The 67,695-nt window shown below is 42.4% G+C and overlaps 1 protein-coding gene across 3 annotated transcripts; it reads left to right on the top strand.

Moving 5' to 3' along the window:
- The first annotated feature begins 32,302 nt into the window (after nucleotides 1-32,302).
- Nucleotides 32,303-55,941, top strand: rb1cc1 (RB1-inducible coiled-coil 1). Of its 3 annotated transcripts, none has more exons than XM_076295265.1 (24): nucleotides 32,303-32,678; nucleotides 34,198-34,283; nucleotides 34,471-34,588; nucleotides 34,910-35,036; nucleotides 36,816-36,986; nucleotides 37,181-37,383; nucleotides 37,564-37,990; nucleotides 38,828-38,998; nucleotides 41,028-41,212; nucleotides 41,805-41,991; nucleotides 42,510-42,591; nucleotides 42,717-42,781; nucleotides 42,959-43,062; nucleotides 43,251-43,401; nucleotides 43,651-45,533; nucleotides 46,160-46,361; nucleotides 46,831-46,939; nucleotides 47,033-47,324; nucleotides 48,171-48,225; nucleotides 48,554-48,601; nucleotides 53,053-53,111; nucleotides 53,216-53,343; nucleotides 54,446-54,516; nucleotides 54,825-55,941. In XM_076295265.1, the coding sequence occupies exons 3-24, from the start codon at nucleotides 34,518-34,520 to the stop codon at nucleotides 54,900-54,902; spliced, it is 4,869 nt and encodes a 1,622-aa protein (XP_076151380.1). In that variant the 5' UTR covers nucleotides 32,303-32,678; nucleotides 34,198-34,283; nucleotides 34,471-34,517; the 3' UTR covers nucleotides 54,903-55,941. The 3 variants fall into 3 exon arrangements, with proteins under 3 accessions (XP_076151380.1, XP_076151381.1, XP_076151382.1); XM_076295266.1 differs by having other exon boundaries at nucleotides 54,449-54,516; XM_076295267.1 differs by having other exon boundaries at nucleotides 43,275-43,401.
- Nucleotides 55,942-67,695: the final 11,754 nt, after the last annotated feature.

The following is a 67,695-nucleotide window of genomic DNA, read 5'->3' on the forward strand; positions in this document are numbered from 1 at the left end:
TTGATCATATACACTGAAACCCACACTATGCTCCGACAGAACAACATAAATCAGCCGGTTTTAGAAAAAAAAACGCACTACCGCACTTCTACCTCCACCTAGAGCCTGTTATTGGTGGTAGTGGGGGAGGGGCATGAGAGTTGTAAACATTCAAAATTTTAGCAATCTGTCAGACTTGTCAACTGCAGCTTTAACTTGTTCCTTTTTATTTTGCACACTGACCCAGGGACAGTGTCATCAGGGCGTGTGGCATTTCCACTGATATGCTGATAACACTCAGCTGTGTCTTCTGATGACATTGGACCAATCGACTCACTTGTTTAATGTAGTTTTAGATATAAAGACCTGGATGTCATAGATGTTTTTTAGATTTGCTGCTCATTTAAAACCAATCATTGGCTGAGAGGCTCAAGGAGAGAGACCAAGCCCCAAACTAACTGCAAATAATGATGCTGCTTCGATGTTAAGTTATGTAGGGGACACAGAGAAGCGTTAGACAGAAACTGTGTGTGTGTGCTCACTAAGGGGATAACATGGAATACTGGACAGAGGCCAGGTGAGGTTTTTTGCACCTCTCCAGGTGAACTGACAAATTTATGAGATGAAATGTATTATTTAAAAAAAGGTACTTTGTCAAGGTCACTTGAGAATCGTCTAGAAGCTACTGCAAGTATTGCAAATGTACTTGCCATTGCATGCAGTTGTCTCACAGAACACAGGCTAAGTTTTTGTTCTCACCTAGGTCAGGTTCAAGAAACCTTGGGCAGGTATTGGATAGAAAGTGGAGTAGGAGGGAAGGGTGCAGAGAAAGTAACAAAGGAGCTGATAAATCCATAGATGATGTCCATCAGTCAGGGTTAAAGGCATACTATGCAAGATTTACACTTTTATGAAGCCAATTTGATGGTAAATTAACTTGTAATAGGCGAATCGTTCACCTAGCATAGATATACAGCATAGACGTAGCGAGTCCCGAGAAAACCAACCATGCAACTTCCAAGAGTGGCGCCCCGCCAAAACTCGCCAAAATAAATACATCGCGACTTTAGAGGGAGCTCTAAACTCCTAAATACCTAAACCTGCATAGTATACCTTTAAACATTCAGTATTAGCATACAGTAATTTCCTGTGTATTAGCCGCATTCTGTATAAACCGCATGACAGTGTTTTATGCAAATTAAAAACACAAAACCATATTAATACTAACCTTAACTGACCCCGTGTATTAACCTCATAGCTGAAGACATTTGTAAAGTCAATGTATAAACATAGTTGGGAAATTACGGTACATGGGGTAGGTGATGACCTGCATTGGTTGTGCAACAACATAGTGGACATTGTGCTAATAAGGTTATTTGAATTGTGCATTATGTTGTCCTTTCCATATTGAAGAATAACTTTGGCATTTGACCTCTGTCACCTTGATTTCAATACCTTATTGAAACAGGCCATAGATTACTGCTTGAATGTTCATAGGCATCCTAGATTAAATTTGTTTCATTTCAAGGTTGGTTTTTTCCTCATTGATTTCATTGCGAGACCAAGTTAAACTGCCAAAAGATTTCTTTTATACCTCTTTTTACTCAACTTTACCAGGAGCGCCAATTAATGTGGAGGGTGTTCTAAGTGACATAAAAAACCTTGATTTTAAAAAGTAATCTTCCTGCTTGTGGCATATCTGGTCTAAACAGAAGCAGTCTCTGACACCCACGTAGTGTGCCGAGAGGCTAGCATCAGAGAAAGCAACTACCTTTGTCAGTCTGGTGAACCTGTGTGATAGTGTCGCTGCCTTCTCCTTGTTTGGGTATCTTACTGCCCATAACAGAAACGACCTGTGATTTACTGGACTGGGCAGGAAATAGACCCCAGCCTATCTCAATAGGAGTGACAACAGGAGTGTGGTCTGAAACAATGGAGGAAATCTTACTCTGCTTTGGTTTGATTGATGTGAAAATATGAAGGTGCCATCCAGCCATAACAGTGCATCTGTAAAGGCTGTGAATGCTTTCAGAGATGAGCAGCTCATCATGCAAGGTGAATGATATGTCCATTTAGGACTGCACTCTGTTAGAGTCCAAGTCATCCTCTGTGCCATCTGATGCCAACTCAATCAGAATAGTTGGCATCAGTAGTTGTAAGCTACTCTTCGTATGAGAGTGCACTCTACAATGCAATTCATCGCCAGGGAGCCAACATATGTACCACTTTATGTGCAAAACACAAACAAACACACACACACACACACACACACACACACACACACACACACAAATGTTACTTAACAGCCAAACATTTGTAATTGTGCTTCCATCCCTGAAATGGGCACCTAAATAAAAGTCCTGTCTGACAACTGATAATACCAGCACTGTCAGGCCTTTTAGGTATTGCTGCCAGTGGTGTGACAGTGCATCTGTGTCATTGTAAATGGAAGGCAGCATTGAGCTGCATCACAGACAAAGCATAATTTGTATGGGACCATATTGTTCTGTATTGCATATATTAGAGATATTTGGACAATTTAAATCTATAAAGTGCAGCCTATCTAAGCCAGTTTTGCATCACATGGTCAGTCCATACCAGACCTTTGTATTCACCTCACATGCTCTTTCATTTTTACATTTCTGTGAGTGATTTTTATGTGTGTGAGATATACAGTATGTGTGTATGTGTGTTTGTTGTGTTATGGTTGTATAAGCTACTGGATGCCTAACATTTCCCTTGAGGTCAATAAAGCATCTATCTATCAATCTATCTAGTCATATTGTCCAGTGAAGGCTTTGGCCACATTAGTACATAGATTACGCCCACCCATTAAAGATAACACTATTTGATCACTATTCATTATTTGATTATAATTTGATTTCCTATTCATTAACACTAATGAGGATGCAGTAAAGGTTTAGGAGAGTTGAGCTCAGTCTAAAGCTTTGTATACTTAGAGATTGGATAAAACATGTTTTTCCTTTTTCCCTGTCCCCACGCTGTTTAATGGGAGCAGGCAGCAATCAGCATTTGAGAATCTCATTAATCTATAAAATAAACACGCCCTCTCCCTCCCCCTGACACCCCTGAAGACAAAAATACCACAGATAGATGCACTGAGGCACAGATGGGGAAAAAATCAAGCATGACTTTCCGAGGAAGTGACCAAGAGGAAAAAGGTGTGGCATCTATTTTCTCTTCTAGTCGACACCTGGAAAAATGAAAATACAAAGCTAGAACAAAGATAGAACACTAATGGTTGCCAGGACAAGAAAAGCATCATGGATTTTTTTCACTTGAGTAACTGAGTCCGCCAAGTGCCGTGCGTTGTGGATATCACAGTAGAATATGTGCAGCTTGACTTTCCAATCCAGAATGGAGAGGAGACACATTTCCTTTGCCATAAGACGTTGGCAAAATAAATACAAAGGGTAATGTTTCCATCTGCTGGCCATTCACAGAACTATTTCCTCCAGATTACCAAGCATTACCATGCTATATCTGAATCTTATCTAGTTTGTTCTCTTTTCTAGTAACAGACAAAGTTAATGAAGCTGACAATGTCCAATGTGAATTACAGTCACAATGTCTAATGACCAGGTGAAACAGAAATACTTATCAATCTAACTAAAGGCTAACTAAAGCTACCTGAAAAATGAAAGTGCAAGAAGTGACCATGTATCATCATATAACATATCTCATATTACATTATGACATATAAACCAAAATTATAAAATGAATGTTTTTAAATTTGTGTTTATGTTGGTGCAGTAGAGAGAGCACATAGTTCACACTCAAACACACACACACACACACACACACACACACACACACACACACACACACACTTTAAAAGCATAGCACAAAAAACACACAAAAAACATAAGTTGATTTGGTGAAGCTGTATGATGTTCAGTGGTTCATAGTGTGTATGTCCGCTCTTTCATACAGGCACTACACAACGTTCAAGAGTGTGGTAATGTCTGACAGGGCATGTCCACAGCAATTAGGATTAAAGAATAAGGAGCAGGGCTGGTCAAAGGGAGTTCAATTACAGAGAAGCAATCGGAAAATAAGAATAAAAAAAATTCCTCTCCTTTAATTGGCCAAATATGTTTCTAGTTTCAGTAGTGAACTATACAAAAATGGTATAAAAAAGTGATTATTTGAATCCTGCCAACATCTAGCCTTCCAAAAAGTGTAAGTTTTATACACTCCTTGCAACACTGCATTTTGGTCGCTGATTTTACGCATATCAACGAGATACTAATGCCAGTTATGTATCCGCCTGCTGCCTGCAGCCTACCTCCAGATTATGTTCCCAGGACACAACTTGCCTATTGTGGATCAACAACACTCAATACACAAAAATGTCATCTGGTAATCACTAAATGTCTTCCTTAACAATTTGACAACAGCTAGTTCTAGGCCTACTCAACTGGATCTGCATCTTTAAACTGAAGTTTGATGGTCATGGAAATTACAGGAGAAATAACAAAACGGGAGGGCGTCGGGAGATTATCTTGAAATACGTGAGAAATCTGGTAAAACGGGAGTGTTGGCAGGTATGCTAGCAAGATACTTTGTAGTTGAATGACTAGTATAAATCTACATGTAGTTCAGTACTCCCCAACACTGTCTTAACCTAACCACAACAATGTCAGCAATCCATCATCCATTTCCATACGACTAGAAAATAAGGCTAGCCCACTGGTTGGATATTAAGACCAACCCACTGGTTGGAAATGAAGACTAGCCCACTGGTTGGAAATACATTTTGATTACTCCTTTTTCTCTTTTCTTGCTCTCTTAATCAGAGTTTATAAACGGCCAGCTACAAACAAGCACACAATCATGTTTTTAGTTCTAAGCATCTAAGGCCTGAGGCTTATCACACAAACAAACACACACACACACTCACACAAACTATTTGATCACATTGTATATGATCATACTCCTTTGATGCGCCTGTGTGTAGGTCATGGTCATCTTTGTCCCAACAGATGGTTTTATTGGCACATGGGATGGTGAACAGAGGCTCATCCAGCTAGCGGGAATATAATGTAGTCGGCAGGGTTTTCCTTCTTGGCATTCCCCGGCCACCTCACCAGCTGTCCGGAATACAACAGTGCCCTGTTCCCCTCCTCCCACCCACCCACCCACCCACTCATTGACTGAGGTCTGGACGTGTGTGTGTGTGTGTGTGTGTGTGTGTGTGTGTGTGTGTGTGAGAGAGAGAGAGGGCTCTCTGCATGGGCACCATCAGGCATGGCCATTATGTAACTGTAAGTGGTTTCTAAAATAGTTTGGTAATGCACCTTTACTGGCAGTTTCCCTGTGCATGTGCACATGGATGGAAACAACCTACCGAATAATAAAAACAGTGCAATGAGGGACTTTTTCTTTTTCCTTCAGGAGGTAGCAACTTAGCAAGATACCGATAGCAGGAGACAGGCGCCCATGGTCAGATCGTAGAACTTTCACAGGCTATCTGGATGAATGTTATCTAAAAATGGAGAGTGAATTCAAGAAAACTTGAGCAGTAGGCTTATGTGTCAATATATGTGCGGATATATGGAGTAGCCATAACAGAAGCTTTTTGGGAATCACTGTGCACTGGATCAATCCACGCAACTTTAATTGTGAGAAAGCTGCCATCGCATGCAAAAGAATAAAGGGCAGGCATGCACATGATGTTATAGGCTTTGAAATGGAACAGATTCACTCAGCTTTTGGCCTTTCACATAGGATCACCGGCACCGTTACAGACAACGGGTCGAATTTTGTTAAAGCTTTTAAGATGTATGCCCCCCTCAGCCTGGCGAAGAGGAGGATGAAGAGCAAGGTGTAGTTTTCACAGATATGGAAGAGTTGCTTGGGACCACAGAAGGACAGTTTTCTCTTCCCCCGCATTTTAGGTGTGCTTTGCATACTCTCAATTTTATCTCGTGCAATGACATCAACAAATGGCTGTCATCCAACAGTGACTCAAAATTTGTGTACAGGAGTGCAACGGCGAAGTGTGCTGCTCTTTGGACAAAGGCAAGCCGTTCTACTGTGGCCCTACAAGGTGGAATTCCTACCACAATGACAAGTCTCGTATCAGTGACATCCCGGCCCAAGATTTGAATACGATTTGTACTAGACTGGACATCAGAGCCCCGACAGAGCGTGAACATCTATTCCTAAAGGAATATAAAGGAAGATAACTGTTACTATGGTACTCTTACCAACTCTGGAGACCCTGATGTCCAGGATGCTGGCACTCCAAAATGGACTGTCGAGGATGACAGCAGACCATATATATGCCTATCCATTAACAGGCATTTCTTCATAAATATTCCAAATTTTGATAAATGCATTATGCCTCCCTTGATAGAGTGAGTCTTGTGTCTGAAAACTAGGCTTATGTCTTCATTAACTGAACTGCTAGTGCTGTTCTGGGATGCAAGCTGGACCCAGTAGAGATAGTGGGAGAGAGCAGGATGGTAGCTAAGCTGACATCTATGCTGGGTAATGAGCGTCACCCAATGCATGTCACTGACAACACTGAACAGCTGTTTCAGTGACAGGCTGCTACACCCTGTGTGTATTAAGGAGAGACATCACCGGTCCTTCCTACCTACTGCAGTTAGATTGTACAATAAGCACCACCCCATTAGAGCACAAGGCACTTTTATAACTACTAGAGATGTTTTACTGACTACTTTTTTAATATATTTTTTATACATTACACAAGGACAATATAACTATTCTTAAGAAATGAGTTCCCATTAGAACTAGGATGATGAGACTGTCTGTTATTGTAATAAATGGCTGTACACAGTGGTTGTTCTTTCCCCACATGTGCTCAAACAGGTATGGCGCCAATGAGGCCTCATTTGTTCACTTTCAGTGCTCTACGATACTTAGTTGAAAATATATGCATATTTAAGGGTAATGCAAAGATTTCGTATTTCATTAGGTGTCCCCAACCAATTTGAGGGCCACTTGGGCCAAATATGCCAGGGCCGATTTTTTTGTCCCAGTCCGTCTCTGGCAGTCCCTGTGCATGTTCAACCATGTCTTTGCTCTTTGACCGAGCCCCTTCATAGCCTCTGCCGGTTCACACTGACGAAGAACAAGAACTCAGGGTCTGAGGTTTGAGGATGGATCTGCTACGAATATTAAATAACTCACTGGGATCCTCTCAATTCACAGAACGGAAAAGGGCTTGAGGGGTATTATTTATGAAATCAATAAATAATTGAACATATTCTTCTTCGAGTGTGGTGAGATTATTGCCAAGCTCTTCAGGCAGACCTTGTCCCCTGACTAAGAATTCTAAGCCTGTTAATCTTTTCTGCTTTATTTTTCATTAGCTAGCTGCTCTGACTAATGAGTAGTCTTTTTAATATTGTCTTCAGGGCAGCTTACTCTTGAGGATACAAGGATTGCGTACAATGACTCTCTAAAACATTTATTGCAAGTTATATAACAACATATCTCATGGCCATAGGGAATAAACACTTTGACATAAAAACGCAAGCCTGTGAAAAGTGGGGAGGCTCTTGTGGAACTACTTGACAAGTATTTAACTGTGAGCAGCAAACAGAATACACTGTGTTAAAACACTAATCAGCTTTTTACATTCTAGACATTAAAGGGGCTTTGTTTATTCTGTAGGATTCAAGTTGATTTGAACGCACCATTACATTCACCTTAAAACTTTACCATTGACTTGCACTGTATTTGATACAGCCCTAAAGGCGCAAAGTGGTATTACAAGAGAGATGCTCTGGTGGCACACTAAATTTAGTGAATATCTGGGCAATGTCCTCTAGGTTCTTCGATTACTGAATTCTCCTCCTTTCTGTGTCAGTAATTGGTGCCACATCTGGTAAAAGTGTTTCAAAACATGCAACTTTGTTTTTGATTTTGTAATTTGTTTTCTGAAATGTTAATTATGTATGACCCATCTGAGCCACCATAAAAAAACAATGATTGATATTCTGGTGTAGCCTGTGTAGGATATGAAAATTACATTTTTTTTATTGTGACTATTGTTGAATATTGTTGCATGAATGGAAAAATCTAGCTTTTTTTATGTCACCCACTTCCCTTTGCAGATTTTGTCTGTAAAGCCTTTGATTTGTTGTTTGTTATAGCAGCACAAACAGCTTCAGTATTTTGTAAGTGCAGTAAAATTACTGCATTTTCTCTGTTTGATGATATCTTATCAGCATTATGTACTGCATTATTGGCTGATTTCCTGAACCTTTTGATTCCTTTTAATGCTGTTGGTTGATTCTATTCAACTTAATTTAAGACTGAATGATACCATTCAGCTGGGGGGGCTGCATAGGGTGGAGAAATGTGCTGGCTATGTGGTGAGATTCAGATATGATAAATAATAGAACATAAACACACAACCTGTGGTTTCTGCAGCAAAGTCACTGTTTATGCTGCGCTCGCAAATGTACTTCTGCCCCTCAGGGTCTTGATAAAAATGACTAAGTTGTTGACATTTTATCTCCTCCACCATTGATAACTGCAAAATTCCATTGATTCCATACAATGCTAGTAATTAGACAACATGTTACCCCAGGACATTTCCTAACTGCATTATTTAACAGTTCTCTCTACTTTTTCCAGAACTGTAACAGCAATATCATACACAGACAAAGGCCACCTAATACGGCAAAAGCCCAAATGCACCGCAGCTTAAGTTCACCAGGCAAGAAGGATACACTTCTATTAAATGCTAGCTCTAATTACGCATCTCGTCTTTTATAGGGATCAGCAGGCCTAGGGCCGGAGCATCTTTACCCTGGAAATTGCCCTCTCCAATGGACAGAGTCTGCTTCTATTGATGCCTTTCATTGGGAGACGCAACCTGAACAGCTCTTGAACCACACTCAAGATGTTCAGTGAACATTTCTCTGAATCAATGTGTTAGTTCAAAGTGTTAGCTATCGTCGATTTAATGTCAGGTCATTGCTCCGAAGACATAGGAAAGAAAAAACAACATTTGATTTGGCAAGGAAAAAAAAAATATCAAAACATTGTTGACTCCATTTGTTGCTGAATAAGAGGAAAATGCAATACAACGGCCAGACACACAGAACCAGCATCACATTGATCTATAATTCACATTCAGTAGCTTCAGTAGTTTGTAATATAAAACAACAGTTCAATAGTGAACATGGTTGTTATTTTTGCTACTATAACGGGGGACAATACTCTTATACAACCCCTGAACCTTCTTTGAGATCGGAAACTGATAACTTTAAACGAGCAATGGATGCAATTCCTCAGCAACCTGCGGTAGGAGTAAAAGGTCCCTCTCCATTAATAAAGCTTTCAAAGTTTCCCATGATCATGGGCGTGTGCCTGAATACCAGCACAGTGTTTAGGAGTAACAAGACAGCTAATGACACTATGACTGGATTCTAGACACCACAAAATTCATATAGTTGACAAACAGTTGTTAGCTATCCAGCCTCCTGTAGAACTACTGTAGCTAGAAATCCAAAGAATAAAAACACTGGAAAACCTCAGAATGGAGATCTTTTCTCCTGTTTTTCCTGTGCTCCAACGAATGTCCCAGTATGGCATGCTAGCTAGGACATTTTAGGTGTCAGGATGCAGCAGTGCCTGTATTATGACCGTTTTCTTATTGATGGTGTACTTAATCACTTGGAAACTAACTCAAGGCTTTATAAAAGAAACAGTTCAGTTGTCATCTGGTGGTATGATTTGCACGATCCTGAGCATTGTGACATTTAACCCGATGTAATGCATAAACAAGCTGTGTTTTAGTTAAGGAGCTTTGCAGGACTGGAAAGCAGTTTTGTAAGGAAGTTTCTTCCAGGTTTAATCATGAGTCCAACACTGTTTACAGTTCATGCTCAGTCTTTGAAAAGGAATGTTCAGAACCCCATTATGTTTCAAGCACAATAAAACATATTCTAGTAGTGAATTCATACATAGTAGAATGCACTCATAAGTCATGATAAATCTTTAGGCCGGTCAATATGAAGAAAAAAATAAACACCTAACCTCAACAAATGGATTTGATAAAAATGGATTTTCAACTGATTATGATACCTTTAGATGTACTTAACACCATATTAAAAATCTAGTAAAATCTGACCCCAGCAAAGGGGTCATTTTTAAGATGGCGTCCAAGATGGCAACTGGAAGCTGAAGCATTCTATCTGAAGCATTATTCACTAGGAAAGTGCTTTTGGTGTTTAATCTGATTCAGAGGTCACTGAATCATATATCACACTAAAGTATCAGTCATCATTTTCTAAGACTTATAGTAATTGACCTCATGCCTGGGGTTTTGACTAATAGCCTTTCTGTCTAGTCAGAGGGGCCTGTATGATGCTTCTTTACATTTTGGCTAAAACAGCAATCAGTATGTTAATGTTCTAATTTTTTCCCACGACTTTCTAACTGGGATTCAAGTACAGTATGCAACTGAACTGACAGCATAGGGAGAGACATTCTACACATTTCCATCCTAAAAAGATAGTGTGAGTGATTGACCTTATTCAGAGATCATGAAATCAAATATACTGTACTATCTACTGAATTGTTATGTTAAAATCATCTGTCAATATTGGGCTTTGAAAATAAGTTATATTTGCTCAGTAATAGTAGCCTACATTTTGTAACATTTATAGAGAAACCGAGGGGAAGTTAAATTGGAAATCGTTGGAAATTGAAAACACATACAAAAAAAGATTCGGGGCTTTTAAAAAAAGATTCGGGGCTTGAGCCCCCGAAGCCACCCCCTCGCTCCGCCAATGCAACGCAGAGGGGACGCCAGAGCGTGGATATCTCAATCGCGAAATTAAAGGAGACATATTATACCTCTTTTTAAACAAGTTAGAATAAAAATGGCGTCTCTTCCGTTTTGCGACGTTAAGACGGATCGCTACTTCCGGTCATGCAGAGCACCATTCACGGTGAATGGCAATGGCACAGACGATTTGCACAAGGCGGTATTGTGTACCTCTGTGTACCTATAGCAGACAAAAACAACCATATTTGAGCTTTCAGAATTGCAGAAGACCGTTCTTGCTGCATCTAAAGGAAAGTAACCATGTCTATTGTTGCTGTGTGTGCTTGGATTCAGCCGTGATTTGCCTGTGTTTTACCCTGAGAATTCCCTCTGCCTTCTCCAGACGGCTCGCTGTTGCAGTGTGCTACTTCCGGGTTGTGCGTCACCACCAGCTGAGCGGAGCAAGAGAGGGAACGTTCGGGAGGAGCTGCACGCTTCCATCGTTATAAAGGCATTTTGGAATGTTGACGGACAGTTAAGTGCGGGTTACCTGCTGGGAGGGCTGACTTTATTTGGTTTGTGTTTCGCTTCTTTTCTTTGGGGGATTCAGTAGTGGGTTGTGGCAGAGTCAGCTGATTCCCCCCAGATTTATGGTATCTTGTGTTTCTGTATGTCCATTTTATGGGTCGCCTGCCCACAAGAGGATGCAGATGCTAGAGGGCTGCAGCAGTGGGTCATAATGCACTGTGGGTTTGCTGTGCTGTGATGGCTAGCCGTGTGGTGGAATTTTTAAGTATATATACTCTTTTGATCCCGTGAGGGAAATTTGGTCTCTGCATTTATCACAATCCGTGAATTAGTGAAACACACTTAGCACACAGTGAACACACAGTGAGGTGAAGCACACACTAATCCCGGCACAGTGAGCTGCCTGCAACAACAGCGGCGCTCGGGGAGCAGTGAGGGGTTAGGTGCCTTGCTCTCTGGTTAGGTGCCGTGCCTACTGGTCGGGGTTCGAACCAGCAAACCTCCGGTTACAAGTCCGAAGCGCTAACAAGTCCGAAGCGCTAACCAGTAGGCCACGGCTGCCCCATATTAGCCTATAATATTCGTGTTTTTATTTTTATTTTTATTTATTTATATTTATTTTATTTTTTTATATAACCAGGCAGATCATTAAGAACAAGTTCTTATTTACAGTGATGGCCTGACAAGAAGCACAAGCTTCTTGGAGGAGAAGGGGAAGTGAGAAAGGATAGAGAAGCTACAGTACACAAACACAGCTGTGCAGACATACAACAAGACAGCAACAGGGACCCACAGGGTTCACATAAAACTACTCAGACATACAGGCACGAGCAAAGAACAGGATTACATAAACAGCACAGAATATACATTTGTTTAATTTAATTAAAACAGAAATAAAAAAAAAAACAATTATGAAAACAAAAAAACATAAAAAGAAAACAATTGATTGACAGGAGGGTTAAATGGAGGGGAAGCAGTTGCAGGAATCTGTGAGAAGGTGTGAGATGGTGTCTTTGAAGGCTGAGATGGAAATTAATTTGACCAGTTTGAGGTGTTTTAGTAGTGCATTCCAGTCAATGGCAGCAGCTGACTGGAATGATGCAAGACCGAGTGTGGATCTGGTTTTAGGGGTTATCAGCAGGATGTGGGGAGAGGGCCGGGTGTTGTCGATGCAGCAGGCGGGACCGGTAGGGTGGTGTCCGTTGAAGGAGGGTCTTGTAAATTAGAGTGAGCCAGTGAAAATGACGACAAGTGTGAAGTGAGGGCCAATTTACCAGAGAGTAAAGACTGCAGTGGTGGGTGTTGAGGGGGGCATTTGTAGCAAAATGGATAGCAGAGTGATAGAGTGTGTCCAATTTGGCGAGAGTGCCCTTACGTTCAGTTCTATAGATAGTGTCACCGAAATCAAGTGTGGGGAGGATAGTCATTTTGATAAGCTTGAGTTTAGAGGAGAAAGTGAAGGCGTGGCGATAAAGGAAACCGAGTTTGGCCCGCACCTTAGACTGTAACCGGGAGATGTGATGTGAAAAGCATAGAGTAGTGTCTAACCAGATGCCCAAGTATTTGTAAATGGAGACTTGCTCCAGGAATGCCCCCTCACAAGTGGAGATGTTTAATGGAGACGGAGAGGGAACACCCTTCCGATGAAACCACATGGCTTTTGTCTTAGATGTATTGACTGACAGTTTCAGTTGTGAGAAGGCTTGTTGTACTTGAAGAAAGCTATCCTGGAGCGTGGATTGGACAGAGGAGGGACCAGAGGCGTATAGGATTGTGTCATCGGCATAAAGGTGAATGAGTGAATTACCAGCAGCTAGGGGAATGTTATTGATGTAGATGGAGAACAGTAAAGGGCCAAGTATAGAGCCTTGAGGGACTCCCTTGGTGACAAGGAGGGGGTGAGTGAATTATCAAACCTTACGCGTTGCACCCGGTGAGAGATAGAGTGAGAGAACCAAGCCAGTGAGTGACCTGTGACCCCAATACTGCTCAGCCGGCTAATGAGGATGGAATGGTCAACGGTATCAAAGGCTTTGGCAAGGTCGATGAAAATAGCAGCACAGTGTTGTTTGGTGTCTAGAGTGGAGGTAATGTCATTTAACACCTTTAAAGTGGCTGTCGTGCATCCATACCCAGCACGGAAACCAGACTGTACGCCAGAAAGTATACCAAAAGTATTAAGATAAAATGTGAGCTGATTGTTCACAAGCTTCTCAAATACCTTGGACACACAGGGCATGATGGAGATAGGTCTGTAGCTGTTTAGGTCTGACTGCTCACCACCCTTAAACAGGGGGAGGACAATGGCTTCTTTCCAGGCTGAAAGTATTTCAGACGTATGGAGTAAAAGGTTGAAGAGTTCAGTTATGGGTGCTGCAATGATGGGAGCTGCAGTTTTAATAAAAAATGCGGGAAGGTCATCAGACCCAGCTGATTTTTTAGGGTCAAGGGCAGACAGTTCCTTTAGAACCTCCCCCTCTGTAAGAGGCCGAATGGAGAAACTGTGTATGGGAGGGTGGAGGTTGGGGGGACAGGGAGGACTATGGGCTGTGAGTGGTGGTGTGGTAGGGTCTTTGGACAGTGTATTCTCAAAGACAAAGCCAGATTTTATGAAATGACTGTTGAAAAAATCTGCCATTGCAGTCTTATCTGAAATGACAAGATAATTTACTTTGAGTGAGACAGGCGTGGCTGAGGGCTTGTTCTGAAGTTTTCTTACTGTTTTCCAGAAAACATTGGGGTTGGAGATACACTGTGTAAATTGAGCCTTGAAGTAACCAGATTTGGCCTGGTGTACGGCTTGTGTAGCCTTATTACAGAGCTGGCGGAATTTAAGGTAGTAGTGGGAGATTTCGATTGACAGGCTTTTCTCCATGCAGCATTCTTTTGTTTGAGAAGAGATGTGAGCTTTTGTGTGAACCAGGGGCTGTGACGATTTTTTAACCGTTGTTTCTTGAGGGGGGCATGCTTATTGACCACAACACTAAATTGATCTTTGAACAGAGACCACGCATCATTCACTGGGGGAACCTGCCTGACTCTGTGCCAGTTAATGTTGGCCAGGTCATGGAGGAAAGCTTGGGTGTTAAAGTGCTTTAGCGAGCGCTTATTGCTGATGGTAATAGGCTGTTTGGCGGAGATGTTTTCGCGAATGCATGCGATAAAACAGTGGTCACTGAGGTTGCTGCAGAACACACCAGATTGATACAAGTGGGGAATGTTAGTAATAATTACATCTAGCAAGGTAGCCTTATCCGGACAGTTGGAGTTGAGCCTGGTTGGGTGGGTGATGATTTGGTGGAGATTAAGGGAGTCTAACTGCTGTGTGACTTTCTCAGGAGGCTTAAGCATGTCCCAATTGAGATCACCAAGCAGGACAAGCTCAGACCTAGTGAAAGGTGCCAGTGCTCTACTAAGGGCCTCAAGATTACATGCAGGGGCTGAGGGAGGGCGATAACAGCCGGCCACAGTAATGGATAAATTGTTTGATATCCTGATTTGAATGACCAAGAGATCAAACTGTTTAGGGATAGATTTGGCAAATACACTGAGCAGTGTAGGTGTTCTTTTGAGTAGATTGCTACTCCTCCACTCTCAGATGAATCTGTCTTGGCGGAATAGATTATAGCCAGTAATGTTGGTATCAGGATACGAGCCAGATTTACGGAGCCATGTCTCAGTCAGGACAAGGACATGGGGATTGGAGGATTCCAACCCATGTTGTTTCTTTCACAAAAATCATGGAAGCAGAGATCATGTGACTGAAGACCATTGAAGAGGGGAGCAATATCAGAAGGGCCAGGGTTAACATGAACATTACCAGAGATTATGAGTAGTAACACAATCAGAGCACGACAAAAAGAAGAAGTCATTGTGTTTACGTTTGACAGATTAGATGGTAACATAATCATGTTGCTAAATAGACTCATAACATAGCATGAAGACAAAGGAGGAATGGTAAAGTTTGCAACTGATGGTAGCCCCAGAGACATTGTACACAGCAGGGAATCCAAGTCTCTATTATAGATGTTGACTGAGTCAGTTTGATGGTTAGGCAAATGAGGGGGTTTAAAGAATGTCAACACTCAACAGATAAGAGGGGCAAAACAGTAAGAAGAAACGCAAGGAGGAGGAGAACATTGAGTAGGTTGCGGCGGGCCATGCCAGGTCCGGAGAAAATAGCCGCTAACAGATTAGCACAGTTAACTGGTTAAGTTAGTTAGGTCACACTCACCCGCAAGTTGTATGTCCACAGTCATGTTAGTCCATATGTAACGGATGCCAGCTAGCTTAGCTGTGCTTGTGGAACGTTGGTAAACCTCACTCCCCGATGCCTCAAGAGTGCTGCTGGCATGCGAGCCAGTAGCCTGGGCTATTGGCTCAATTGTTAGCGCGCTCGCCTCCCGATCCGAGGTGCTGCTGTTCGCGGGTTCGAGTCCGGGCGTGTGCAGGGCTGAATCTCGCAGGTTCAACACAACGCAGGTTACACATAGTTTGCATAAGTGCTAGCATGTAACCACCAAAAAACGTTATCCACCAAACAAATATCAGACCGAGGCTGGGTAGCTTGGCTAATATTAGCACAGAATTGCTGGCAGGGGGCTGTACCAGGCTAGCCAGCTAGCTCATCAAGGGGCAAGCAGGCTATCTAACCATGAGGCTAGCAAGCTAGCTAGCCAGGGGGTGGGCAGGGTGAGAGGGGTACATAAGAGTATGGAACAGCAATGAAGCAGCAAATAGGGTATCCACAGAGTAATGTAGCAGCAGGCCTCAGGCAGCAAACAGCAGTAATACTGCAGGTAGGATTACCACAGACCAGTGCAGCAGAAGGCCTCAGGCAGCAGGTAGCAGCACTTAAACAAGCTCCTGAGCAGGCAGCAGGTATAGCAAGCAGGCAGCAGGTAGCAAAGCAGCAAAGAGTCCATGAAATTAAATGAAAGTGGATAATACAGTATGATTTTTAAATGTTAAAAGTTGCAATTGGTGAATAAACTCTTTTGAGAGGTGGATAAACTCCAATAAGAGATGAATAAGCCAAGTCAATGTGATGTCTTGTTAAGTTACAGTATGTGTTTGTGTAATGTACATCTGTTTGTCTTATGTAGTATTCTTGTGCATGTCGTAGTGTTGCATTTTCTGTAATGTCAATGGTGTTTGCAATAATAAAAAAATAAAAAAAGAGATGAATAAACTCTATTTCTGAAATTCCAGAGGTGGGTAAACTGCGTTTACTTACGTTTAACCTCCACTACATCCCTGAGTTTTACATATTAAATCTTTTTTTCTCTAATTTATCTCATTCTTAACACTGTATTCAAAAGTAAACCCATATACAGGAGTGCTATCTACATGTCCGGCAGGTCCTGAGGAGACTGTATGAGAACAGCCTGTTTGTGAAATGGGAGAAATGTGACCCTACAACCCTACAGCAGGTGCAGCTTTTTCTGGGCTTCTCCTAGCTCTAACTTTTATCGTTTTTTATCGCTTTTATTAGGAACTTCAGGTCAGTGCACTCACCAAGGGGTCTCAAGCACGGATCCAATAGACACCAGAGGCACAGACGGTGTTTGACACTAAAGAAGCACTAATTCTACACCATCCAGATCCTGCCCAGCCTTTTGTGGTCAAAGTGGACGCTTCTGATGTCGGTGTAGGAGCAATTCTCTCACAGGTCAGTAGAAGATGGGAGACTTCACTAGTGTGCCTTTTTCTCATATCGCTTGACCTCATCAGAAAGGAATTATGCTGTGGGATACAAGGAGCTGTTGGCTGTCAAGTTGGTGCTATGACGCCACTGGTTGAAGGGGGTTGAACACCCAAGAGGCCAAACGACTGAACCCACGGCAAGCAAGGTGGGTGCTATTCTGCTATTCTTTAGCCGTTTTAACTTTATGCTCTATAAAAGGCCAGGGTTGAAAAACACAAAGGTAGATGCCCTTTCCCTCCAGTTTGACCTCTCTGAGAAGGACCGAACTCCTTCCCGCCTCCTGCTTTGTGGCACCAGTGCAGTTTGCCATTGAAGACACAGTTCAACAGGCCCTCAAAACCGAAACTTGCCCTGCTTGAGGGCTGTCTCCTTGTACCAAGTACAATCAGATCACATGTCGTGCAGCGCACCTTTGAGTTCATTCGGAGGAGGTTCTGGTGGCCAAGAATGAGAAGAGATGTCAACTCCTTTGTGAAAGCCTGCCCAGTCTGTGCAAAGCATAAATCCTATAACCAACTGCCAGCAAGGCTGCTACTGCCTCTGCCTATCCCTAATGGTCACATGTCTCCATGGATTTCGTGACAAGCCTGCCACCTTCCATGGGAAATACAGTAATCCATGTGGTGGTAGACCAGTTCTCAAAGGTAGCATTTCATAGCACTTCCCAAGTTACCTTCTGCTCGAGAGACTGCCGACCTTATTCCTCAGCATGTGGTGAGGATTCATGGAGTCCCGGCCCTTGGCTGAGGCCGATACCCTCATTTGTTAAGGACACTGGGCACATGTTAATAGTTTTTCAATCCGCAAACCCGCTCCCAGAGACTGAAGTGATTCTGGTATCCCTAGACGTGAATGCTCTTTATACCTCTATATCCCATGATGGAGGTCTCGAAGCACCATATTTTCTCTCTAAGCATGATAACCCCTACACACCATCCATACATTGCAAAAGACGGGGCATTCCTTTGCCCCGTCTTTTGCAAACCTTTATATGGGTTATTTTGAAGAGAAATGTATTTATAATAACAGTGGGCTTACATCTCGTATTGCATTATGGAAACGATATATTGATGATGTATTTCTTCTATGGTGTGGTAATATTACTGAACTTCAAGAGTTTTTTTTCTATATTTGAATAACTGATCTGAATATCTGACATTCACCATGGATTTCAATTATAACTGTATATGTTTTCTTGACCTATGGATCAAACGCGAGAATAACATCTTGTTTACTGATCTATTTACTAAGCCTACTGCACGACACAGCCTCCTAAGAGCAGAGTCCCGTCATCCGTTACCTCTTAAGAATAGCCTACCTAAAAGAATCTGTAGCAGAGAGGAGGATTTTAAACATAACATGGACATGATGGAGACTAAGTTTACTGCTAGAGGCTATAAGACATCATAAAACTGCAGTCATTAGGATTAATAGCTCCATAGAAAACCGAAGAAAAAAGAACCCACCATTATATTTTCGACCTGTTACTCAAAGTGTGCTGAACAGACAAAAAGCATCATTAACCGACACTGGCACATACTAAAATCAGACACTACTTTAGGAGATTTATTTCGGGAACCACCTCGGATTGTGTTTAAACATGGAAGAAATTTAAGGGATAGATTAGTACACTCTGATCTCCCTCTTTTGGTCGTTCCTTCTCAAACTTTGTTGACCCCAATCCCGGTTGGAAATCATAGATGTGGGTCTTGTGCACAATGCAATTATACAAATGTACTACTTTCAGACACCCTCATACTGGTAAAATTATCCCAATTAAAGTTATGATTACTTGCAACACCAAATCGGTTATCTATCTATTCACTTGTCCGTGTGGCAAGGTATATGTCGGAAAAACCAGTAGGGAATTAAAAACACGGATTGCTGAACATCGTAGTACTATCCGTGTAAGAATGAAAACTATCCAGTGGCAGCACATTTTTAGAGGAACCCAATAGCTTCCCTTAGATATATAGGAATAGAGAAAGTTTCCTTGTCCAGACGGGGTGGTAATTTGGATAAATTACTATCCCAAAGAGGAAACTTTTATATTCACTACCTCAAGACCCTTACTTCTCTGGGTCTAAATGTGGATTTTGAATTAAAATGTTTCCTTTGAAGTGCTGCCACATTTAAAGATCTTCAGTTCCCATGTTAAATCGCCAACTATATGTGGACCATATTGCACTTTCCATGACGACCCCTAGAGGTCTGATATTTCAAGTAGCATTTATGGAATGCCTTTAGTTCAATTGAATATGTATATTACTGGTACTGGTCACCTTTGCACTTCAATGTTGGTGTAATGATATTCAAAGTTATTGGTGCATGTCAAGATCACTGCTAGATTGGCTTAAACATTTGTGGCAGTTTTCGGCTTCTCGTGATGTCTCAACTACTTAATGAAAATGTTAATTTATTGATGACAGAACATATATTGTGTTGTTTTATATAACTTATTACACATTGATGAACTAAAAATAATTGAAAAACTGTTTTAATGTCTAAGTCAATGTTGAAAGGTAATTGTGCGTATTGTATCTGTGTATCCCAAAAAAGAGAGTCAAATCAATCTCATCTCTGATAATGGACTACAGGTGTGCTAGACCAATTACATGCTTGGTGGTCACCATATTAGGTCTGTTCTTGCACTGTTTGTTTGTAAGACTTGAGAAAGGCTACAGGCCGAAACGTTGTTTGTATTAAACTACTGGCATATGAGCTGCTACAGTGTGCGGTCTCCCTTTGTTCATCATGATTCATGGAGTCCCACCAGACATTGTCTTGGACCGTGGACCTCAGTTTGCGTCTCGATTTTGGAAGGCCTTCTGGTCTGTTTTTGATGCCTCTGTTACCCTCTCTTCTGGGTTTCACCCGCAATCGAATGGCCTATACTGAACGCATTAACCAAGACCTTGAGAAGTATTTGAGATGTTTTGTGTCCTCAAATCCTGAGAAATGGAGCCATTTTTTAATGTGGGCAGAGACTCTTCAGTGGTCTTCGAATGGTATGTCTTCTTTTGAATGTTAATTTGGCTTTAGACCTCCTCTGTTTCCCAGTCAACAGGTTTCTGCGGCATTCCCCTCTGATGAGGCGTTCGTGTCCCGCTGGCAGAGAGTCTGGAGACGGGCTCGTATTGCCTTGAGCTGTTCTTAAGCCTGCCACCAGAGAAAGGCCAACCGATGCAGAATGCTGGTTCCACAGTTCAGACCTGGTCAACATGTCTGGTTGTCCACCAAGGATCTCCCACTGAGAGTGGATTCTAGGAAGCTGGCTCCACGTAATGTTGGACCTTTCCACATCGTTCGGCGATTGAACCCAGTCACTTACGTTTCTTGGTATTTTACGCCCCCAACGTTGTCTTCAAGGCAGCGCTGCCTGGAAGGCGCTAGGGTTGGGGTTAGGTTTAGGATTAGGTACCTTTTTTTTTTTTTTTGAGTATATTTTTTGGGCTTTTTGCCTTTATTCATATAGGACAGTGAAGAGTGAGACTGGAAGTAAGCGGGAGAGAGTGTTGCGGTGGGACCGGGATATGACCACAGGTCGGATTCGAACCTGGGTCCCCGTGGGCACTTGGACCCATATATGGTATGAGCGCTGTAGCCTGTTGTGCCACAGCGCCCCCGGGATTAGGTACCTTTAAGTCAGCGGTGGCAGCGCTGCCTGAAAGACGACGTTGGGGGCATAAAACACCATCGAGCGTCACTTACCAGCTGGAACTCCCAAGATCCATGAAAGTGAGTCTGGTGTTTCACGTATCCTTATTGAAGCCAGTTCTTACCTTTCCCCTGTCCACCCCTGTGTCCCCCCTCCCCACCCTGTCTCATGGTGGAGGTCTGGCCTACTCGGTAAAGCAGCTGCTGGACTCAAGATGCGTTGGACGGGGACTACAATACATTTAATCCATTTTGGAATAAGGCTGTATACCAAAGTGTGAATATTTTCTGTACACGCTGTATTTGGACAATGACACATTTTTCATAATCTTGTCTCTGTACACCGCCCCAATGGATTTGAAATGAAGTAATCAAGATGTGAAGTGTAGACTTTCAACTTTGATTCAAGAAGTTGACCAAAAAATATAGCTATAGACTATGTGACCCTTTAATCGATCTTCTAATCTATCTGAGGATCTGATTGGTGTGTGAACAATTTCGACTGTTCCAATTTTGACTGATATCCAGCTGGAGAATTAAGTGCTATTTGAGTGCTAGGGGAGAGCGGGGTTGGTTGTCACATTTTTTACCGCCAAAACCGTGTCCTGCACATATTCCCTTTCAGGTCACAAAGGAAGTCCAGTGTGTCAGGTACAAATGGAGGGACCTTGATCTGCTTGAATCAGTCCATTAAAAGGGCTGTGGGCTGTCAAATGCACCTTGTGCAAATGTGACAATCATCCCCATCGCGGGGTAGGTTGTCACACACTATGCGGTTGGTTATCCCTATGTTATTCCAATGGAATGAAATGAAAATGGAGACATTTTTAAAAATGATGTAAAAAGTTTAATTTTGAATAAAACACCAGGGTAATGATTTGATACGGAAGAAACAACAGGATGAAATGAATAAAAGTGTGTGTGTGTGTTCGTCTCTGTGTCCGTATGTGTATGTGTGTGTGTGCATGAACGTGCACATAGATAAAATACAGCTGAAGATAGCAGAACACTAAGGATAAGGGTGTGGGTATGTGTCTGTTTGACTGTTTGCATGAATGAACTTGAACCTGAATGTGCCCATAACACAAGTTAACATATGTCTCAAATTTTAGCATCCATACCTCATGTAAACCATAGCTCATGTAACCATATCTAGAACAGCTTAAAAGATGATGGCTCTTAACTCTTCAGTTAAATAAAATCATTCAATCACTATCCAACTCAGAATCACAGTTCTGACAAATAAGCTGCCAGACCAGATGTGTAATCTTTGTGGGCCCACCCCTTGCACGATACACTGCAGCCATGTCTCTTTGGGTCGACTATTTGAGAATGGCTCAACGCACACCAAACACACACACTCTTCTTCATCCGAGGATGAATAATTTTCTGGCACATTCCTTCTCCTTTTAGAGGATTTTTGCTTTTCAGCTTGGTAAAAACAGGGACTTTTCATTCTCTGCTTAGTAGCATTCTTTTCTTCCTCAATCTTTTCCTTGACTGGAGTGTCAGTGAGGATGCAACTTTTGCGCGACCTGCTTGTTACGTTCGGGTCTTGAACCCGGGTCTCCAGAGTGGTAGCCCTAGAACAATCCCCTGAACTACCAGGAACTGAGTGTGACTCAATTGCAAAGCAGCAGAAACTATAGTTCAAAGTTTTCCACAAAAACAGGCAAAGTCCCAAAAAGCTCAGAAGATCGTGTACAAAAATCCAAAACAAAAAATACAGTTCGAATTTCATCCAACAAAACAGAGAATACAGGCAGAGTAATCCAAGGGGTAATCTGAAGTTCAAACGTTTGGCCTGCTGGAGGTATTCCAGGTTGCGGTGGTCTGTCCAAACCAAAAAAGGATGCTGGGCCCCTTCCAGCCAGTGACGCCACTCTTCAAGAGCCAATTTTACCGCCAGAAGTTCCCGATCACCAACATCATACCTTGCCTCAGTAGGTGTAAGGTGATGAGAAAAAAAAGCGCACGGATGCACCTTCCCATCAGCTGAACGCTGAGACAAGACAGCTCCCACGGCAACACTGGACAATAAAAGGCAGTAACGGATCAGGCACAGTCAGAATAGGCGCTGAAGAGAAACGCTCTTTTAGGCTTCGGAAAGCCTGATTTGCCTCAGGAGTCCATTCAAAAGGTGATCCAATTTTCCTGGTGAGAGCAGAGATAGGCGCGGCCACTGAACTAAAATCTCTGATGAACCTCCGGTAGAAGTTTGCAAATCCAAGGAACTGCTGAACCTCCTTCACAGACCTTGGAATGGGCCAGTCTCGCACAGCTTTAGTCTTTCTTGGGTCCATCAGGACCTGCCCCTGTTTGATGACAAACCCAAGAAAGTAAACTTCTGTGACATGAAACTCTTTTCTGGCTTAACAAAAAGGTGATTCTTTTGGAGCCATTGAAGAACCTGACGTACATGTTGACAATGCTCATGAAGTGACTTGGAAAAAATTTAAATGTCGTCCAGATAAACAAAAACAAAACGATTGATCATATCGCTCAAAACATCATTTATCAGAGCTTGAAAAACTGCTGGGGCATTGGTGAGTCCAAAGGCATCACTTGATATTCATAGTGTCCCGAGGGCGTGTTAAAAGCAGTTTTCCACTCATCACCTTCTCTGATGCGGATGAGATGATAAGCATTACGAAGATCCAACGTTGAAAAAATGGTGGCACCTTGTAAGAGATCAAAGGCAGTAGAGATCAATGGAAGTGGATATCAGTTGCGTACAGTGATTTTATTCAGACCCCTGTAGTCTATACAGGGACGCAGACCTCCATCTTTTTTCCCAACAAAGAAAAAACCTGCACCAGCAGGAGAAGTGGAAGGGTGTATAAAACCAGTGGAGAGGGCATCCTTGATGTAATCATCCATGGCCCTCCGTTCAGGGACAAAGAGAGAGAAGATCCGACCACGTGGGGGACTGGCTCCTGGCAAAAGCTCTATGGAACATCTGTACAGATCTGTGTAGAGGAAGTGTGCAGGCCCTTTGCTAAATACCTCCTTCAGATCAAGATACTCAGTGGGAACATTGTTCAACTCGGTGGGATCTGGAGACTTGGGTGCAGGGGAAGGACCTGAAAAGAGGCAGGTGGCATGGCAAGTAGGGCCCCACTCTAGGATGGACCCCATCGACCAATCAATATGTGGATTATGACGGTTCAGCCAGGGAAAACCTAGGACCACATGAAATTCTGGAGAATCAGTCAAGTGTAAGAAAATATCCTCATTATGGTTCCCAACATAAAGGCGAATAGAGGAGGTGGCAGTGGTAACCTTCACATTCCCCAGAGGTTGGCCATCTAGAGTGGAAACAGACAGTGGAGTCTCTAATTCAACTTGGGGAATCTTCAGTCTTTGGGCAAGGGCAATGTCAATGAAATTCCCAGCAGCACCAGAGTCCAGTAAGGCCCGACAGGAATGGCTAAGCTCTCCCCAGGCCAGAGTAACTGAAAGGTAGACTCCTGCGCCTGAGAGCTCGGGAGACAGAGTGACCCCCGTCACAGCCCTCCCTCGGCTGGACGGGACTGCTCTTTTCCCAGAAGTTCAGGGCAAGAAAGTTTGAAATGGCTTGATTTGCCGCACTAGATGCAACACCTCTCTCTTCGTCGCCGGTCCCTCTCTGCCTGAGAGAGACGTGCTCGTCCAATCTGCATCGGTTCTGTGGTCTGGTATGGTCCCGACGACGCTCTCTGAGACGATTATCCAGACGGATGGACTGAGAGATGATGGCCTCGAGATCATTGGGGCACTCAGTTGCAACTAAACAGTCTCTCAATGAGTCGGACAAGCCATTTAAGAAAGCTGAGATGAGGGCAGTCTCATTCCAGCCACTTTCAGCGGCCAGAGTTCTGAAAGAAATAGCATGATTGGAAACACTGTCCTTCCCTTGACGGAGCAGCAAAAGTTGCTTAGCTGCCTCTTGGCCTGAGGCAGACTGGTCAAAAATCCGCAGCATTTCATTAGTAAAAAGAATGATATCCAAGCATTCTGGACCCTGTCTCTGCCAAATTGCTGTGGCCCATGCTAAAGCCTTGTCAGTCAAGAGGGTAATTATATAAGCAATTCTGGACTAAGCAGAAGGGAAAGCCGTGGGCTGCAGCTCAAAAGTCAACTGGCATGGTGTTAGGAAACCGCAACACCCACCTGGGTTGCCATCGTATCGTTGAGGAGCAGGTAGACGTGGTTTAGTGCCATGATGTGGAAGTGGCAGTGATACGGGTTGAGGCGGGTCTGGCGGAACCAAGGGTAAGGGCTGCCCACCTGTGTCTGGAGGGTTTTGACCACCAGGTGGCGTGGGTCCAGGATTCTGCATTGACTGAACAAGCTGCTGAAGAAGATGGTCATGGCGGGCTAGAGTCTGTTGCTGACGAGTGAGCGCTTGCCCATGAGTACCCATGGTAGCCCCAAAACTATTTAGAGCTGCCATTATCTTTTCAAATTCAGAAGCAGCCACATTAACAGAAGTAGGTGCACTTGCAGATGCTGCCGCTGTCATTCATGGTTGAGTCTTCTGTTACGCTCGGGTCTTGAACCCGGGTCTCCGGAGTGGTAGCCCTGGAACAATCCCCTGAACTACCAGGAACTGAGCGTGACTCATTTGCAAAGCAGCAGAAACTATAGTTCAAAGTTTTACACAAAAACAGGCAATGTCCCAAAAAGCTCAGAAGATTGTGTACAAAAATACAGTTCTAATTTCTTCCAACAAAACAGAGAATACAGGCAGAGTAATCCAAGGGGTAATCCGAAGTCAGGGTCAAACAGACAGGCCGAGTTAGCAACAAGAGCAATCCAAGAAAGGCAAACAGATCCACAGGGTAATCCAAAGGAGAAACAAGGTAGCAACAGTCCAGGGTCAAAAAACAGGCAAAGCAGTCACAATACAGGTCTCAGCAGGAAAAACCACAACGTTACTCACATACGGTTCAGTGAAGACTCAACAAAGACAAAGTGAAAAGACCAGCTTAAATACTGTGAGGAAATTGGCTAAACAAGTCACATGGCTGATAAACAGAGAACAGGTGGGTCAGTTAACAGGTAATTAAGCAGGAAAATCACAGCAAAGGAATCACAAGATTTGGTGACCTCTAGAGGTAAACAGAAAAAAGTCCATAATCGTAACACTGCTTTTCCTTTGTCTTGCGGGGAGGGGCCTTTCGGAATGGCCTCAGCTGCTCTGGAGTAAAACCAGTGTGTCCAGTGCTCGTGCATGGCTCTACAGGGAGTGACTCTGTAGTGTCGACTTGTTCCATGTTTTCTGTCTGATTTAAAGCAACACCAAAGAACTTTCCCTCTGTTGCACGCACGCTATTTGTTTATCCAGCACCGGCTTTGCAAATAATGATGTCCACAGACAAGGTAGAATATTTTGCATGACTTATAAAAGTATGATGTATTGCAATATCAGATGCAAGTCAAATTTGTCCTCCTTGCTGCACCTGGTATGGTTAACAAAATGCTTGAGAAACTGCACAAAGCGATTTTCTTGCATGTGATTGCATGTTACATGTGAGTGGAGCTAGGCGGAACGAAATTCATCTGGCGAGAGTCAGGTTATCCTGTGGGTGCACCAGTCAAAAAATGCTCATGGAAGCAGACTCTGGGGAAAATGAAGTGAGGAGGTAAAGGTGCCTGTCACAGAGACCGCACAGGAAAGGGTCACAAGGGTTCCTCTCTCAGCAGAGGTCAATGACCCCACTCTATTTGGTTTGTGAATGGTCGTTATACCAGTTTCATCCATATTCCATATGGACTGGGGCTCAAAGTGGTGTCTTCTCATTACTTCCTCCAAATTGTCAAAAAACATGCCGACATTGTGCCTGTTAAAGGCACTCACACGGCCCAAGCTGGTGGCCTTTGGTGTTCTAATAGAGAGAGACGGGTGCACCTGCCATCTCCTTTTCAGCCCAATTTGTGCGAATAGGCACGCTGTTGGCCACTGCATATGTATATATGCTAATAAATGTCAGAGGCAGTCACAAAGTAGTTCTCCAGTTGACTCTCCTGCTCCTCAGTGAAAACTATTTTGTTTTTGAGGTAAAAGGACGGGCAAACGCAATCTCCCTCAATCTCTGCGGGACTTATTTTATGGCAGTATCTCGTCAGTGTGCGGTAATTTATTTCAAACTTCTTTGCTGTGCTTCTGATGGATTTGCTCTCCAGCCAAACCTCCCTGACTGCCCTGAGCATCACATCTGGGGGTGTCTGTCCATCACTTCCTTCCCATTCTACTAAAAAGAACAAAAGGACTAGCTATATCATAGCATGCATGCATGTGCCAACAATGGGGTTGACAACCCCAGAAATGTGACAACCAACCCCAACTGACATTGCTAGCTCTTTTGATGGCTAGCATCAAGCTAAGCTTAGTTAGCTAAGAATAAAGCTAACTAAATTGTAGCTCTCCCTTCATACTTTTAAATGGTATTAATTGTTTTATTGTCAACCCAATGTGTAATGAGTTAGAAAAAAAACACTGAATGTCTCAAAATTTAGTTTTAGACATGAAAAACAGTTAAAATTGTACAGGCATGCACAAACATGTCCTTAAAACAACCCTTAACAAACACCACTAACCACTCGGTGAGTTGCACAGTTTTGAAAACTAACGTTAAAGGGACACCAGGCAACGTTTTCATGTTAATTAATCATCTTCGTAAGTCGGTATATGGTTAAATGACTCATTACGGGGCGAATGAAGGCTCTCTCGCCCGCCCCTACTGCCTGTAGGAAGAATATCCCACTTGCAAGTTCGGTGTATCCTACCCGCCGACCAAAGCAGGATCAGTTTACAGCACAGAGGCAGGCTAACGAAACACTAGAGATTGTTGCAAACGTGTGTATAATGGCAGAGCCGGCGAAGAAGCAGCGAAAACCCTTGACGGAAGACGCAAAGAAAAGGAAAAGAGCTTCAGACCGAACGAGGGGGAGTTTCGTAGAGAAAAAGCATCAGGCTTGCCTGGTGTCCCTTTAAGGGTTGTTTTAAGGACATGTTTGTGCATGCCTAGGCAGCCACTCTGAAGTAGTCAAAGGCGATTCAAAACGAGTCAGAAAAGTCGAGACAGGACCAGTCGTCAAAATGTAGGTGTCCACCACTCTAGTTTATCCAAAACAAACCAGAAAAGGGACTCAAAGTGCTAAATACCGGAATTTTCCTATAAATTTGTAGATGACCTCTGACACTAATTCCGAACATTTCTGTATTAACGGTTTTGACCAGCACCCTCTAGCGGCTGACATCTGACACATAGGGCCTGTCCCAATACCTCCCCTACCCCTAGATTTTGGCCCTAACCCTCGTTTTTGTGCGTGCACGTGTAGGGCTAGGGTGTCCCATTACTTTAAGGAGCAAGGGGAAGTGCTATTTTCCCCTTAAAATCAACCCTCAAAATATAGCCAGGACCGATGCAGGCTTAAAACGAAGTGGGAGATGAAATTACCCAGGATACCGTGCAAGCTCAGCGAGCCGGCCAAATTTTTCATATATTTTGGCATATAAGCATATTAAAATTTCGAAATATGTTGGAATATGTTAGTTTGATGCACATCAGATGGACTGTTGAGTTTTGAACACTAATGTTAGAAAATATCTCACAAAGCTATCTGACGATGTTCATGATATCTGCTGAGTGCTTTGAGAGAGTCTGCCCATCAAATAACGTTATATATCTGATCTGGGTAGTTTCGTCAATATTTAAGGTGTGTGTTCTGGCGTTCACATGAACACGAATATATTTGATGATTAACCAGACGTAGATAAACCAGCACAGCCCACACAACAATGACCGCTGAACGGGCATGTTCCTGAATGAAAATAGTAGCAGGCTACTACCGGTAGACACGTCGGCGCTGCGCATGACGTAGGTGAGCACGTTCGCTACGCTAATTTGCATATAGTGGTGTCCCAATTCATAGGGAAAGATCTTGACCTCCACTTCCCTTGTCGAGGGGGCTTTAATGTTGAGGGCAATCAAAACCAAGTGGAAGTTTTGAGGGGGGAGAAATGGGACGGGCCCATAGTGACAACCTACCTTTACTGTCTATGCAACCTACCCGTGTGACAACCAACCCCGCTTTCCCTATAGAGCATCACAGTCCCGCCCCTCCTCCGAGAGAGCTCAGTTTCCGGAAGTAAATTTCCCATTCATTTCTCCCATTGACATTTTGGAAAAATCCGTATCTAAAGAGTTTTAGACATAGACAGTAAAAGAAATGGACGAACAGACTCCGTCGTTTTCAATGGGAGGGCACTGAAGGTTTTTTCAGTTGGCTTGCCATCGGACTGCGCAGACTCGCACTTAACTTTGTGACGTTAGCCATCGAACTGAATCTTGTAACTCCTATGATAGATGGTTCACATAGAAATTCTTCTCGCAATTCCTTCACCTTCAAAGTCATCAAAGTTAAACATTTATTTATGTATTATTATTAATATCATCCTAACAAGTGATATCAAGTCGTGTTAATGTTGAAACTACCAGACATGATCATCTTCAAACACAATCATGGTAAAACAAAACAAAAAAGTTATAGCCTTCGTCTTTCCACTTTTCCGACCTACAGTCAATCCATCGAAAACCTCTGAAATTATTAACGTTAGTGCCGGTTTTTTATTAGGTTTACTTTACTTTACTCTATGTAATGCTTTACCTTAACATACAATGGTATTGTAGGCTACATAGCTTTGTTCATGAGTTTCCGTGCTGGTAGGACTTAGCTTATTATCCAAACAATACGGTTATCTCCCTACTGTGCGACAGGCATAATAGTGTCATATTGCGTCAAACGTTAGCTTCCCTACAACCGGACTCGCTAACTATACTTACGGGAACCTTAATGTTACTTACGAGGTATGAGCCTGTTTTGCCTTCTATTGTTTATGTAGATAATACAGAAGCTACAATGTCAGCACAGGATATATGTTATATGAAGTCATGGGAGTTCAAAAAAATCCCAAATGAATGGGTGTTCTATGGGGTTAGCAGATAGTTGATAACCACTTCTCCATGGATGCTTCTACTTCCGGGAATTCGCCTGCCCCCTTGGTTTTAGAGCATGTCTAGGCTAATCAGCTACGGCGTAACTCATAAACATATCATTTCGAGTGAAAAAACGAAGAGAAAGTCCAAAAAAAATGAAAAGTACAAGACTGTGTACATATTTTCATTTCCGAGCGAAGGAACTACTTCGCCATGGGGCATACTCAGCTTGGGGCAGCCATGGCCTACTGGTTAGCGTTTCGGACTTGTAACCGGAGGGTTGCTGGTTCGAACCCCGACCAGTAGGCACGGCTGAAGTGCCCTTGAGCAAGGCACCTAACCCCTCACTGCTCCCCGAGCGCCGCTGTTGTTGCAGGCAGCTCACTGCGCCGGGATTAGTGTGTGCTTCACTTCACTGTGTGCTGAGTGTGTTTCACTAATTCACAGATTGGGATAAATGCAGAGACCAAATTTCCCTCACGGGATCAAAAGAGTATACTATACTTATACTTATATACTCATCCCATAAACCACCACGCGGCACGAAATGCCATTTGAACAATTTTCAACCAGCGACAGCACGCAAACCCTTTCCTCCAAACAGTGATTTTTATACAGTGAATGTGCAGTTAATAGCAGTTATTTTAGGAGTAATCGTGTAAATAATAAAGTTTTGGTATTGAATGTTATATTTACCATTGTGTATTTTATATCGTGTGTGTGTGAAAGCGGTTAACGTTAACGTTAGCAACATTGTGCAGTGCTTCATATCTGACTGCCATCCTGATGCATGGACCGGTGCATGGTCTGCTCTTGGACCACCATATTCAGTTTATTAACTTGCTGTGAATTATTACACAAAATGTTCATTAAAAGAAGTATTTCTAGGTTAATGATTTATAATATGACTCGTACAGTATGAAGGTAGCCTAGCTAATGTTAACTAGCATTACCAACCTCCCTGCAAAACTCACCACACAACTTTGTAGGTCTTCCCTCATGCTGGCCCTTACAAAACCCACAAGCTGACCCTCGGACATACAACAGTCAATAATGTGACCCGATTTAAAGTGGTTTTCACCCCTTAGGACACTATTGATTTCATCCTTGAAACAGTGAAATATTCACGGGGGCATGGACGGTTTGCTAACTATTTTACTGCAGTGTCTGCCGGTGGTAGCATCCAGCTTGTGCTATCAGCTAGCTAGCTAGTTCAAAAGTTTAATTACTTAATGAGGATATACAGGGCTTTTTATGCCTCGACTAAGTTGATGTTTCCTATAAACAACAATTCATGTTCATAGAAACAACAAGGTCACTAAAACATAATATATTTCATACCTGTGTTGCAGCATGTAGGCTAATGTTAGCAGCATTCTAATGACATTCTAATAGACCTCTCCAGAATAAGTCCCGCCTCCGTAACTTCCATATCCATCCAACTTCCGGGCGTCGAATGTCAATGGGAAATAACATGGCGTTTTGAAATATCATACCGGTAAAACATCTGTAGGTGGCGAAGTAGAAAAGAATGGTGGGCCGATTGACACACTTCTGCCATCTAGTTTCCACTGGGTTTTTTGATTGTCGGTGCCGTTAAAGTAGAAATATATCAGTAAGAAACACTAAGCTAACGCACGCTTCAGACGCCGCGACTCCCCCAGTCAAGGTTGCATAGCAACGGCAATGTTTCATAGTTTGTCTTCACCGAAATGGAGTTCGTGACACCAGAGCCTGTCTACGGAGGTGTCACTAACCCTGCGTGAAATCATCATGTTTGATAGGTTGTTAATACATTCTGAAAACGTTACTGTTCTGATCAAGGTCATGTAAAATAAAGCTATCGACTCAATACGATTCAGCCTCTGATTCCTAGTCTGCTTATCATTATCTGTTATTCGTGAAAAAAAATCTCATCTCGTCATGTCTTCGTCGGCAATTTTTTTCTTTTTTTTAAAATATCTCAATAACAGCCAACAAACTCGCACAGTCAAACCAAAGTTAAGTCATGTTGAAAAGAGGCTAAACCTTGCAAACGATTTACATTTATAGACCACTGAAACCATGCATGAATCACTACCATGTATGGTTACGTTTTTATGGCTTATACCCCAATTGTCAATGGAGAAATTGTATTGAATTCTTACTTCCGGAATCGGCTGTGGGCGGGACTGTGATGCTCTATTGATTGCCATTGCTTTTAAGTGAGAACATAGTGCTGCTAGTGATATGTGAAGGAATTTGTGTACAGTTTTGCTCTAAAAATCTGAACATTTGAATCGTGGAAATGAAATGTGCTTTGGTAGATGGCATATGGTTTGGAAATGTTTGCTCATAAACCTGAAATGAATCGATACAAACAGTAAAATGTAGACTTTCAGGTTTCATTCAAGGTGAAGACGAAACGTTTCTCAATGTAACGTTAGGGCTTAGCATATTTCGCCGTGTTTGTGTTTGTAACTGTAAGCTATAAGTCTGTAGGCGGACATACACTTTTCAGACGAAATCTAAATTTTGATGTGTAGTAGAACAGTAACCAAACCAACCATTAAAAATATGTCATTAGGCTATAGTGAAACAACCAATAAGATACCAGTAAAAAAAAATCCTGACCCACCCATCATAATGTTGCGGTCATGCGCCTTAGCCCTGTCCCACAGTGCATCTCGCTGCGCAGTGACGAAGACGACAACAACAAAACACAGCAGTGTTAGCCTGCTGTTGGAATAACATTAGCTTGTGTTACACAACTCCAGAGGAAGGGGTCGATGTCAACAGGAATATTCATTAATTTACACAAAGAACAATATGAGCAGTTGTATTACAAATGACACATATCTGCCTTGAATCAAGGCTGTATGTTGGTGTAGGAGTGTAAATATTAAGCAAGGTTGCTATTTTCAGCTAATGCGAGGTAATGGTAACGTTAGCTAGCCTTTATGCATAACGGTAGCTAGCTATCTGAACTCTACCAGTAAGCTATATCAGAGGCTATATGAAGTTATGCTAGCTCGCTAAAGGAGAGGATGCGATTTATCAAGCGAAGGTAAGAGCGACTCAAATTTTCCGTAGTCAATTGTGCATGGTCGTGATGTAAAATATTGTAACGTTATATGTGATTGACCCGTCAGATCAACTCCATTAGTCCTCCAGAAAGCGGAGTAAAATGTATCTAGTGGTAGCGTAACTGTTACCTAGCTAGCTTGCGAATGGTTACCCTCCTTTGCTAGACCTAGTATTCTGACAGATATTGTGCAGTAAGTTAGCGGTAACGTTATTGACGTCCAGCAGCTGCTCTGTTGCTAGCTGATTGTTTTTTTATTTATTATTTTTTTAAGGTTAGCACATATGTTAGCTTAGTCGGCTTTTGCTTTAACTCGTATCTCCAACTTTTGGTGGATATGGACTGGAGTCGGATTTATATTTGATTAATAACTTACAAGTATTAAAATGTTACTTGCGTATCATGTCATTCGCTAGCTAGTTGTCCTACTAGCTAATGTTAACGTTACACCAGCTGTCTTGCGTTATGCTAGAATGGATATGATAGCTAAGTGCTAACTGGCTAATTAGTTAAACGTATGGGATGCGTCTGGGCCCCATCTAGACAGGGCACCTAAACAAAGGCGTGACATTAAGGCATCACACACACCGTTGTCGTCAGTAATACCAGATTAATCGGGCATAAACAGCTACTTATAAGCTTTGTCCTGTTGGCTATGTAGGTGTAACGTTAGACTGCCCAGGTGTTGCACATGATGCAATCCATCACACTGACCGCTAACGTTAACGCTAAAATTACTGTATCTTTGCCCGTTGTAAATTGACTAGCTAGCCCGTGAAAGCGAGGCCCTGTACTTCACAATTTTGCTTTAACAGGCGCAACCATAGGTCTGGACTACATGGTCAAACATCAGCTTAGAACCTCATTTCGATACGGTTCTTTCGTTCTTTTCTTGACAACCCTTGACTAATATTAATGTGAGGGAAAATGTAGAGCCTAAATTGCATCCACATGAAGAAAGTATCCAAGCTTCAACGTACATAAGCAAGCCTGTAGTGACTAGTCTGTTTTATTTTTTATCCCGAGGTAAAAACGGCTGGTTGGCTGCCGTCCACGGTATGTTTACAAAGCATGTAGCTAGCTGTGCCGTGGCTAACTCAGCTATCATAGCTTGCTACATTTGCTAGCTGGCTAGCTCCCAACATGACTCAGCCTGAATATTCTGTTGTTGTCTTATACATAACTGTGTGTTATTAGATGTACATGTCCTCTGCTATTGCCGAATGAAGCACGTAGTTATGAGTGTTAGGTGTGGTTGCCTGTCAGATCGAGCCAGACGACGCCTTGAACTGTTTCAGTGGTGCCAGTCACAGTTTAGCTAGACCATGGCCTATTTATGTTACTGTAACACCCAAAGTAGTAATCACCTGACAACAATGTCTTGAAATTGTGTAATATTTAATAAACTAAAGTTGCAACTCGGTGACATCTCCCGTAGAAATGTAAAAACCTTTGAAACACAAATGAAAGTGAGTTAGTAACAATGCCATTTTCTCCTCAGAAATGCAGAGTGATTTTAACAACTGACATTTGATGTTCAACTGTGGTCTGCTATTGGTGTCAAGACTACATTGGCAGCAAGTCTAGGTGGGGTTCAGTTACATCAAACAGTTAATTTATATGAACAATACTGCCATAGGCCACTGAGTTGGAGAAACTTTGTAAAAGGATATTGACAAACAGTGGTTAACAAAATGTGTAATTAGCATTGACTGTGGTTCTTATTATTTGACTTTTCCTTATGTGCCTAAGCATGTGTTTCCCTACTCCATAGGACTAAATGAACCAGGAAGGCAGAACTACAGTTTTGGAAAATTCAACATGAAGTTGTATGTGTTCCAAGTCAACAATGGAAGCACACTTACTTTTGATACTGAACTTGCCGTCCAAACGTAAGTTTTTTTATTGGGTACCAGTAGGGAGGGAGGTGAATAATTCAGCTTAAGCATTTAATTCACAGTGCTCTTTCTACATCTTTGTCATTATCTGTTGTATGTTTATAATGCACAGGTATAAGATTAGAGGATGTCATGTCTTGCCCTTTACCAGATATACCAGCACTATACATTCCAAGGAAATGGTTTTCTGCTGTTTGGGTCAAAGCAGCTAGTGCCTATTAATTGTTCTGTCAGTCCACATGTCTCTCTAGATCTCTCTTGTTACAGAATTTCAGTAATCAAAAATCTGAACTTTATGTGTTTATGTCTTTGCAGGGTGGCTGATCTCAAACATGCCATCCAGGTTAAATACAAGATTGCAACTCAGCACCAGGTCCTGGTGGTCAATGGAGGGGAGTGCATGGTTGCAGATCGACGGGTCTGCAGCTACAGTGCCGGCACTGTGAGTGCTTACAATAAGGCTGTGTTTTGTTCCATCTCAAGGATCCTGGATAATCTCATCCAGAGTTGTGCTTGTCTGTTTTGTCTGAATAAGGGAACAGGGACTGCTACTGCCTGTTTAATTTGGTTGTTGTCGATGGTGCTTTGAGACATGGAAAGTTAATTTAATTGTTAATGGAGACTGTATTTCGGGTTTGGTTTTCTGGCTTACATAAAGTGTAGTCAGAATATGTTAGCAAGTGTCTGCGGTAGGGCATTAATTGCAGTCACAATTACTCCAATCATTTTCATTCTTTAAAATAATAAAATGCAACTCCTATGTTCCCTATTATGTATTTTAGATGTGAATATGCCTGATGCAGCCAATAGCTGTCGCCTTACTATGGTCATTAATGATGAGTTTAGGCATGTATCTGCAGCTGTTTTCGACCCATAAATAACCATCACCGAAGAATGCCGTGAAGGTAGACAAACAGACCTACTGAAAGACAGTAATCTAGCACCAGGAATGTGCAGCTGGTATTTTGCAGATCATTCAGGTTATTCTAAATAATTTAGCTTCTATTCCAGAACAATGATGAAGGTTATTTCACCCCATATTGCTGTGGTGGCAGAACAAGGCATGCTGAAATAAAATAGTTTTGTCCCTCAGCATGAAATATCAGATTGATTTACTGCTAGTCAGGATGTTGAAGCCTCTACTTGAACTTTTGTTTTCAAACTGTCAAAAGATGATGCCTAGCTTTTCATGCTCTGCAAAAGTAATGCTGTTTATTAGAGACAAATAATATACCCACTGATGATAATTGGCTAGCTGTGTCTCATTAGTTCCTCTGGATTTTTTTTTTTTTTATTTGTCCTGTTTCTACTGAGGGCGTCCTGTTTCTACTCTGGCCGCACACATAAGGCATAATATAGGCATGTTTAGAATGATATATAGCATTTTGTGCCTCAAACATCTGAGGTGATTTGTTGGGCATGTTTTTATGCTTTCGCTAATCAAATGATTCAATGAGCCTCAGTCAAACTGGAGAATGGTCCTTTATATTTGAAAGTGCAATTAGTTGAATAATTATTTTTTGTTGAAGCAGAAGCCTAAATGTATTACTCACATTATGATTGGAAATGATATACTTGTTAATACTATTATTTTGTATTGCCATCAGTGTCAGGTAAGCTACATTCTTCCTAGACATTCATGGCGTAGAATTCAAAAAGAAGCTAAAGTGACAGTGTTTGAGTTTGATACACTGGAGGCTATCCAGATGGCAGTGGTGTTTGCTCTGTCCCTCTGGAGATAATCGGGGTTCCTAGCCAGATGCTTGGCATTAACCTCCACTGGGAGCCTGCTTAGCAGTTGGTGGCCATTACCTCAGCTCACAGCTATATGGAATACACGAGAGTAGACACTGGCATAGTTATCTCATTCATAGGGAAATCGAAATGTGCCGTGTTCAAGATCAGGTTATCACTGTTCTGGATAATGTGTCCGTAGCACATTTTTTGTACATATTGCACGTTAAGACCCCAGTGACTGCATCTGTATGAATGAGGGTGAACAGTACCAATCAGACCAGTAGCTGATATGTCCACTTGTTAAAGATGCTAGTGATTTACCTGTCACCATTTACTTGTCATTACTCTGAAGCACTTTTGGAAATGGTTTGATTTTGTTAGTCAATGCCTGACATAAGTTAAGTAATATTCAAGACATTTAAATACACATTTTCTATGTTGTGTCTAATAAGCTTTTTTATAACACTCTTTTTATTCTTGACAGGATACCAACCCCATATTCCTGTTCAATAAGGAGATGATTTTATGTGACCGTGCCCCCACCATTCCCAAGACAACCTTCTCTATTGAGAACGAAATGGAGCTGAAAGTGGAGGAGTCCCTTATGATGCCAGCAGTCTTTCACACCGTTGCCTCACGAACACAACTCGCAGTGGTGAGCTCTTTCTCTGACCATCTGACCATCCATCTTTTTAAATGTGTAGGGACGTTATAACACGTAGACCTTTAGTAAACTATGTTAATCTACCAAAGCCACCTAATGGCTATGATTTGTTTTGATTTGTTTATTCAAACATTCTCGTTTCACTGACAGCTTAGAATATTTTGATGTTGCTCTGTTTTTAACAGGAAATGTATGAAGTTGCCAAGAAACTTTGCTCCTTCTGTGAGCGCCTGGTTCATGATGAACATCTGCAACACCAAGGCTGGGCTGCCATTATGGCCAACCTGGATGACTGTACGCTGTCCTATCAAAAACTACTATTGAAGTTTGACTCAGCCTACATTAACTATCAGCAAGACTTTGAGGACATCAAAATAAAACTTACCAAGTAAGTGACTCCCAGTATTTTCCCTAGAATATATTCATGCCACCTTAGTGACAATCTACCCCCATCCCCCTCCACCCACACACATAGTTTGGACAGTATCTGGGAATATTTGACATGATGCCATGATGACGTGATATGAAACCATTGAAGAATCTTACCTTAAATTTGTATGGTCTGTAGACTGGGGACGGCTGTATCAGTCATGGCCAAGATTCCTCTGCTGGAGTGCTTGACCCGCCACAGCTACCGCGAGAGCCTGGAGAAGTCCAGCTCTCCCGTGCAGAGGCCCGACGAGGAGGATGAGGATCGCTCGGCCCAGTCGGTCACGCCCAGCGCTGCTGACACACTTAGGAAGAGCCACGAACTGCCCCCTGCCTTCGGCGCCATGGGCGGAGCTTCTCTTCAGGCGGCTGACGCCCCCCGCGGCGATGGCAATATGACTGACAGCAGTGAGCTGAAGGCAGCACTGCAGGAGGCGGATTCGCCCGAAAAGGCAGCCTGCACAGGGATCTCCTTTAATGTCACCCTTCTGGACTGGATCAACGTCCAGGACCGACCTAATGACGTAGAGTCCGTGGTGCGGAAGTGCTTCGATTCCATCAACAGGGTAAGAGCCTTCCTTTTCTGGTTCCATCATGGATGAACTGCACACCAGTTTCTAGTGTTATTATGGTTATTATATTAATATTAGTATAAGGAAATTACTTAAATTATGGCTGGACATTTTCTATAAGGTCTGGTCTATACTTTCTGCTAAAGTCTGTTCATATGCTGATTGTCTGAAGTTAAGTTTTTTTTTTACAGTTATTTTGTGTTTTATCATATGATGACTGTAACAAAGGAAGGTGTTTATTTTGACCCCTAAACAGTGAACAATGGAGAAACAGTAATCCTCTTTTCGTCAAGGACATTATTTAAATTTTTGTCAGATCTTTGAGAGAGGACAGTTTAAGTGTGGAGGTTATGCAAATGTTTGAGATGCAGATGATCTTTCAGGGGTAATGGCAGCAAACCGCAGTTCTGAAAGAGTTGTAGCTAAGCTGTCAAGGCTAATTTAAGCAGACTCCTGTTTGATATGAATAGTAGACTGTGTTAGTGACTTTGTGTTATCAATGGAACAAGTATTTACCAAACCAGCCTGTGGAATTGAAATTTCAATTTCCCTTTCACTTGCGTGAATAGTTTACCTTTAAATGCCCCAGAACCTTTTCAGAGGCCATGCTGAGCTGCAGCCCAAGCCTTATCATTCACCTGCAGATATCTTCACTGAAACTCGCCTCAGAAATGGGGTTGGCCCATATCATACTGGAGAATGCCATGAAAAGTAGAGCAGTATTGCATACTTTCCTTGTCAAGGTTTTGTAAGTCTAACCATCACCTCAAATACTTAAGCCACCCCAGTATCAACTTGACGAGTGTGTGTGTGTGTGTTTTAACTCTACAGTTGGACCCACGTATCATTCAGCCATTCTTAGGAGATTGCCGGGACACCATTGCCAAACTTGATAATCAGAACATGAAGGCCATCAAGGGACTGGAGGACAGACTGTATGCCCTTGACCAAATGATTGCAAGCTGTAAAAAGTTAGTCAATGAACAGAAGGAACTTGCTCAGGTAAGGAAATGTACTCTCCAAAAGACCCCCACCCCCTGTTTCTGTCACTCTTAACAGTTCTTCACTCAAGTCTAAAAAAGTCATCATCATAGTTTTACAAGGGAATTTATATTGTGCACCTACTTTAATTTAATGTGAAAGCAATGCAAGTTATAGCCTATTTGTAATGCAAGAGACTACACAATATTGAATGGCAAATGTAATTTTTAATTAGTCTTAGTTAATATGTAGATAAATCAGTGAAGATATTTTTGAAATCATTACTCTAAATGCACTATGACAACATTTACAGCCATTTCTGTCAAGATCACATTTCAAAACGCAACTGAGTGATGACATCTTAAAAGGGAAGAAACTACTATAAGGTTGTCAGGTTAAATTTGTAATTAAGATTAATACAAAATACTTTTTTGAATGTCCTCTGCCTCAAAACTCTCCATATTTTCATACAGTATATATTTACATAGTACTTTCTTGGACTCCCTTTTATGATGTCATCACTCATTTGTGTTTTGAAATGCTGTCGTGGTGCATTAACAGTAATAATTAAAAAAAAAATGTTAACCTGACATTTGCCCTTTAAGCATTGACATGATAATCGTAATCAAATCGAATTGTGAGACCAGTGAATATTCACATCTCCAATAGCTTACCATCCATATGTAGCTGCATTGACTCAGAGTGCTGCCTAACAGCATAAGCAGAATTAAGAATTAACTATATGTATCTCCAATTCTAGGGAGTTTTTCCTCGCCCCTGTTACTCATGGGCTCACTCTAAATGTTTTAACACTCTGTAAAGGGCCATGAGACTTGTAATGTTTGGCGCTCTATAAGTGAAATTAAATTGAAATTGAAATTAAGAAATCCAATATGAGAGAAAAAGGTAGGCTTGACCTGCCATTGTTTGGGTATCCTAGCTCAACACATTTTATGAATGCTGAGCCTGAATGAGTAGATGTGGCTAGGTCAAGATAGGTGGAAGTAATTCAGGATAGATGTGCATGGCTTTCCTTTTCCTCAGATTTCACGATTGGAATAAAAAAGACACAGAAATAGACTTACTCAAACTGTCGAACAACAGATTTTGCTGGAGAATAACAAGGAAGCGAAGTATTTAAGTTAAAACACCGTTGTTTGTGTAAAACAGTGGAAGTAGACAAACTGAATGCACATATGTAAGTTCTTCTTCTAGACTGCTTTGGTTTTTAGTGAGCTAGTAAAGATAAAGCAAAATACACTGCAAAGAAGCTGGCTGAACCACTAAGGCACCAGAATTCACACTAGAATTAACCAAGCCTGGCTGTTATCTTATATACCATTGTTTTGGTGAAACCTAGTCAAGGCTAAATTCAGCCAATATAGCCTGGGTAAATCCAATACCTAGCTTTTATGAAATAGCCCTTTGACTAGTTAAGTCCATGCAACATAAACGGAATACTGAATATTGCCATATAATGTAGTTTGCTGTAACATTGCGAGAAAGCTGTACTTGATTGTCAATCCATGGCAGTACCAGCAGTAAAATCATGGTCAGACAGGTACATTCAGAAGTGGAAGACAAGTATAAATTATTCACTTGTGAAAAGTATATCTTACTACCTGTAATTATCAGGCAACTCACTTACATAGGCACACTTGCTGTGGTGTGTGCACGTGTTCTGCCTCCGATTTCTACAAGCTACTGGACGCTGTGTTTGGCTTGTGCCAGATGGTATCTGGGAATAAGTATCTGGAAAGCTATTGGGACAAATTTCTCCCTCCCAGCTCTAAACACATTACAGGAAGTACAATTACAAAAGTTATTACAGTTCTATCAAAGATTCTAAAGTTAAACGTCTCTGGTGCTATGGTAGTCGAATGTTAAATGTGTGTTTAGAGACCTGACATGTGGCTCAAACATCAGGTATTGACTTACAGCACTCAGGTCAAGTCACTTACAGCTGTCACCTGCTTTACTTCACTCCTGTCAGTGGACACTGGTGTCTTCTCAGAATGGTCATCAAAGTTATCTTCCTCCCTCCCCCCAGGGATTTCTGGCCAATCAGAAGAGGGCTGAAAACCTGAAGGACACCTCTGTGCTGCCTGACCTGTGTCTGAGTCATGCAAACCAGCTAATGATCATGCTGACCAACCACAGGAAGCTGCTGGATATCAAACAGAAGTGCACCACTGCCAAACAGGAACTCGCTAACAACTTACAAGTCCGTCTTAAGTAGGTTCCCCACTCAGATCAGTCCATGGATGTGTGATGCACTTCAGTGGTGTTGAAAGTTTTGGTGTTGTGTAGCATTAAAGCAGCGCTATGGAGTTTTAGTCTAAACTAATGAGCTGGTTATCTAAAAGCTATGAACTCTGCGAACCAAACCTAGAGTCTTATTGGCACTGCTAGAAATGTGCTAACACAAGAGGAAATATAGCTAACATTGTCATGTTGTGAAAGGTTTTCTCTCTTTGTTACGATATTCCCACCCGAAACACAGAACTGCATATACAGTAAGTGCATATCCTGGGTAGCTGATGGAAACAAAATGTCTTTATCTTTCCGTCACATAACCACATACAATGGAACTCATAGTAATTTCTTGAAAACTGAGCTAATAGCCATGTTAGCTCATGCTAATAGCCGTGTTAGTCATGTATTGCCATGCTGTTCAGACCACAGTGTCAGCTGGCCTACAGCAGCCTCACCAGTGTCACAGATGCTCAGACACCAGTGTCATGTTGCAACCTGCTAACTGTTTCACCTGTAGCGTTTTGCCTTACTGAACTCGGTGCCCCCGTGTGTGTTTGGTTGTGTGTGGTAGGTGGTGCTGCTACGTGATGCTGCACGCGGACCAGGACGGGGAGAAGCTTCAGGCGCTGTTGAGGCTGTTGACTGAGCTGCTGGAGAGAGTGCGCGTGGTGGACGCGCTCAGCACCGTCCCCCAGATGTACTGCCTGGCCGTGGTGGAGGTGGTCAGGAGGAAGATGTTCATCAGACACTACAGAGCGGTCAGTGGCCAGAGAGATAAAACACGATCTCCAAGGCAATACCTAAGCCTTCGAGTTTTTAAAAAAGACTTCCTCTTGCCCTTTATATTTTGTGTTGTTACTTGTGATTTCAGTGGCACTATTTACTTCAGCTTTTAAAGCACACCCATGTTTTTCTGTGCCCGTGCATGTTTTGTTTTATCATTCTGTCAGGTCGGTTTGAATTTTGAACAGGAGTCCTGTGTTTGAGAGAGGTGATGATGGAAGATTTAAACAAAGCTCATTAAATAGGCACCATTATATGGCTAGGGAAATAGTCCATTAAAATGATCTCACCTCTAACAACTCCAGTCACGGATAATCTATGGAACATAAAGGTCATCATAGAATTCAGAATTCAGACCAATTTTGAATGATTTACAGTGAATTTTAAAGCTGCCATTGGCCATTAGTCTGTGGTCACTGGTGTTTTTAGGTGTAGTTACTTGTTAATGTGAGTTTTACTTAAAGTCATTTTTGTATTCTTCTCCCCCTCCCAGTGGGCCAATGCACTTGTGAAGGATGGGAAACGATTCTATGAAGCTGAGAAAGCCAAAAGGGAAACCTTTGGGAAGTTATTCAGTAAGTGCTCCATTTCATTCTCTTGTCACTTCATGCCTGGTTTATTGTCTTAAAACTGCCATGATTCATAACATGATGTAGCTTTGTTTTCTATTTTTTTACATTTGCTGTGATTTATTTCCCAGGGAAGTCATTTCTTAGAAATCGTTTGTTTCGGGGACTTGATTCATGGCCTCCGTTGTCTTTTTGCGTGAGTATTATTATTATTATTATTGTTGTTATTAAGATAATACATGCCTACAGTACATGTGTAAGTGTACAAATGCTGATGCACATTTACATATGTGCATGTCAATAGGTACAATAGTCTTGTAACGACAAATCAATGACCTGCTTAAACTGTGATTTTTTACTCCTTGATATTCAGACTCGAAAGCCTCGCAAGTTTGACTTTGAGCTTCCAGACATCTCTCTTGAGGACCTGCAGTATCTAAAGTCTTGCTGTCCTGTCGAGGTTCAGCCTTTCCTCAGGTAGGACACAGCATTTTGATTCCCTTAATATGTTTTTGCAGGCTGCAGTCTGATGAAGGTTTTTAAACTGCTGTTTGTCTATAAAGAAATTGTCATCACATTCAGAACAATCAAAACATTGCAAAACTTCAGAGGTTTCCTCACAACACCTAAACACTTCATCTAAACCATCTCCAATCTTGTCTTAGACTTGCTCCTGTTCCTCCCTCCAGGGTTCCTACACTTTGCGACTTTGAGCCTTTGAATCAGCATGTTCAGATGCTTCATCAGTTGGTCCAGGCTGCGCAAAGTGTAGATGAGATGTCTCAAACCATCACTGACTTACTAAGCGAACAAAGGGTGAGGAGTGCAACTTACTTTTTTATTTATTTCGGGAGAATAGCAGATACATGTGTTATTCCATCCATCCAGAAGACAGTACACTGTAGAGACTGGCACTTCACAACGGATAGTAGCAGTTCTGAGCCTGTTGCAGTAGAAAGCTAAGACTCTGAAAGCAATTAAAATGGGATAGCATAGCACTCCAAGTAAGAATCTAAGGTTCTATTTCCTCATAAATCTTTCCTCATAAATATCTCCCCCTCTCAGGCTTCCTGCAGTCAGAGTGGTCAGAGGTCATCGTCACAGTTCCCCCGGTCAGAAAGCACAACAGGGACGACGCCTACCTCCTCCAAATCACTATCCTCCCTCACCATCCCACCCCCCACCTGCCAGGCCCTCCCCGTCCCTGCACCCCTCGAAGACCTGTCCCCCGACAGCATCGACGCCCACACCTTTGACTTCGAGACCATCGGGCACCCCAGCATGGACCCCGTCCTGCAGCAAGGCTCCCTGGACCTGGACTCCCTGGCCGAGAGCCCCGAGTCGGACTTCATGTCGGCGGTGAACGAGTTTGTGATCGAGGAGAACCTGTCGTCGCCCAACCCCATCAGCGACCCCACCAGCCCCGACATGATGGTGGAGTCGCTCTACTCGTCGGTCATCAACGCCATCGACAGCAAGCGCATTCTGGACACCACCACGCTGGAGCGGGAGAACTCGCGGATGGCCGCTCTGCGCCTGTGCACTGACCGTTACCGGGCGGCGGCCGAGGAGTCCCAGAGCGGCCTGCGGAGCGTCCGGGACGACCTGCACCACTTCCGCGGCCTGGTTGCCCGCGAGCAGCGGGACTTCAGCTTCGCCCTCAAGACGGTGACGGTGGAGGTGCGTGAGGCGGTCAGCCGCCTGCGGCTGTGCCACGAGGAGGAGGTCCGCGAGAGCCACCGCAGCGAGCTGGACGACCTGAGGCACGAGCACGAACGGCAGGTGCAGGCTCTCACCGAGGAGCTGGAGGCCAACCGCGGCATCGTGCGCGACGTCCAGCGGGCCATGCTGGAGCTGGAGGGCCGCATGGAGCGCAAGGAGAAGGAGATCGCCCAGCTGGAGGGAGATCGGGAGCGGGCATCTGAGGAGCTCCGCGCCTCCCACCAGCAGAGCCTCCAGGAGCTAGAGCGCCAGCTCTCGGAGCGGGCTGAGGAGATCAAAGCGGCCCGGTCCTCCCGAGATGAGCTGGCCGGCCAGCTGAAAGCTCTTCAGCAGGACGCAGATCACTGGCGGGAGGAGGCGCGCCAGGAGATGCAGGAGGCAGAGCGGGAGCACTTGCGGGAGCTGGAGGAGGCCCTGGGCCAGCGGCACGGCACCGCCCTGGAGGCCGAGCGGCAGGAGCACCGGGACGCTGTGGAGCGCCTGGCCCAGGAGCACCGGGCCGCGCTGCAGGGCCAGCAGGAGCTTCACGGCCGGCAGCTGGAGGAGCGGGCAGAGCGCCTCCGGGAACTGGAGGAGCGCGTGCAGGAGCTGGCCGACGCCCGCTGCAAGCTGGAGGTGGAGATGGCGCTCAAGGAGGCCGAGACGGAGGATGCGCGGCTCCAGGGCGAGGAGGCGCGTGCCCGACGCGAGGAGGAGCTGGAGGCGCGCGTGGAGGCGCAGGCCAGGGAGCTGCAGCGGCAGACCGAGGAGCTGGAGCGGCGACTGCAGAAGCGCAACGAGGAGCAAGAGCTGGGCCTGGCCGAGCTGCGCGCTCTCCTGCGCCGCGAGAAGGACCACTGCATCTCGGAGCTGGTGGAGCGCCACGAGGAGGAGCTGACCGCCCTGCGGCAGGCGGCTGACGAGGCCCGGCGCGAGGCCGACCTCCGGGCCCAGGCGCTGCGGGATGAGCGGGACGAACAGGCCGAGGCGCTCAGGGCGGACGCCGAGGAGCGGGAGCGGCAGCTGGAGGCGCAGCTCGGCGACCTGCAGGCGGAGAACGCGCTCCTGGCCGAGCGGTGCGAGCGTGGGCAGCGGCAGGAGACGGAGGAGAGGGCCGAGGCCGTCAGGGCGGCACTGGCCGATGCCTTAAGAGACTTTGAACTCCAGAAGGAGGAGCTGGAGAAGAGACTGTTAGAAAAAATACAAGTACTTGAAAACCAGCTCCAAGAGAGACAATCCTCTGACAGGTCAGTAACCATCGGAAGAGTCTTATTTCAGATGTGATTAAAAAGGAAAGGCTGAGGAGTGCATACTCGCTGTGCTGGTGAACAGATGGGTATATAACACACTGGAGACTATATAGGATCACACAAGTATTCTTACAGAGAGTATTAGGTATGGATAATGAGTGCCAATATTAGCCTGAGAAGTTGCAGTGAAGAAGATAACCGTAAGTTATCTGTTAATACAGACTGTACTTCTGTCTCAGCTGTTTTGACATGCATGAATGGACAATTGCAGGGCAAACAAGTACGCTGTAAGCTGCTTTGGATGAAAAGATCTTGTAAATGACTCACTTTTAATATGAATGCCCACTTCTGTTTGTGTAAAGGCCCATTGTGCCTCATTTGTGCGTAGACATAGGCATGCTTAGGCTGTGTGTGTGTACACATGAATGCATAATTTTCACATTATGTCAAAAGTCAGTCAGCTAAATGCCACAGTGTCAACATAACACAATGTCATTTTTTATCAGGGAGTTATATCTCACCATTTTTTGTTCTCTTTCTGTGTATGTCATACACTAATCATTCTTGTTGTTTTTTTTTTTTTTTTGTCTGATGGTTCCATGGCCTGTTTCTTGTTCTCCCAGGGTGTCATTCTCAGAGGAGCCATCGGAGGGCAGCAGAGAGCTGACGGGAGCAGCAGTGTCTCTGGACACGGGTCTGCAGGAGCAGCTCCACGAGAAGCTGAGGGAGGAGAATGCAGACCTGCTGGCCAGACTGGAGCAGCTCGAGTACCGCAAGAACGAGGAGATGCAGAACCTGAAGACCTCGCTCATCGCAGAACAGCAGGTGGGCTCAAGCCGGGGGGGGGGGGGGGGGGGGGGGTTAGGGGAAGGGAAACACCACTGCTGCTGTCAGAGTCTTAAGCAAATTGACTCCTTTCACAGTCTTACGCAAATTGTGCCAGCCAGTTTACAAAATCAGAAGATAAAATACAATATTCAGATTTATTGTGCAGCCAGTTTACAAAATTAAAAGATAAAATACAATATTCAGATTTATTGTGCAGCCAGTTTACAAAATCAAAAGATAAAATGCAATATTCAGATTTAAATTGTCAGAAAGCGCTCAAAGAGATGGTGCTAGAAAATGCTTTCGCTGGACCTCACTGTGTTTTAACACTGAATGCCTGAACATTCAAAGGTTGCATGGTGTAGCACTTGCATTTAGAGCTCCAGTAGATGGAGGTCAAGGTCAAGGTTCTTTATTGTGCATAAACCAGCAGTTCAGAGGTGATCATTTGTGCGTCTCTCCTCAGACAAATTTCAACACTGTTCTGACGCGTGAGAAACTGAAGAAAGAACAGATCATCAACGAGCTGACGGAGAAGCTCCGGAAAGTCACCCAGCAGCAGGAGAAAGACAAAGGTCAGTGAAATGTTTACAGCGGTGACATGAGGAGAGGTGGGGAAATGTTCTCCCTATCCTGTGGCGCTGACCGCTTTGCTGTGCTGCTGGCAGGCCTGATCGAGACGCTATCGGAGGACCGCGCCTCCGTGCTGCAGGAGAAGAAGCACCTGGAGGAGGAGCTGAACCGACTGCGCAGCGGCTTGCTCGTCTCCTCGGCCTTCTTCAGCCCCGTCGTGGCCGCGGCCTCCTCCAGCCAGAGTCCTGTGGAACCCGCCGGTGCCGTGGGCGGAGAGATGCCCCTCGTCCTCCAGGAACCCGACCCAGAGAGGCTGGCCTCGGTCGCCTGTCTCCGAGACGACGACAGGGTGGACTCTGCCGTGGATGCTAGCATGATGGCCACACAGTAAGCAAAGCACATCCCGCCCCACCCCACCTCACTCCACCTCACTGCCTACCAGAAATTCCTCCCCTCTCCCCTCTATTTGTGAGTGTTGGAGGGAGGCAAGGAAGGCTGGAACCTTGAATGAACGAGAAATAAAATACCAGTTTTTAATCTTGATGCATGGTGAATTTATGGCGCTTACCTACTGTATATGCTGTATAATGATTTACCAATGAGGTACAATGCTAGGAAATGGCCAGTCAAAGAATGACATTCGAAAGCAAAATCCAAAACTCAAGCACTTCCAAAAACTTTTTTAAATGTATATCAGAATGCAATATAATTCTATCAAGGTACATCTGTTTGAAACCTTTATTTATCACAGTAATGTTCAACCTTCATTGTTTAAAATGTCAACAGTATTCCCACTTAATATCATAAAATCATATCAAAATGTTCATCCCAAATATTCCAAAATAACCATTGAAGCAACTATTATAAAATAACAGTTGAAGCAGCCATTGATAAACTCTCAGAGTGAGCCTTAGAATGCACCTGTGCAGCCTTTAAACAGATGGATTTCAGATTCAGGTGTTTTTAGTAAGCATGCGCGCCAGGCCCTGTTTCAGATGAGGCTCAGCGTACGGTCAGACACCACCAGGCAGGTTAGTTGAGGGGTGCCCTAAACGTTCTGAAATTAGGATGGACAGATTGTCGACCAGTTGGAGAGACCAAATGACAGACAGAAAGAGGGATAGACAGACAGGCGAGGATATCACGGTGTGAGTAATTTGGCCTTCACATCACATTGTGTTCTGTTAGGGGCATGACTGCTCTTGTGAATGACTTCAGGTTTTTCTGTTTCAGTGATAATCCATTGCTACTGTCAGAGGAGAAGCAACGGATCCTCATATTAGAACGGGTAAGCTGAAAACCAGTGAATACTGGGGTCACGGAATTATCTTGCAACAAATATTCTGTTTCATTTTTCCCAGTTCAAACTAGTATTACAAGTAAGACTGGCAGTTGATACAGTAGATATTGTTTAGGTTAAGGTGCATTTCATGGATTGTTTTTTTTTTTAATCAGTGATTGTATAAAGTCATCTTACAAGACTAGTTTTACAATGTTATCTGTTATGTGGCCCATATTTGTATTGTCTTGTGTCTTGCCATGATCTCTGTAATGATTAATAATTATTATGTAATACCTCAGCAGTCCTTGAAGGTGTTTTTTATCTGTCTTGTCAGACTTTGCACATGAAGGAGGAAGAGAACAAGAGGCTGAGTCAGAGACTGGTAAACACACACGTTTGATCTCCTCACAGCAAACCTCATTGCAGCACACTTTAACACAATGTTAGAATGTATGCCTTGCTGACGTTTTTTCAACATCGGTTACTCGGTTGCCCTATGTCGTCATTTTACAATGGCTGACCAGTGTGTCAAAAGTGATGAAAAGGGTCACCTGCTTTCCTGCGTGGTGCATCAAAGTTGCGTTGTGCAACACCAGGCCCTGAAGATGTGCAGTGGCAATGACAGACTTACTATTATAAGCCAGTGTACTATTGAAAACAATTTGAAGGTTCTAGAAGGAAACACATTCTGTTGCTTTACTGGAGCACCTTGATAGCGCCCCCTGGCACTGTACTGTAGCAGGCTAAAGCTAAACCACCAGTTAGATCTGTCACCTGCTGCCTACCACTTTCACCGTGTGCTGATACTGGCACGTGTAGATTTAACAGACAGACAGCTAATACAAAGTCATGCCCATTGCAACATGCATACTGAGTGATCCATCTCTCTGTTTATGAACAGTCTAAATATCTTAACACCTCTGTGATTCTTGGTAGCGTTTTACAAACAAAGCCTTACCAAAGGTATAGCAAGCCCAGCTCTCTCTAAGCTCTGCTCTGTCATTACTGGTTTAATGTCTTCTTCAAAAGAGAATTATCTTAAGAAGACCCTCAAGGTAGGAATAGCAAATTGCTTGTCGCCAGAGAGGGAAAGCACAGAGTTATCAATGGCAGTTAATTAGTACACAAGGCCGTTTCATGTAATTCAATTAGGTTCCCCCGTGGACCATTTCTCCTCAGATAGGTTTAATCTGCTAATGAGAGCAGCAGTTGCCAGTTTATTTACAGTAGAACCATGTGAGACGCAGGTGAGCTTTCTGATGAGCTGAGCTCCTTTGTTGTGTGTTAATCACATAGCATGAGAAACAAATATGCTGGGAATTCAGTAGGTGCAAAACCCACAATCAGCACAGGAGAAGTAAAATGAAAATAAATCCATCCAAGTAGTGTCTGTCTTTAAGCACCATCTCAATTTGACCAGCTTTTAGTATTAAAAGACACTTTAGATTGGCACTTCAGATTATGTAGTAATTTATTTTGCTCTCAAAAGTGAGTGGTTCGATTTCCTCAGAAATGACCCAGGATAATTTGCATTAGAGATGCACCGATATGGAATTTTAGGGCCGATAACGATAACCGATATTTATTGGTTTGTTGTGGCCGATACCGATACGATAACCGATAATATTAGGCTACTCTTGAAAAAAAATTGTGAAAAGTGATTTGGGGAAAGCATTTAATAAGCATAATTTTATTGCAGTAATTTTACCTACCACCAAATGATGGACAGAACTCATAATAGTCCTCAATAGTACGGCAGTCAACAACATAACAGTAGCCTAGCCCTACAGTATGTGTGGCTCCTTTAAGTGAACCTGACGTCAGTGAAATGCTAGAGTGGCTAGAGAGTTTGAATCGTTTTCATTTAGGAATAAACACTCATAAACGGCTCAGCTTGGAATAAGCTACAGTATAGCAACCAAATCAGAGTTTGTGAGGGAAACTTAGGTTTAGTTTCAACTGCGGGTAACTGAATAAAGCTGCAACTCCTCAGACTGTATCTTATGTCCGTCTACTCTGTTGCGCACAACCTGCTGCAGCAGAAATGAAAGGCGTTCGCCTCGAAGGTTTTAATAACTTATTATGATGACCTGTCTGGAACTGAAGCACAAATGGTTAGCATATTTCTAGGTAATAATACAAAACCCAAGCTAAAGTAATGCAAATATAATACTAAAACACAACTTAGAACTAGGCCTACTTATGTACTCGTCCCACTAACGAGTTTGTTTATTTGTTTCCCCGACCAGCACGGTAAAGTGCAAACACACCAGCACAAGACGGCTCTAGATAGGGCTGAGCTCCGTTAAATGGCGGATCATTCACGAGAGGATTTTGAGATGCACAGATTCCCAAATGAACGCATATCCACAGATTTTGTTAGAGTGGTGAAATACATTCACACCGCTGACATTATATTGAGGAAAAAGTATAGCCAACCAAGCTCAAGTAGGCTAGCTCAGTGTAGCCAGACGGACCTTACGTAGGCCTATATTAGGACTTTAAAAAATATCGGCGCAAATTATCGGCCAGAATTCTGTTATCGGACCGATAATAATATTTTCATTTTTTCACTTATCGGCTAATAATATATCGGCCGCCGATATATCGTGCATCCCTAATTTGCATTAGTCCTAGCAGGCCCAAACCCAGGCACCAGTGGAAAACATCATCAATATAAACACTTTTATATATACCGGTAAACACATTTCACATTTATATGTGTTGGATGAAATTTCAGTTGATAAGACTACAAATCTGTAAATACAGCGCCCTCCACATCTATTGGCACCACTGGTAATATTGTAAAACAGGTATTTAAAAAATAATTTTTAGTGATTTATCGTAATCTTACAATGAAAACAATGAGGAAAAATTCAGCCTTGAAGGGAAGCAACTTCATTTTGAGAAAAAAAAATTATATAAATATTTGAACCAAAAACGCACGTGCCACAATTATTGGCATCCATACAAAACCTTGGCACTAAATTTAACAGGAGCTTTTTTCCATTTATATTTAACTTCTTTAAGTTAATCAGAGTGTCTGTGAACTTCCAGCTGTAATCCATGACTTCCCTTTTCACATAGATAGATAGATAGATACTTACTATATTGATCCCCAGGGGAAATTCAAGAAAGTGATAGGTAGTGATACAGAGGTCAAATCCCCTAGTCATTCATAAGAAGACAAGAGAATAAGCTAAATTCAAATAAAAGGAAAGTGTTTTGACCTTTGTAAGTCAGGGAATGTCTAAAAAAACTAGGAACTTTACAGTAATGAAAAGGTTCCCATCAACTGGAAATGTGCCAAACTTGCTTGGACAAAGACCCATGTTTATCTTGTCCCCAGACACAGGGAGGAGGATGGTAGAGATACAGAAAAAAGGTATCTTTTTGGGGTCACCAAGTCTCCAAATAAATCTTCAAAAGTGACCTTTGTGCTAATAGATTATTTATAGGGCATGCCAGGTAAATACCTTGCCTGTCATTTCATTACCAACGTAAATGGCAGGAGTTACTGAATGCTACAGTGACTTTGTATGAAATCATGGTCTATTGTCAATGAAAGGAAAATTGAATTTTTTTCTTGGCTTTGGCATAAATACAAGAATGACTATACTAAAAGAACCCCATGCCTACTGATAATTATGGTGGAGTGTCTGTGATGAAGTGGGCTGTTTTTACTCCAAAGGCCCTATCATGGACTGTCAAGAAAAACCTGAATATTTGCAAAGAAAATCTGGAGAGATTTTGTAAAGAGCAATGGTCTCACTTCCCTTGCTTTGTATTCTCCAACTTTATTGGTTGTCATGGGAGAAGATTATGACCTATGAAGAGAGCAGGGAAGCAGCATAGTCCACAGCTAGAGCATGTCATTCAAACACCAGAGGAGAGGGGACAAGTGGCTGTTCTGTAAATGCACATAGTGTCCTCATATTATCCACACATCTGGCAACGGACATGCAATATATTTCTCAAGGTTCTTTAGTGTTGTTTAAAACCTGCATAGTATAGTATAGAGATTTGTCTCGCACTTAAGCATCATGTGTGAAAAATATTACCAAGAAGGGGAAAACGGGCAGCACATGTAGATGTGGACTTGCACAATGAAATGGAGGCATTGCCACTGCATCATGGATCTCTCTGATAAGCCATAAATCATTTGTAACATATAACCCTGCATCCTGTTGCACGGCAACAGTGCACTTGTAAGCCTGCCAGGGGTGCGTATCCCCAAAAGCATAGTGGCTAACTACGATGCATCTTCCCGTGGTAGAGTCACTGCCAAATCTGAGTTGACAGTATTTGAGTCACACGTTACAGATAGCTTACGTTAACGATACAGAAATACGGTGTTGATATTCGGTTGTATTTCGGTCACATTTTTAGTAAGAGCTAACAAATATGCTCTTTTTTTAAAAAAAAAACGTGATATGGGAATATATGAAGCCTAAGTGTTTGTGCATGCGTAACTCAAATTTACGGACTCACATTTGGCAATGACACTACCAAGGTAGTTGCTATCATAGTTAGCTACCAAGGCAGTTGCTATCATAGTTAGCTACCAAGGTAGTTGCTATCATAGTTAGCAACTATGCTTTTGGGAAACGGTCCCCTGGATGTGTGCTGGACTATGTTAGTATAGTATTTGCCACTAGATGGCAGAGCTGTCAAGCCCAGTTGCGGCCTGTTCATCATGGTTAAGTCTGTGCTCATGTGAAACCATCCTCATGTTTACTCAAAAGCTACTCCTGACCTTGTCTGTAAACTAGAGTTTAAGCATTGTGTTATGGCTGTTGACCTTGTTACATAAATATTTTGTCTTTATTTCAGATGTCTCAGAGCATGTCGTCAGTGTCTTCAAGACATTCAGAGAAGATTGCTATTCGAGAGTAAGCATTCTGGGGCTTATGATCTTATCTTTTGTTGTGCTGAATATCATAGATAGGGGTATGATCATTCACACACTTAATTTACCATCAATTCATTTTTCTAGTTTCCAGGTAGGAGACTTGGTGCTGATCATCTTGGACGAGCGCCATGACAACTACGTCCTCTTTACCGTGGGTCCGACGCTCTACTTCCTCCACTCAGAGTCCCTCAATGCACTGGACCTCAAACCAGGTTTGTTTTTTTTCTCGCTTTCTTTCTTTCTCTTTCTTTCTTTCTTTCTTTCTTTCTTTCTTTCTCTCTCTCTCTCTTTCTTTCTCTGTCTCTCTTTCTCAAGTGTTTAGTTAATAACGTAACCTCCGGTGAAGGATGCTGGTCATGTCCACCGAGAGAACCAGGGGCTCAAATTGCCACATGATGGAAATACACCATCCTCCCCACCATCATAGTGGATCATACACGTCATATAGAATTCTTTGATTCCAAAAGCTTTTTCTATATAAAAAGCTTTGTACTTGAAGGAGCACTTGTGAATCAAAGCTCCAGGGTCAACTAGTGGAACATAACTTGGAACTTGCAATAAAGGGAGGTCTGGACTCCCTCTGTATTTTTCTTTTTTATCTTTAGTACTTTTTAACTGTTGAAAAGAGTGAGGAAAAATAAAGGAAATAAATAAAAATGACCGCTTTAAAAATGGGAGAATGAACACTCTAGAGGAGACATCAGGAGAGCGTTAACTTGCTGGGGTTGTCACATGTTGCCATTCGCGATATGATCTATTTTCAGCATTGCAATCAATCAACATGTTCAATGTTGTGATCTTCCAGCATGGAAGCAAAAGTGTCTGTCAGAGCTCGCACTTGTTACCCACGTAAGGGAGCGGTGCTGTTTGCTGAGGTCACAGGAAGAGACCTCACCAGCTCCTGGGCACTCTTGTCATGTCTACATGGTTGTCTGCTTTATGTACAAAGTCAATTCAGCGAGAATAAGACATATCATCTGCGTATGGAAAAGCCGAATTAGCCCCAGTCCAGGCTTTATTTTATTTTTTCTTTGGTGGGAAGGGAGTTTAAATTGTGCCATAGAGGACGTGTTCCAAGGAATACTTACAGAACACATCCTGGAGGTCCTTTAGTCACGATCTGATGCAATATGCTGAAACACATTTGGAACGTTTGCTGTCCTTTCATTTGAAATTACTCACTTAGCATTCTTAACTGCTCTTAAACATTTGTGTAACAAGTGAGAAAGGGGAAATGGTGTTTATTCACTTGGTTTGTTTTTATGCTTTCTGTGGGTGCAAGTAGAGCAATTTTTGATTGTAGCTTTGTCACAGCAGTGGGTGCCTCCAGAAGACCTTGGGTCCTTGGAAAAGTTATGGAAAAGGAGTACTGTCAAGCAAAGAAGGTAAAGTATGGCTACTTATACACTTAATGCTGTGCACTCAGCATATGCATTGCAGTCACAAATTATTGTGTAAGCCAAACAAACCTGCACATAAAAAAAAGGACTTTTGTTGATACAGTGTTTAAAAGTTTCTGAAATATTTGTAAAATATTTTAAAATTCAAGAATTATTTCAGTTGGAATTGTTTCTTGGTTTATGTCCAAGAATGTTCTGAAATTTTCTGTGATTCTGCATGTATTATTTAATTTTTTAGCTTGATTTAGGTCTGAAAGCTTATTTTAACAAGCCACATTGTCCTTCTCTTTTAGGCTCAGAATCGGTTCAAAGTTCCTCTCGGCACCAAATTCTACAGAGTGAAAGCAGTGCCATGGAACAAGAAAGTGTAGTATCAAGTTGTGAGATATTGTATATGTTTATAATGCCTACATTGAAAACAAAAACAAGACAAAAAAAAACAGTTTTGCATCATTTATGATTCTCATCAGCGAAGGAAAAGAAATCAGCACCTGGAAAGACATCGTCATAATCATGAGAGTTTTTGCTCTCAATTGCAAGACCCCGTATTTCCCTCTCTCGATCTCTTTTTTTTTTTTAATCCGGACGATTTGTAAATTGTGGACCAAATAACTTTACCAGGGCATGCCCTACACATATTGGCCAAAAAGCCATCATACCTGTCTGTACAATTAACTAAAAGTATTTGGATGTTATATATTAGTTCACATCATTATTCGCATATGTCCATATTTGTGGAAAATACTGTATCATAATCAGCCTAATTACTTTGTAAGGTTCTGAAAGTATACATTTATTATAAATGTCTATGGAGGAATGTTCATGGCATGCATATAGATATTATATTTTCTTTAATTTACTTATCCTGATATGTGTCTTGGTGGGAAATATAGGTTATATGCTGTTTGTTACTCACAGTATGACCCTCTGTCGATAATTAAATTAAAATTGTACTTTGTTTTGCCGGACAAGCTGCCTTGCGCAGTGGTCAACACAATCCCTCAAATGCACTTTCAGAAAAGAGAAAGCAAACAACTAATGCTTTTGTTGATACAAAAGGGAAGAAACAGTGCTGTTGAAAAGAAGGAAAAAAGCTAGTGATGACGGCACATTACTTCCCACTATTAGAGAACATTGACATGTAGAAAGGATGTATTTAATGTTTGTGGCTGTGTGTTATTACTGGATTGAACATGCCATTGTACATTACTCATCAAATCACATGCGTAACAAAAGAGAAAATGACTGTATTGTAAAAGAATTTAGAGTTTTCAAACAATAAAGGTTTGATCCAAACGCATTCTAAGCGGAAGGTGCTTACAGCAGCACAGTTCCACACCAGAGTGTGCTTATTGCCAGTGGTGCTCCATTCACTTTCTAACATTTGAAAATAAATCCCATAAACTTCAAGGATCAAAGCCTCATTTTCACTTTTGTCATTGTCTCACACAATAAGGGACAACACAGACAAGAGCTAATTGAATAGACCCATGTCTTTTAACTGTTTATGGATTTTGCAAGAACAACCATGATATATTTGATATGCAGGTACTTTTCAATAGTTGCCCACACTAAACCAGGTTTGGCCAAAACAATGTATTGCCCTTCTTTCTCTGAGCATTCTAGTTAATGCTGTGTTGATGCTAGACAGCCTCAGACCTTGACATCATTGCTCCTCTTATTCAAGCGCCATTGGGGTTAATACTGCATCTAGAAACAAAGATGTCAGTTGCTTTGATTCATAGGGCATTTTGTATTGAATATGCATTATGTAAGCCAGAGAGGTGTTCCAGTTTAAATCACTCTGACACACGGAGCACAATAATATCTTTTCCTAATAACCTCTCACGCATGAGGTTTTTGGATCCTAAACCCCTCTCTAGTTGTGCGCTCTCTGTGTGGGATGATGAACTCCTTTATATGTCACATGCTTAATTTTATGTTCAGTTGCCTGGATACAAGGGCTGGTTTAGCTTCTTGGGAGGGAGGGAACATTTGGCCTTTTCATCACATTAGCATTTAAGATATGACTCCAGCCATCCAAACTCTCCTCACACTGGTCACAGCATGCAAGTCAACTCCAGATAAATGTGTCATTGATTCCACCTCTTGGTCAATGTGATATTGATTCATAAATGTATTTGGAAGGGGGAAATTATTTTTCTATATGCCACTGAAGGATGGCAGGGAGAGAACAACATGAGGCGCTCTTCCTGTTCGCCATGATGTTAGTTGAGCGTCACAGCTGCTAATCTCTGTACCCTTCATCTGTGTTGCAAATTAACTCTTAATATTGAGTGGAATTAAATGGTATTGTTTTGACATGTCCGATTCTACAGAACCACATTTACCACACAATCATCTGTTTATTCCTTTTTGGTACGCAGATGTGTAAGTGTGTATTTTTAATGACTAATATATTGAATTTTAATTGAATGTCCTCTTGGGGATCAATAAAGTATCTATCTACTGTATCTATCTATCTATCTACCGGTATATGGCTGACACAGGAAATGGTTTCACATTTTGCACAAGGTTTGCCCAATCGGCTTTTATCTCTTAACCTAGCAACAGTAAACCCCTCAGTGTCACCCTAACAAATAGGGATGGCCGATATTAGAACTATATTGTGGTATTTTAATGCTATTCATGGTGATTATGATATAAATTATGTGAAAATAGTACTATTCACCACTGTTTTCTCAGCCACAAGTCAAGTCAGCTCATAGTCGTGTGGGCTGTGCAAATACCAAAATGTAAAACTTAATCATCAGCATTGAACTCGTCATCCTTGCCTTATAGTTTCACACATTCAGTCAAGATTGATGTCATTGTACATGTGAACTGCCCACCTCAGCACATATAAACATGTAATCAACTTTATCATTTGATTAATATTGATTGACCAGGATATCAATAACGATTTGGCCTATCCCTACTAAAAACCACTGGTGCTGCTACAGTGGCTTCTGGTTTCAGCTGGGAAATTATTCTGTTTTGGCTTTGGAATCACAGCAAATCAATCACAGACCAGGTGTAATACGTCCAGCACAACTTCAGCAAATGACAAACATGGAAGATCTCAATGTAATATGTAACTTTAATTTTTTTTAAAAACAGCAAAAAGACAATATACAACATAGAAAAAGGCAGATTCCTAAAATAGATCCAAAAATGTGTAAAAGTCAAAACATCCATTTTAATATAGCTTTAACAGGTCTAAATCAGACAGACCAACCTCACGCAAACAGAAACACAGTTCTCATCCATCTCTCAGAGGAACTTCCTGTCCCTATTAAGTATTCTGCACCAGAGGTGGAAAGTAACGAAGCATAAATACTTTAGTACTGTGCTTAAATACTTTTTAAGGTCCCAGTACTGTACTTGACTTTTTTCTGACTTTTCTTTTCTATTTATCTACTTTTTACTTTATTCCCCTACAGATATGCTTTCTATCACTTACAGTACTCAAAACTCGTTGCAGTACTCAAAACTCATTACTTTTGTGTTAATGCATTTGCAGATTATCAATTCGTTTTATTTCACATCATTGCACGCCTTCTCAACATCAACGCTGATTAACCTAAACCTATCTCAATCTAAATCAGTGTTTCTCAAAGTGTGGTCCGGGGACCACTGGTGGTCCGCAAGCTATCCCAAGTGGTCCGCGAGCAAACATGATAAAATATAATATAGATGAGTTGTTTGCAATATTGAACCAACTTGTATGTAAATCCAAGCAGTTCTGCAACACGGCCTATGTAAGCTATGCTAGTTTAAATCATATGAATCCTCTGACACAATAAGCAAGGTGCAAAGACAGTAAGCAAGGTGGTTCATTGAGTAGGCCTATTATGTAATATACTGTTGAAGTAGGTCTACTCTTTTTTTTTTTTAGCTAGGTGGTCCGTGAGTTTTGTTTTATTGGTTAAGTGGTCCATGGTCTGAAAAGAGAAACACTGATTTAAATGGATGGAACAATAACAGTGACACAAAAAGGGGGTTGGCCTTCAGAGCCTTTACTTTGTTACTTTTATTTGAAGAAAGTACTTTTATCAGAGTATTTTTTAACAGAAATATCTGTACCTCTACTTGATACAGAAAGCGTGTGCTATTACCATCTCTGTCCTGCCCTGATTGTACCTCCTCCTGACACCCATCAAGTGTAACCACTAGAAGTCAATCTTAGAGGACGTCTTTACTATCAAATTTTCATATAAAAACACTTGGTTTTGGCCCCGTTTTAGTTAGAAAACAACAGGGTTGCGGTCTAGTGTAGATGGGCAAAAACGCGAAGCTCTAAAAACGCAGACATAGCAACCTATCTTCCCTCAGTCTGATGTATCCTACTCAGTCTGACATCCTTCCCTAATTCGCTATGCTCATATCACATGACAATTACCATTAGTCCTTTCCCAGAAGAAACCAAGAAATCGGCTTCTCCGATTCTTCTGCCCATATTTGCCCATATTCCAATTACTTATTTTGAAATCAAAATGGATAATGAATTACAAGCTTTGCTAACCTTGATGGCTTTAATAGCTACTGTTGTGCAGTTAAATTCTACATTTTATAATGCCACACCACCCTACTTACACAGGACAGAAGCTTTTATTTTAGCCATCTGCAACAATGCTGTCAAGTGATTTGCATGAAAGGTCATGTGATTTGGGCACATGGGTCATATGATATGTGTTATTGGGGTATATTATGGACACACAGATTGTTTCTAACATGAAACTGAATATGCTTGTCTGGACGAAGTTAATTTTCTTTTTTTATACTGTTTTAAGATGAAATCGCAATAATGTGGATGAGACCAATTACTAGCCACACTCTATCTGCTCTGAATGAGTGCTGGTTTAAACAGTTAAGAAATTATCCATTAAAGCACATAAACAGAAACATAGAGATATTTAATTTCAATCAAAATAGATCCTAAATGACAGTCTATACTTATAATCAGGATTACAATATCTAGATAAAGTCTAAATGAAAGCATTTGGATAAAAGCGTCTGTTGAATAAAAAAATGTGAGAAACTACTGAAAAATTGAAATCATTACTGTGCAATGTGGAGTGTCGGAAACCCACATCGTCACACAGCTAGTGTTGTAGTGTAGTTCTGCGAAGTAACACCACCACGCATCTCCTTAAATCCTGGAAGTTTGCACGGTAATGTCAATTTGATCTTGGTGCACTTGGACAAATACTATGTATAATATTTTACAAATCTCCTGACTAATTATTCAACCTTATCATCTGCATACTGAAAACCAGCATTACCCATTGAATTCCACTTTAAACACCAAAGGCAATCATATCGGTCCAGGAAGGGATAGCATTTTGCGATGAGCCCACTAGCCTTCTCCCCACGTTCTACATATGGGCATGACATTATGGCAGCCCCAGGTTCCTGGCTTTTAGCGCGTGCGGAGGCATTAGCCCACGTGGCACACTGCTCGCTGGCATGCAGTCTCAGGCAACAGACTTCAAAAGGGCTTGAATGGGGGGCCCAGCCACGGCAGTGCCCTGGTGCATGAGAAAGGCACACCAACATCACTTTCCCAGTTCTCAGCAGGGAGCATAGCAGCTCTCTGCCGAGATGCTCGGTACCATGTGGGCCTAAGGGTGTTTTAACAATGTTTTGCCTTATTTTCTCCGCTTAGCATAAGTCTGCTGTCACATTTTTGGATGGTGGGTCGTTCATGAGTCGATGGTGTGATTGTTAGAATCTCGGGATAGGGCCGAATGACTAAATGCGCACCAGAGCATTTGATACCGGGGTTGCTGGCGACAGGCTACCATGTGCAATGGACAGGCTCTCTGTGTAAATGTTTACAACCCCCTACTGTGTTGCTGGTAGTAACAATCCACAGGCAAAATGGAATTCCTCATCGCCTTGTTACTGGTCCACTCAAAGGAGTGTGTGCAGCTCTGCCTGCCATGGTGAAAATCTCAAATCTGTGTCTAGGTGTCCATGCCCAAATGTACTGAATGTTTTGACATAGAATTAAATGTGCACATGTTTTCACGCAACCTTTTATGTGGGAAGGAAGAACTTGGAAATATGGATCATCTGCCCTCCACACCTTAGCACTGGCACAACAATACATGTTTGACAGTATGCAGGCGTGTGATATATTAACTTAATTAACCTTTTAAATGTCTTATGGACAATTTATTTTGTTGATACTATAGATTGCTACTATGTTGCACTTTGACAAAATGTACAATTAATTTGTCAACTACTGGATTTTAATGTTTTAACTGTACTCAAGACTGCAATTGCTCTGTGCTGTCTGGCAGAACATCTAAAGGACTGTGGAGAGCAATTTGCTGAATTTCACAAAACAAAAAAAAAACATTGGAATAGAATACTCCAATAACCTTCTTCAAGAATGCCTGTACAGACCAGTAAAACATGCATTTAAAAGATAGACAGACACCTTTAAGATTAAAATACAAAATTACAGATTAAGAGAGCCAAACGGAAGACCCCTATAGAAATGATGAGTAGGACGGTATGAGGCGGATGGCTTTAGAAGCAAGACAGTGGTGCCATGTTGATGGGCTCATAAGCAGGTGGAGTGATTGCATACGCCGAACTGACTATAGTCCTTATTGTACCGACGTCAACAAAGTGTCAGTGAAGCTCCCCTGGGCTGTCAGAAGGGGTTCTGGTCCCTTTGTGCTCTCCTTAACACTCCGCACAAAGGTTCCAGAACAGTTGTTTACTCTTAACCTGCCTGCGAAGGATCGGCGCCTGATGGCAAACCTCACAAACGGACCCGGCGCATTGATGGAGATTAGATGGCGTCTCCGAAGCGGTCCTATTCTGACTTGGATTCCCCTTGTCTAACCCTGAGATGGTTTCTAACTACACCATGGTATTATATAGCCGAAATAACATAAACAAGTATTATCTTCAGTTAATAATATACGCAAGTACTGTGACTGTAGGATTGTGGCAGGGTGGGGGGATAAAAGGGAATGTCTCTTTAGTATAAATATTTTCTGGAAATGGAAATGAAATGAGACTGTGGAGGAGGGAAGAAATATAGTCTCTACAGAGTCTGCATTAATAAGGCAAGAAGTGTAAACCATGGAGCGAAATCTACTTAATGCCATCAAATTTCCCCCTTTTTTATTGGGCTAAATGGAGGAGAAGGATTGAGCAGAGAGAATACACATAGTGTCACACACCTTAAGAGTAGTCAAGCCATTACATTCAAAAGGGCGGAAAATGATCAAAAAGAGGCCCCAACGTTTACATTGCCACTGTTTATTGTTACAGGGGATTGACAGATGAGGTCTGCAACATTGCAGGAATAATGATGACAATAGAGTTTGGTGACTGGATATTTTTTGATGTGCTTCCCCTATAGAGCTGTTTGAAAGCATGGATTCATGGTGCCAGGCCACGCTCAGTATGTCGGTGTGTTCAATGAGCGCATGTGTCTGTGTCTCTTTGTGCCGTCCACAGCTCAGCTGGACATTTCTTGACAGTGACCAGTGTTTATGGCTGTGTGAGCGTGTTAAGTAAGTTGTCACTCATGACTTGACTTTCTGTTCATCGCAGCCATGTAAGGTTAGTACCAACTGAAGGGTTCAGATGCAAAAGCCTCTAAATGCCACCTATGTCAAAAATGAGATAAAGATGGTGAGGGGATGCTCTCCACACATAGTATACGCTAATCAAATAATTTAACTTCTAAACCCATTAAATACCACTCTCTTCCTGGTCTGAAATATCGATTTATAGGCAAAAACCTATAGGAGCCTGAATTTAAACGCTCATTTAAAAGAAAAGTGGCCAGACGGATTTAGAGGGTTTTGCATCTGAACTCTTCGTTACTGCAGACCAGGAGGAAGCCACTTTGAACACAGAGCAAAGAGAGGAAATTCACAGGAAGTCATCCCTAGATTTTCCAGATGACTGTGTCTGTATACAGCATGACAGGGCAGCATAAACAACACAGCAGGAGTTCATGCTTAACTGTACATATCATTTGGATTTGTGTCTTTTTTTCCTATCATGCCCCTCTAGAAGCACTCTTCCATTTTTTTATTGTATTATTGTTAAAAGATCTCACTGTAGAGTGTTTTTTAAAGCACGTCTGCAACCATCTCCAAAAGACATGAAAGAAAAGGAAAACTCAAATAGGACACAGAGCATCCAGTAAACACGAGATACGTTTTAGAAATCATCCTTTGTTTTACTTCAGTAAGCTGCTTGCTCTCTGACAAGTTAGATAATCGATCCAAATAGTTGGGGAGCATCTGAAAATAGCCAGAGAAATGACTGAGAGTGGTGACTAACAGCCATGGCTTTCCAGTTGCAATGTAGTGTGGCAGAAATGACACTGGCTTTGATGGGGCTGTATAGCTTTTTGAGATGAGCCTCTTTATGCTGCTTGCAGTTCCATTATGGCTTTGTTCGAAAGCTTGTTTACCTGCTGATAACATACACTGGTGGATTGAGGAGCACCGATCCAAAATCGTCTGCCAGAGTCACTCAAGTCCTCATTGTGGAGCGGGAGGGAGAAGAATGAAATGTTTACGCGGAGGGGAATGCAAATTTGAAAAATGTGAAATGAAACTACGGGACCAATAAGGGATCAGGAGAACTTTGCCAGGTTTTATTTTTAGCCACGGTTGCACAGCCAGTGCAGGAGTTATATGGCCGTCCTCTGCCTCTCTGAGATTTTGAAGAATTGTTGGAGGGATTTTCTGTTCAAGATTTGCCCCCTCCCACTCCCTACGCTCCCAAAAAGAAAATGGAAAAGAAGACATTAAGAAAAGATTTTTAGTCTGTTTCACATCACAGTGAAACTGAATTTAAGTGGAGAAAGCCGCAGGATGCAGTAGATACGTCCTGTACCTTATTTGGAAAAATGAGAGATCATTATGAAGAGAAACACATATATGTACTCCATGCCATTGTCTCAGAGCAGCTTTTCATGGTGCCACTGCTAACAACCAGTAATGTCTTCACAGGGTGAAAGTCATGAATACAGCCATGAGGTCAGTAAAGCACAGGACATAATAAATTGATCTTGAGTTTAATAGCAAATTTGGTACTCACTTTTCCTGAAAAAAAAAACAACAAAAATAAACAAATAGGCATATACCTAATACAAATGTATCCAAATTCACTTGAATACTTCATAAATCATTTCTGAAAGACGGTGAGCCTGCTGTAATGGTAAACTCACTATGGCCATGTTCAAATGTGGCTTGGGTCTGACCTGAGAAAGTTGAAATCTTGCCTGCGTTGGTAGTGCTTCTCCACAAGGTCCCTGGGTAGGGTATTGTTCCTACGGGTGTTGCTCCACCCTCTGTTTGTGGGTAATGAAGTGAATAGTCTACAGCTAGTGACTCCACCGGCCCAGTGTAATTAAGGGTGTCAGTTTGACACTGCTAGTTGGTCATGTACTGCAAGGGTCATGGAGCTGAGTGGAGCGGACCTGAGAGACTGAAGCACAGGACACAGGTGACTGTCTCTGTGAGGATGAAACGCCACAGAGGGAGGGCTGAACAAGAGAGAGAATGTATGTGTGTGTCTGTTTGTGTGTGTGTGAGAGAGAGAGTGTGTGAGAGAGAGAGAGTCTGTGTGTGTGTGTGAGTGTGAGTGTGGGGCTGTCGGTGGCAGCTGTCAATGGTTTGGAAAGAGAAGCAGACAGATTGTGCGTTCTGTTGGTACAGCCAGTTCGCCACCTGGCAGACTCTTCCCCGTTAGAAGTTCGAGCTGATTTTTCTTCTCGTTGGAGAAAATGTGTCCTCTGTCATGGCGCCTTGAAGTTTCACCCACAATCGGTTTGGTTCACAATTTCACATTCTCTGCTAAAGAGCCATTTGCCGCCATACACGCACCCAGTAACTTCTTAGTTAATGCAGTGAAAGCTCTCGTGCACGGAACAGGGAGATCCACCAGAGCACATGTAGAGAAAAAAAACTAAGAAAACAAATGATGTTAAGAATTCTTGTCATTATAACTCTTAGAGCAAAAATATAGCCTCTGATGGACCAACTGAAATGACACACTCCCTTCAAATATGACTTGTATCATCAGTGTGTTTTTATCCTGGTTTAATTTGTCTTTCATTTACACTGCCCACTTTGGCTTGTCCCTGCCCAATGAATAATTCAGACGAAAACTGTCAAGTCTGATCTGCGTTAGAATAGAAATGCCTCCCCTTGTCCTTCACTGGTCTTGGAAAAAGATCTGATTGACAGAAAGTGCTAATACTTCTCTCTGATAACAGACTGACGCCTCCCCTTCTTATTAGTTAGTCATTACCAATATCACACCAGAGATCTGTCATCTCACAATTTTGTCCTGTAATGCATATGCACAGCTCGCGCTGCCTAACGAACCCGGGGCTGCCATCTCACATGGTAATATAGAACAGCACTGCTCGGCTACACTCAAAAATCTGGGACCCGAAGCTGCTGCCATAAATTGTCAGATGCATTAAATTAGGTCCTCGTTTTACTTTCCTCCCCCCAAACAGACGCTGCGTTGTTGACGCTTTCTATTTTATTAGGATTAGGGAGAGGAAAGGCATAGACTAAGGGATTAAGAGTGTGTACTGTTTACTCTAAAACTGCAACTGTTTCTTTCTTCCTTTCCTTCTTTCCTTCTTTTCTTTCTTAGCCACTTGCTTTTAAGGGTGTGTTTAATCCAGTTTCTTGGACATTTTTTTCTGAGGAGTTATTTTCTGTGTGTATGTATACAATATTAGAAAATAACTCATACTCTGAAATGACTTCCACTAACTGAATTGCGTGTCATAACAGTTTATGACTGTGGTGGCTGTTAAATGGCTATGATTGAATTACTATTCGCCATAACTGTTTCTGAAACAATACCAGTTTAACAGTTCAAGCAACAAAAACCTCTCCTATGACACTAAATGATTTTTAAAAGATGTTTATACTATAGCATTTCTCTACTCAGAAGCCACACAATACGTGATTGCACAAAGACAATAGCATGCAAGACCAAAGCTGAAGGTGGAAGCCTTGATGTCCAAACCACTTAACTACTGTCCTTCCATTACAGGAAAGCAGAGAAGTCAGTTGCAACAGAAGGCCCAGTTGACCCCTAGTTGTGACAAGATGACACACATGGTTCCTACTCTTCCAGGAAAAAGGGGGAGAAATTTAAATGGAGGTATACACCAACTGCCAAGTGTGGGAATGAAAAAGCGTTCTGTCCAAGTTGTGCGAGTAGAAAGACCGGAAAAAAGACAGATAGCGACTGGGGGAGGGGAAGGGAGGAAAACTACTCCTGAAAGATGAGGCGATGTGTACAAAAGTTTCTCTGTTAGTCTTGCGCATGTGTGTGTGTGTTTCTGATTGTGTGTGTGTGTGTGTGTGTGTGTGTGTGTGTGTTTCTGATTGTGTGTGTGTGTGTGTGTTGGTGGTGGTGGTGTCGGTCAGTGCCAGTCCAGCATGGCCCTCACGGGGAGCTGCTGTGAGTCTGATGGCAGTTCAGGACATGGCCCCATTTGTTCAGAGAGTTATGCTGCTGCTGTGTGTTTTGAATAGACAGCGTTTCCCTTTGTGTCCATCGATCAAAACAGAGGGGCAAAGTTAGTCAGCAAGTTGCATAGCTTCTGCATTCTGACTCTTCAAGCCTCTTTTGTATGAAGTTGGACACAATGTTTTTCACTGTGTGCGACCTGCCCAGAGCCATGCTGAAGGTAAGAGAGGGACTTTTCCAAATAACTGAATGTGCTGGAAAAATTGCAGTTGAACGTGACAGACAGATATTCCAAATATTTGTGTTTTTCTGAATCAAATGCAACCCCAAAATGCTGTGTTCTCTTGGATGTCACAGCGCATGCAAACAGAAACTAGTACTGTACTCTCAAGCTAAATAATTTATACGCTTTTTATCTGATCTATTTTCTAACCACAAAACTATTTTGCCTGTGAATCCCTGGCACTTTTGATATTACCTGAAGGCAAATGGTACAGATTTATACAAGTTATTTACAACAAGAGCCAAGCCATTCCTCTGAAAACTAGGCTACAGATCAAAGGATTGTTTTGATCTCTACTTAGCATATTTGTTTAACCTAGCCAGTGATTCTGAAAAGTGCACAAGCTTTTTGGTGATATGCAGAGCATCCTTTATCCTTCTTTCTCTTGTGTTAGCGCTGGATTTAAGTACTTTCTGTATTTAGGAGACAACTGGATTTGCCAGCTTTTGAAATTTAGTTGCCCACTGCTAGCAGTCTTGGCACTCCAAAATAGATAGACTAGGTATGTTCCACAGCTAATCCTGATCGGCCTTGTAATAGTATTTGTGGACTGTACAGCACCCAATTAGGGCATAATGTGTTATTTTTGTTTCTGTTAAGTTGGATTAAATATGAAAATATGGTTGTTTTTGCACTTCATCCCCAATGTTTACTTTTTCATTTGCATATTTTGTTTGATTTTTGAAGTCGGCATTTAGCATTTAGCTTGGTGTCAGTCGGGGAAAACACTGCAAAACACAACGCTTTCTGTGTACCACAAACATGGCAATCAGGGTATTTTTTTCTGGAAAGCTGTAGGTGTGTGTGTGTGTGTGTGTGCCTGTCCCTCTCTGTGTGTGTGTGTGTGTGTGTGTGTGTGTGTGTGTGTGTGTGTGTGTGTGTGTGTGTGTGTGTGTGTGCGCGCAATCATATAATTCTCTCTTAGTTTGGGTTAGTGGGATGATACCAGGTTTATTCACACACAGATACACACAGACAGAGAGGGGGGGGTAGAGAGAGAGAGAGAGAGAGCGAGAGAGAGAGAAAGAGAGAGAGAGAGAGAGAGAGAGAGAGAGAGAGAGAGGGAGAGAGAGATGGAGAATGAACAGAGGTTGATGGCTCACAAGAGGGATAAACCTGGGAAGTCATGCTGTAAATGTGTTTTACAGAAAACAATGAAAGGAGCGGACAAAGCGATTGTGGCAAAGTCCTTTGGAAAATGGCAAAGCAGCTCTCAAAGGTCCAGGACCATGGAGAAGCCGGATGAGCCTCGGGAGGAAGGCGAGGACGAGAGCCCTTCCAGCTGCACCTGTGAGTCCTCCAGAAAAGGCAAGGCATCAAGAGCAGAGACTAGTTTCCCCACGTTTTGTTTCTTCATATGTGTAAACACAAACAAACACACACACACACAC

The sequence above is a fragment of the Alosa pseudoharengus genome, unplaced genomic scaffold, assembly GCF_046254945.1.
Source record: "Alosa pseudoharengus isolate Yale_2024_CS ecotype anadromous, Long Island Sound unplaced genomic scaffold, YU_APseudo_1.1 YU_APseudo_1.1_scf_2, whole genome shotgun sequence".
NCBI classification, from domain to species: Eukaryota; Metazoa; Chordata; class Actinopteri; order Clupeiformes; family Clupeidae; genus Alosa; species Alosa pseudoharengus.

Bases quoted from the DNA above. Each gene is read 5' to 3' on its own strand.
- rb1cc1 (XM_076295265.1), top strand. From the start codon at position 34,518: ATGAAGTTGTATGTGTTCCAAGTCAACAATGGAAGCACACTTACTTTT. The intron at 35,037-36,815 runs GTGAGTGCTTAC...TATTCTTGACAG, and splicing joins GCAGCTACAGTGCCGGCACT to GATACCAACCCCATATTCCT. The intron at 38,999-41,027 runs GTAAGGAAATGT...CCCTCCCCCCAG, and splicing joins AACAGAAGGAACTTGCTCAG to GGATTTCTGGCCAATCAGAA.